This window comes from Apium graveolens, chromosome 8 (assembly GCF_009905375.1).
Source record: "Apium graveolens cultivar Ventura chromosome 8, ASM990537v1, whole genome shotgun sequence".
Lineage (NCBI taxonomy): Eukaryota > Viridiplantae > Streptophyta > Magnoliopsida > Apiales > Apiaceae > Apium > Apium graveolens.
In genome coordinates this window covers 48120868-48192956 of record NC_133654.1, presented here as the reverse complement: position 1 = coordinate 48192956, position 72089 = coordinate 48120868, and positions in this window count along the sequence as shown.

Below are 72089 nucleotides of genomic sequence, written 5' to 3'. Positions count from 1 at the left end.
TAGTCATGATATTATCAAATATATCTTACACATAAGCTACTCACCCGCTGGATGTCGAATCATCATCCGTCGGGACTATATTGAGTCATCCGTCGGGACTATATTTGATCATCCGTCGAGTGCTACATTTTTCACTAAGTTGAATCTAATAAGGTGTTTTTTTAATTTGATCATCAAGTTCACAATATATTCCCAACAAAAATAATTGGCTAACTCATGAACCTGGGTCAAATATAATTTCCCCTTTGGAGATAGAGTACTTTTGTTTATAGATCTTCTTTTTTAGATGATTTATGTGAAGATCAACTACTTATTCGAATTCCGAGTTCAAATCTTAGTTCTCTTGAGAACTTTGTTTATAGTAGATCTTGTATTAGAGCTTAAGATGAAGTAGAGAAATTAAGTACAAAGCTTAAATAAAAAGAACTCAAATAAGAAGCTAAAAGTTACCACTTTTTGAAGAACGGTCGTAAAAGTTCACCGGAAAAATTCGCCGAAGGTTCGGCCGGATTCTGGCACTTTGGTCGAACTTGGGAAGCCCTTCGGGAGGCCAGAAAGTGATAGTAGGTGAGCTCACTTAGTGGGATAAAGCTTGGTTGGGTGAAGCTAAGCTTGGGTTTCATAAATCTTGTATATATGTAAGTATATAGAAGAGAGAGAAGGTTTTTGAGAAGAAGTGTGTGTATAGAATTTGAAAGAGATGAAGAGAAGCACTTCTTGAAAAAATCCCAGCAACTTTGTGGCTCTTTAGATTGAATAAAATGGGTTAGGCTGGGGGTTTATTTATAGGAGAAGTTGGGTGGATTGAATGGTGGAGATTTGAGGAAAATGGATGGTGGATGGTGTATGTCACTTGGATTGATGACATAGAAAGCAAAGTGTGTTTCTTTGCAACTTGCCATATGAGAAAAATAACTTTATAGATTCAAAATCTCATCTAAGATTTTTGAATATATATATATATATATATATATATATATATATTTCTTTTCTTTTAATCATTGTTTAATCACTTAATTAAGGATTAAACACCATTAATTATGACCACCTTAAAAACTCCTAAATAAATACCATAAAAAAAATGATAAATAATTAAATAATATAAAATGATGTCCTGCAAATTTTGGTCAACTTTAGTCAATGGTAACTAGGTCAAATGTGGTCAACTGTGGGACCAACTGCCTCGATTTTTGTGCCGAGACAAAAATTCTCTGAACGCTACGAAATATTTACCATACTTAGAAAATACCATTTAAATGATCCATACCAAATTTAAAGTCATTCTAGAATGTGAAAGTATTTTATCTAAAAATAAAACTGTTTTGTCAGCCTTTCTTCCGAGTGAAAATATCATTGGTCTTGAAATAAAGGAGATGGATCTTTTGACCAAAGTTTTGACTTGAATAAATACTCAAAATATATTTCCTAATATATAAAATATATTTGGATGATAGGAAATGTGTTTTAGTATTTTTGAATAATTTTCTCCGAGAAATATTGATTTTACGAACCGTGAGAAAATTACTGTAAGTATACATAATTGAGTTACAGAACTGAATCATGAATATTAATAAACTTTGAATAAAAACTCTTTTGATATATATAGAGATATATTTTGGAGCGAGGAGTTAAATATTTTTGATATAACACGAGTCCTCTAAAGAATATTTCTGATATATTCCTTATTCGAGCTTGTTGCCATATTTCTGTTGCAGCATAGATCTAAGAAATATTATATCTTGATAATTCTTTTTTGATCATATTGCCTTAGATATATATTCCATAAAGATATAATTTTTATATTTTGCAATACTGGAATATCTCTTTTTATATGTTTGAAAGAAATGATTTTGCTAGTTTGACTTTTTGACTTTGATTTGGATCAAATAAATTCATGTCCTAATGGAGAGGATCTATGTGTTCTTAATTTTATGTTTAATCATACAAATACCAAAATAAATAATATATTGAAGATATCTTTTCAAGCAATTCAGGCATCCACAAGTGCCAACACTAAAAGGTTACTCATAGCACATCTTATAAATATCCCGAAAACCGGTACCGTTTGGATCAGTTTTTATAAATAAACGTACCATTTTATATCCAGAATGATCCAACGGGATACTAATTTTCCATAATTATAAATAGCCTCTACCATATTTTATTTTGTACCAGAAATCATTTGCAAACAGTATTTACAGAGTTTTTACAGAGAAAATACCATAAATATATTTTGTTTTTCGCAATCAAACACAAATTCGGAGGCGTTATCGATATCCGATTTTGGCATACATATACTCAAAACGAAGCTACTGAAATCTAGAATCCAAATATTTCATCAAACCATACCCAGAACCATCAGGTGATTTTCTGTTTAATTAGTTATATTCGAATTTCTTGGTATTTAAATTATGAATTTTTGTTCGAGAGATTGTTTGTATGATTTGATGATTGTATGTTGTAGAGCTTATTTTCCTGATCATTTTGGTATGTTATACTCTTAATTTGGAGTTCAATAACATGTTTAATTTTGAGTTTGATTTTTGAATCTCAGAATTAGGGTTTATATTGTTTTGAATGTTTTCAATTCGATTTGGGGGTTTCTTATTTCGTGATTGATAGACATTCTAGAGCTGTGGGTTTTGTTCCCCTTGAAATTTGCAATCGTTTCGTATAAGTTGTGCAAATCGACGAGGCCTGTAGAGGAGTGAGTTGTGATTTGTTGTTCTCGCCGGTGTTCTTGAAGCTTTTGGCCGGATTTTTGTTTCCAAATATCATTTGGTTCGTTTGTTGTTTGATTTGAACTCCGGACGTGATTTGGAACGAAAACCCCACCTGAATCATGTAAAACCATGCCGTTTTTGATCGAATCGGGGCTCGCCGGGGTTATTTTCCGGTCACCGGAAACTGGGTTCTTCGCGACCCGTTTCTGTTCTTGGTGACCCGAGTTTTGACCCGGTTTCAATCCAAAATTTCCTAAAACAAAATATTAAATAGTGGTTTTACAGTTTAGTCCCTAAAAGTTCCTAAACTTTGCAGATTTCGGATTTCTGTTTTAAAAGATTTTAAAAATTAGATTTTTGTTTTAAAACTTTTCAAAAATTTGATTTCTTTTATAAAATCATTCTATGAATTGTTTTTAATTTCCAAAAATTCCGAAAATGATTATTTTAATTCCAAAATTAATTTTTAATTCAAAAATAAATCTAAATTATTTATTTAATTAATATTAATTAATATTTAATTAACTGATTGATTAATTAATTTAAATATTATTTGACTAATTAGTTTAATTATTTATTAATTAATTTTAATTACTTATTTAATTTGATTTAATTATTTAAAATTGATTTAAAAATTCTAAAAAATAGTTTCGAGTTTTAAAATATTATTTTAAATTATTTCCAAGGCTCGATAATTATTAGGAAATTATATTAAAGCCATATTTGGCCAACTGAATTCTATTTATTTCTTTAAAAATTATCCGATGACCGGTTTTAATTCTGAAAAATGTTTTAAAAATCATTTTAAATACCCGAAAGCCTATAAAATGATATTTCATTGATTGTTTGACATGCTCTGTGTTATATGTGACTTATTTGTTTGACTGTCGGCCTATGTGATCAGTTCTTACTTGTTTTAGCATAACTTTTAATCCGTAAATCGGATTTGGGTAAAACGAAGGGTTGTTGAAACCTTATAACGTCCATGTGACGATTAGAATAATGTGAGATGAATATTGATAGATACTTATGATGCCTAGCAGAGTAAATAAGGTGTAGGAAAGGGAAGCAAGTGATTAGAAAATGGAATTGACATGTAGAAAATATGGCAAGTGATCAGAAAATAGAATCGAGGCATAGAAAAAGTAGATGAGTGGTTGTTGAAGAAAGTCATTGGGCGAGTACAAGTGAAATTGGAATCGATTGTGATAAGACAAGTACTTCTAAACCTTTTTCGAGATATAATGCAAATATTTCTAAACTTTCTCGTAACATATTGTTAAGTGTTCAAAATAGCTTTGTTTTATGTTGAAAGTACTTTGAATCCTTCAGCCTTGAACCTGGGCCACATCATTTGATCTTTGAGCCGTAAGCCTTATTTTTTGTGAACCATTTCTTGTTGATGTACCAGATACTAAGCCACACAAACATGATGCTGCTCCACAAATATATATCCATCATATACTAAACACTGGAACATAATTGTTTACACATACAGAAACTTTTATACTTAACCATACCATTATGACATCAAAGTACTAAAACCTTGTAAAAATATTATTTATCTAATACCCGATTATCCTACAGGCTGGAGGCCACTTCTTTTATATATTTTGACATACCCTTTCGGTACCCATGAATTTTCACCATGCTCTTATATAAATGTTTTATTGTTATTGATTATGATCCGGTTTTATTGAATTGTATTGTTTATCATATTGAACTGCTTTAGAATTGGATAGTTTTCTTTATGTGGACCAGATTCGTGGTCAGACCATATCGATGGTCAAGTTAGGCCAATGTGTGCCTTGGATTCAGTAGTTAGAGCAGTGTTGTGTGCTTTGCTCGAGGTTAGTGCGTGACTGATCAGCAGCCTAACCTTGGTTTTAAAAACTTAAAATGAATATCCAATTCTATTGGTTGTTTAACAAGAAACTTGATTCCTTTGAATCATCTCGTTTGATCATTGTTTATCCTCAGTTATTGTTATTATAACTTGCTGAGCTAGTTAGCTCACTCTTGCAAATCTTTTTATATATTTTACAGCTAAGAAGGATATGGATGATAGTGAAGTTCCTCAGTCCAAAGTGCGAGCTAGGATTCTAGTTTGAGTTGGATCGAGCTAGCAGAAGCTTCATATGGTAGTGAGATAATAAGATTGTAAGAATAATTTCATTATCAGTTGTAAGTTAAATTAGTTGGGATTTGGTACGTTGTAATAAAAGTTAAGGTTGTGGCTTGTTTTCATACTTTAACCTGTTGCGATCCGTGATTATGTAAAGCAGGGTCATTGCAAATAATATTTCATATACAGGTTTATATATTGTATATGTGTTGTGGACCCCAAACTTTTGACCCGGGTTTGGAGGGCGTCACAGGTTGGTATCAGAGCTACAGGTTATAAGTCACTGAAACAAGCCTAGATTGTCGGGATTAGGTAGAGGGTTAGGATTAGGAATATGAAATAAAAAGATAAGTCATCGTGAGGTTGAGTGCGACTGTATATTAGGTCTCCGGCACGGTTCGTGTTGCGATTCGGGATTCTTAGCTTGCGACGTGATTTCCAGACAACGACAATGGCAGATCCTGTTTTCCCTGCATCATCTGATCGTTTGGAGCCTTCCGTTTGAGGATCGTCATCTTCTTCTAAATTTGATTTGCACTTTGTTCTTCCATCGGTATTAATGGTATTACCTTCTGTTAAGACAGTACCTTTCCAAGTTATTCCACGCTATTCTATTACCTCTTGATAAGAGACGACCTATTTAAGAAACATGCCTCTGTTTATTCTTGTTTTACTAGACATCGGCTGTGAGTGTGTCTTTTCAATTTACCCTACACCCTGTTCTATACCCCAGTTTAAAACTTGTTCTATGAAGCAATTGTATCTATGAGGATGGATTCGGGAGTTGCAGTAAATGGTGAGTATTGAGATACAAATTAAGGTGAGAAGGTGTTTAGAAAAAAGATTCAAGTGTTCCGGAGGATGGCTGTTACCAGGTTACAAGAAGCTATTAGTAATTAGGCCACCCATGACTAGCTTGTGGAATGGAGTAGATAAGTGTTGAAGAGAGAGAGTTAGAGGAGATTAGGGATCTGGAGATTTCTTGAAATTAGATAATGGTGTTATGATGATGTGATATATATTTTAACAAGATGATGTGACATTAGCTGACTTGTTGACTATTGGATAGTCTGTTCCACTTAACGATTGCAAAGTTGTTAATGGGAGTATTACCAGTATGGAAGCCTTGATGTAAATCTACGAATAAGATAATAGGCCACGATAGTTGAAGTTTTCATCGATTAAAGAAGGTAATAGACCCAATGAAGGAGAGGAGATAAATGGAAGTGAATGGACCTTTGAGTGATCATTTCTTTAACTTGGTATCTGGTTATAAGAAGGACAACAACCAACTCATATAGTAAGGACAACTAGATGTGTGATTTTCAACATTTTTAACAAGTTTTTGAAAAAGATTTTTCCCTTATAAAAATTTCTAAAAACCTTTTTGGAATAAAATAAGTTTTAAACATCGGTTGTCAAGTTACTACTTGAGTTTCTTGTTTGTTAAAAGACCCGAATTATCTGGAAGGATGTTGTTTCAAACTTAGTATTGCTAATTCGGAGAACGAGGTAACCTGCGATTATGAAGAAGTTGATTATTCATAACAGTAAGGTGCAAGTATTGTTTGATAAGATTAACAACAGAACCAGCGTACGAAGTAACTATTTATCCAATTACTGGGATTATCAGAGTTCAAGGAATTCATTGATTTAACGGAAGCCTGAGCATGACCAAAGAAGATTAGGAAGATTTCCAGACTTTTCTAAAAGAAGAATATTATTAATAAAAGGATCGTTATGTTGAATGATTCATGGTTATTCTAAATTAAAAAGAGGAAACTCAAGGTTATCTGATAAGAACGCCATTATGATCGAATTATTAAAGTATTATACGTGTAGGTGCGATGTTACAGATGCAAGACTTAACAAGTAAGAATCTACCATAATGCTTAGTTGCGAAGGCATTTTAGCATACTTTCTAAAGTTGTTATATGACACAATTGGGATATGATCGATCAAACTCGAAAGATGAATACAAGTGAAATGTGGATGGTGACCAATAGTATCATTCTTGTCCTCAGCAACATAGTGTATATTCCTTTTTAATTCCTAAAAATGTATGAACTCCTTTTCTTAATAAATTCTTTTTGATGATATCAAAAAGGGGGATTTTGCATTCCTTTCAAATTCAGTTGTTCCCCTCAAGTTTTGCTTTCTGATTGGGACAAACAGTGTTATGATGAGACACTTTGTCGGAATGACGAAGAGTCAGGTGGGACGCCACCTAATCATGTGTTGTATGCCATACGGTATGAAAGACTGACCATCTTAAGTGCCAATGTGGTTGTCTCATTCATATTCAAATCATTACTTCTTCTTTCTTTTCAACTCTAAGTTTATTAAAATTGTGAATCCTTCTAGTTGTTTCATCGTGCAATTGTTCTTTGCGAGGGCTTTTCAAATAAAAGTCAACGTATTATACACCAAGCGGGCAAAGTCCCATCTACCTCCCATGCATGGAAATGAAACAAGGGCATATGGCGAGAATTGCATATCACTAGCCCTAGCCAGGGATGCACTAAGAGTCAAGGGAATCTACTTCAATAAGGAATACGTCTCCGAGAACGAGAATTTGCGATTTCCTGAGAAATATGTTATTTAGAATATGGATGTGATGACGTGGATGATTATTGCGTATACCTTATGCGTTAAAGTATTGAAAGATGTGGGAGCAACTTGATCGTATATCTCTCAAGGTTTTGTTGATAAGATGAATTATACTGTCGAATTGATAAGATTATGACTAAAGGACTAGCAAGTTAAGAACGTACAATTATTGAATTAGTAAGTACCAATGGCAGAATCGATATTTCTAACAATAAGTTGTGAAGAATTGATATCATTTGAGATAAGAGGATTTGACATTATTCTAAGTAATGGATTAACTATTCAAGTGTGATGCCCAGGTACACCGTCGTGATGGAAGATAGTTCCAAAGATGCCAAACAAGAACATGAAGAAGTTTAGAGGACAAAGGAAGGTAAAGAACTTGTTAAGAATGATTTAAGATTACCGTGACCAAAATATAAGTGTTATGGCATTTATAAATAAGGGTCAGGAGCAAACCGAACTTGAAGATTTTATAGTCTCAAGATATGTTTCCATACGAGTTACCAACATTTCCTTTAGATAGAGAAAGTGAGTTTATGATTGATTTAGCACCTGAAATGAAGCCAGTGTCCAAAGCCCCACACAGAATAGCACCAGATAAAATAAAGGAGTTACCAGAGCAAATGCAGGAGATAATTAGAAGAGAAAGCAACTGGACCTAGCGTACCCCCTAAAGTGCACTGGTACGATTTGTTAATAAGAAAGATAGAAGTGTGAGATTATGTGTTGACTAGCGAAAGCTCAACAAGTTTACTCTCAAGAGCAGATATTTGTTACCTCGAACCAATGATTTGTTTAATTAAATGAAGGAAGCAAGGTATTTTTATAAGATTGATTTAAGACTGGGTATATTACCAAGTGAAGATTGAACTTATGGACATATCAAAGATAATTTTCAGAACTCAGTACTGTTGTTATAAAATTCTAGAAATGTTAGTTGGATGAACTGATATATCAGTGATATTTAAATTTGATGAGTACAATCTTGTAGGAGGAATCTGGATAAGATGTACTTGTGTTACTTAAGAAGAACCATGCAACCTATACAATGATAGCTGAGGAGTCAAATAAGAAAGAAGCGATATGAAAAGTTTACCAGGTGAAAACCTTAATGGCAGGAAGTATAATTCTTAGCATAGATAGTCAATAAGGAGCAGACAAAAAGGGGATTCAGTATAAAAATTTAAAGATAGTATGAATGAAGAAAGACCAAAAACACCATCAAAATTCAGAAGTTTTATTATTAGCCGGTTATTATCGGAAATTTGTTCAAGATTTCCTAAAAATTGCAGTACCTTTGACGAAGCTAATCAGGAAAAGCAAGAAGTTTTTATAAAGTGGAGAAGGGTGAAGAAAGTTTTGCGAAGTTAAATGAGAGAATAGTTACGACACCTGTTTTATCGATTAGAAAGTATTAAGGAGATTTGATAGTTCATAGTAATGCTTCTCATAAGGGAATCAGATGTGTGTCGATGCGGCACAATAAAGTATTGTATATGCATCCAGACAACCGAAACCTTATGAGCAGAAGCATCCTACTCATAATTTGGGACTAGCAGTAATAATATTCGCTTTGAGAGATTGGGAAATACGATATGTATGGAGAAAGGTGTAAGATCTATACGTACCATAAGAGTTTGAAGTATGAACTCCCGAGGAAAAGCAAATATAGTGGCAAGAGATAAGTAAGAAGGAGAGAGGATGAACATAGAGACTGTACCAGAAGAATTATCTATGGAATTCTAGAAGTTGGAATTGGAAGTCAGGGTTCATGATCCAAAAGGAGTAAGAATGTATAGTATGACTTTTCAGTCGGAGTTGTTAGAGAAGATAAGGAAGTGTCAGGAAGAGGTAATGGATCAGGATATAAATCATTTGGTAGGTGAAGAATTGTGCACGCAAAAAGGATGATCAAGGTATTCTTAGGTTTTCTTCTAGAATTTGGATTCCACCAATGACGGAGTTGAAGAATGAAATTTTACAGAAAGCTCATAATTCAAGGTATTCAATCCATTCAGAGAGTACCAAGATGTATAGAGATTTAAAGGAAAATTATTGGTGGCCAGATATGAAGAAGGAAATTGCGGAATGGATTGGCAGATGTTATACATGTCAAAGAGTTAAAGTAGAGCATCAGAGACCAAGTGGATTGCTACAGCCATTGGAGGTTCCAGAGTGGAAGTGGGAGCATATCACCATGGATTTCATAGTTGGGTTACCAAGGACAAAAGCTAATCATGATGCCATTTAGGTTATAGTGGATAGACTTACCAAGTCAGCTCATTTTCTGTCTATAAATGGAATATTTTCACTGCACAAGTCAGTTCACATGTACTTAAAAGAAATCGTAGTTCCTCATGGAGTTCCTGTGTCCATCGTATCCGATCGAGATCCAAGATTTAATTCAAGATTTTGGAAGAGTTTTCAAGAATGTTTGGGAACGGAACTGAATATGAGTACGGCTTACCATCCACAGACGGACGGCCAGAGTGAAAGAACGATCCAGACAATCGAAGACATATTACGTGTCTGTGCTATTGATTTTAAAGGAAATTGGAACAAGCATTTACCTCTGGTAGAATTTGCTTACAACAACAGTTATCACGCCAGTATTGGGATGCCACCCTACGAAGCCCTTTATGGACGCAAATGCAGATCTCCAGTGTATTGGGACGAAGTAGGAGAACGCAAAATACTTGGACATGAATTAGTACAGCAGACAAAGGAAGTTGTTAAAGTTATCCAGAAAAGATTGATAGCAGCACAAGATCGTCAAAGGAAGTATGCAGATCAATCAAGGAAAAATATGGAATTCGAAGAAGGGAATTTGGTATTACTAAAAGTATCACCGTGGAAGGGATTAGCGAGATTTGGAAAGAAAGGAAAACCGAGCCCAAGATATGTCGGACCTTTTGAGATTTTAAAGTGCGTTGGCAAAGTAGCTTACGAGTTGGCGTTACCTCCGCACATGGAGCACATTCACAATGTTTTCACGTATCGATGCTTAGGAAGTATAATCCAGACTCCAAGCATGTAATAGAATATGAGCCAATAGAGCTTCAGGCAGATTTATCATATGTAGAGAGTCCGATAGAGATTCTAGAAGAAAGAGAGAAAGTATTGAGAAATAAAGTGGTAAAGTTAGTAAGAGTATTGTGGAGAAACCCAAAGGTTGAAGAGTCAACCTGGGAGTTAGAAGAAGATATGAGAGAAAAGTACCCTCATTTATTTTCTTAGAAGATTCTGAGGAAAGAATCCTTTTAAGGGGGAAGGATGTAATATTCGGGATATATCGTGTAATTGTTTTTGCTAATAGAAAATTATTATATGTGTTCAGTATCTATTCTATGAATTATTTGTTAAGTGTTAAATGTGTTTGGATGTTTAAAAATAATATTAATTGAGTATTTTAATTTTTATATGTCCAAAATAAAATATAAATAATTGTTATATCTTCTTATTTATTTTTATGATGATTTATGATTTTATAGGAAATATATGGTTTTTATAAAATCTTTTTCCGAGTATGTAAAAACTATTTTATACAATCGAGAACCAACCGACGTCATCCGTTTTTACGTTTTTATTACCCGAATGTAATAACCCCAATTTTTGGAGATTTTTGAAACCTGGATGAATAGTAACTTTTGCTGACAATGCTGATTAAGAAAAATTATCAGACCACAATATATAGGAGTACTGTTATGGAAATTCTAAGATCGTATTAGTATTCCATAAAGAAAATAAGTGTATGTAAAAGCTGTCGGATTTTGAAAACGAGCACTTTTATTTTTTCCTGAGATTTCCACCAGACATTAAGGGATTTAAGGAATTAATATTAAGATGAAGGATTTTAAATTCAAGGATTATAAAGGAGAATTAATTTAGGTATTAAAAATACCAAGAAGATTTTATCAATAAAACTATTAAGGTATTTAACCAAACGATCAACGAGATTGAGTGATAACCGGACAAAGAAATGAATAAAGACTCTTGTAAATACCTTTGCAAGTGGCAAGGCAAGTGGATGGTTGATCAAACAAGAAACCAAGTGATAGTTAGGAAGGAATGGCTAGTTAATTATATAGTGAACTAGGGATGATCTCATCTCACCACAAATCACCAACACATGGCAAATGGTGAGATCATCTCCCACTAACTCCTTTGTTTATTATTAACCTAGCAAAATATCAAGACAACCCATCATTATCCACCACATTATTCCACCAACACAAGAAAGCAAAAGCATTTCCTCCCCCATTTCCATTGCTCTCGGCCAAAACAGAACCAGCACACTAAAACTGCTGTATCTCCTTCATTTCTCACTCAAATATTATGTTCTATAGCTCATTGGAAAGGTATTGAGATGGCCTACAACTCTTGTTCACAAGTCTTCTCCAAATAATCATAGTAAGACCCTCATTTTTACAGTTCTTTAAATCGGACTTTTAGAAACTTCAAAACCTAACTTTGTGTTCTTGATTTCTTTGGAAAGATCAAGCTTGTAGGAGGCTCCCTAAGGCTTCCTAGCAACTTAACACCTCCCAAGGAAGGTATAAACTTCAAACCCTAGCCTTTACTTTATTTGTTAGTAAGTTTAATGGTTGGTTTTGTGAAATGAGAAGCATGGATTGTGATTATTAGTAGTTTGGTTTGATTTGGAAGTGTTTTGGTAATTGAAGCTTGATTATAGTTCATAGGTCTTGATTGTAGTTGTTTGAATTGAAAACCTTGGATATTATGGACTGATGTGGTATGGTTTAGGTGAAGTTTTGTTGTATTGATGGTTATGAGTTGGTTGGTGGTTAATTGGAGTAGTTTAAACATTGGTAATCGCGTAAACATAGCCGTCGTAATGTCCGATTTACTTTAGACTGCTTTTGTTCATAACATTTGGACCCGAGAACTCCCTACTAGATTATGACCATTGCCATGTTTAGATAGTTCATGTTACGAGCTTCGTTTTGATATGTAGTTCGTTTGATTCCGATGTACGGTTTAGGAGAAACGACCGTTTTAAGTAACGGCATTTCGCGAACGAAACTTTTCCCCTCGCCTTACTTTGAAACATAGGTTAAAGACCAAAAATGGTTAATTAGTATATGAAACAATTATGGTAAGAGTGTTAGGTAGTTAGTAAGACACTCGCGAAGGAATCGCCTTAAAACTTGTAACGGTTAAATTATAAAAAATGGTGGAGCCGAGGGTACTCGAGTGACTTAAGAGAATCAGTAAGCGCAAAGCGAGCGTTAGAGTCTAAGGTAGTTAGAGTATAGATTTACAAGTGACTTTGGTTTAATTCCAACTTACTTGTTGTTTATAGGTTACCAGACTCGTCCCGAGCCTTTTATCACCCCCAGTCGCTCATGCAAGTTTTCTACCCGTTATACTGTTGTTATGATGTATATATGTATATGCATTATCTTGTGATAGATGCATGTTGATTAATTAGCAAATTTTGCGATATATTGAAGCATGCTGATATGGTATATATATGCATGCCTGTTTCGTATTCTTGCCATATATATCTGTTGGTTCAGTTGATAATACCTATGCTAGAGAATAGCGGTAATTTGCATATACCCTTAGTATAGGGACCCAAAGGTGAAAACATTTTCTAAAACCGGGAGTCGAGGATCCCGAGTAGATTTTATATATATATATTTATATATATATATGGTTATAGTTTTCAAAACTATTAATCGAATGAGGTTTATTCGATAACTTTATTTTATTAATGAATATTATCTTGAATATTCATTCGAGGACTTATGACTCCTTTACATTATTTATTGAATATTACTTGGATATTCATTTGAGGATGTATGACTCCTTTATTTTATTTAATGAATATTATTTATAATATTCATTCGAGGTATTATGACTCAGCTTATTATTTAATGAATATTATTTCGAATATTCATTCGAGGGCTTATGACTCAGCTTATTTATTTATTGAATATTATTTCGAATATTCATTCGAGGGCTTATGACTCAGCTTATTTTATTTATTGAATATTATTTAAATATTCATTTGAGGATCTATGACTCCGATTATTTGCTGAGATGTATTCTTTATTTTATTAAAGAATAAGGTGTCGATAATCAAACTCACTTTTGATTATTCAAATAAAGATAGTACTTTCGTATAGGTATATCTTTGTATATTTAATATTAATTTCAAGTATAAGTTTCAAAACTTCTACTTCAATTATTTTTATAAAGATTATTCTTTATGGAAATATTATTTAAATAATAATATTCAGATATTTTCTAATATACTGGGACTGATTTATTTTGTTAAATCAACATCACTCCAAACATTCTTAAAAATGTTTTGCGAGTCTTCAAAATGATTTTTAAAAGTTAGAGCGGATCCCAAAACTCATTTTTATATTTAAGATCCTCCTTTCGAAGGGAATTTAAATACTCGCTCAAAACCTGAGGGATCCGGCTCTGTGGTGTGTTTTATATTCGCAACAAGGTTGCTGTTTTGTTAAATGAATCGATTACTTACCCAACACTCGGGAAGTAAAATTCTTGGAACAAGTTAATCCATTAACAGGCATCGCCTGGGAAATATCGGTGAGTTCTCCTTTCCAACTAGATACGACTTCTTGGTGGAGCCGTATCAACAAGTTTCTACTTGGGGAAAGGGGGAACGAGCTTTACGTTTCAGAGTCATGGATTTCATCTGAACTAGGAGTGGCGTAAGTGGTCGAGTGGCGCCGGCCCAGCCTTATTATATTGGCCCAAATGGCCTGGAACTTCCACTAAGGCGGTCCATTCCTTAGGAGTTCAGTGTTCGGTTGACAAGTAAATCCGACAGGTTCTCCTCTACATGTAGAAAATGGTGGGGTTGCACTACTACGACTGATCATCGTAAGTGGTCTTCCTGGCGCGGCAAACTCCCGTAATGAGTTCATCATCCAATTGGATATTTCTGCAACACTACCCAGAGAACTTCGATAGAAAGGCTACGGTTGGGCGATTGTTGAGTGTTGGCAGGGTCAAGTTTTCAAAATGATGTTTGCATCAAATGAAGTATCTCGTAACTTCATTTTATTTTGATGATATTTTAAAGATTTAATCTATTCAAATCTGGTCTTGTAGTCTCATCTACGTGATGAAATTTTGAAACTAATTATAACTTGAACGGTGGTAGTTCAAGTAGTATTTGGAAAAGATATAAGTATATTGGAGTATCTTGTAACTTCATCTTTTAAACTTATATCTAGTAAATGATTATCTTATGCATGACAAAGATTTTCAGAAAAATGTTGAGACAAGGTTAGATATATGAGATCACCTTGCAACGATATTTTTATACAGTTATACACTGGAACTCTGTGTATATTATGCATGGAAGAGGACTTCCAACATTTTGAAAAGTATATATGTATATATACTGAATATTTTGCGACTTCATCCCATTAAGATATCAAACTTGGTTCATTTCTTTTGACCAAGACTTTCATGAGTACTATGAGAAGGCTCATATATTGTAAATTATTATACATATTATTTTGGTGGGCTTGCTGCTCACCCTTGCTTTCTTCTTTCATCACACAACATCAGATAGACAAGATGAACAGGACCAAGCTCCCAATTCGCGAGCGGATAGGAAACGTTCTGCAGCTTCCTATAGGCATTGAAGTCGTTGTAGCTAAGGTGGGAACTACCAATAGACTAGGCTTCAACTTTTGATGTACCAGATTTATGTATACTTATGAATTGTAATAATGGCAAAGAAAATGTAAATTTATTCAGAAAACCTTTTAAGGTGTATTGGCAGATAATTGTGGAATAAAATGACTTGTGATTATTTTTGGATGTTCATCTCTGAGACTATAACGTGTGGTGTATGTGTTTATTGTGGGGTCACAGTACAGAGTAGTTGATTAATTATTAAGATTGGGTGTTATTAAGGGAAATGGAACTCGTGACAACCCGGATCCCCGACCCCAGATTTGGGGGTGTTACAGAAGTGGTATCAGAGCTAAGCGTTATAAACCTCAGAGATGATGTGACGTTAAGATAATAACTAAGATAATAAGAACTCTTGCCAAGTTCATAGTCGGGCTACCTAACGTAGTACTGATAGTTAAAACCCTTATGGGAACCCTTATAAATATCGTGATAGAAGAGTAGTTCGTTATCGTATATGGTAGCGGGACTCCGAACCCTGAGGTTGAGGAGCAACAACGCGATGATGTTTTATTACTAATTGGAGATCAGATTGTGGATCCGATAGAGCGTCCTAACGCAGGACCGGATGATGTTCATATTGAGGATGTAGCGGTTGAGGATGTTGTCCTAGAAGGGATTGTTGTTGAGGAGGATCCCATGGAGGATCCTGACAAGAATGAATAAAGGACCACTGAGGAATTGATGACCATGGTTAGGGAAACTACCAGAGGTAGGATTGGCCGGTCACTACCGGAGGTTCGTTCAAGTTTGTAAAGATAGTAGCCCCTTTAACGCGGCTTACTCGTAAGACTGAGAAGTTCGAATGGACAGAGAAATGCGAGAACAACTTTTAAGAACCGAAGCAAAGGTTGGTGACGTTCCCTATGTTGGCGTTGCCGGATGGAAAATGAGATTTTGTGATGTGTAGTGACGCTTCGCATAAGGAATTAGGGTGCTTCATATACAGCACAGCAAGGTAATCGCGTACGCGTCAAGACAATTAAGGGAATATAAAATTCGATATCCCCACCCATGAGCTTGGGCTCGTGGCAATAGTTTTTCCCTAAAGATTGGAGGCACTACTTGTATGGAGAGAAGTGCAAGATTTACACAAACCATAGGAGCTCTAGTACACTTTTACGTAGAAAGAGCTCAACATACGCCAGAGGAGGCGGTTAGAGCTAATCAAGAATTATGATTGGGAGATTCTTTATCATTCGGGGAAAGCCAATGTGGTGGCTGATGCCCTTAGTAAAAAGGAGAGACCCAAGATGATAATGTCTTTGGGATAGTTTTTAAGAGATTTTGAGAAAATGGAAATAGAAGTGAAGGTAACTGGAGCCGGTACCGAAAAGCTGTTTGAGATTGCAATACAGACCGAATTTTTGGAAAAGAACATATTGTGCCAGAAAAAGTGATGAATGAAGGCAGAGAGTCAATGACTGGAGAAGAGATCCACACTGAGAAAGATGATAAGGGGATAGTGAGGTGTTCCTACAGAAATTGGGTTCCAAAAGTTCAAGAGCTTAAGGATGAGAACTTAGATGAGAGCCATAGTTTGAGGAATAAGATTTAGGGCAAACCCTGAATGTGATAGTCAGGGAGGTTGCCATCAAGAAAGAAAGAACCCATAACATAATAGAGTGGAAAACAAGGTTTTTAATGTATAAGATAACCCCGATTATGGGAGAAGGTTGAAACATTTCATACTAAGGAAACAGAAAGTCGAGTAAGGAAAGGAGACCCGAGATGGTACTCCTATACGACAATTTATGGACCAGTCTAGACAGAACTTAGACTATTATCCCCAACCACCACCCTGAGGAAACAATGCGGTGAGAAATTCTTTCAGGACCTTTAAGTCGCTAAGCTCTCAGAGTTCCAAGGAACAAGCTGACCCAGTCGAGGTAAGAGCCTAGCTAAAGGAAATACAGGAATCATTTGAGATTCTAAATGATTGACGAATCACAAAAGACTATTTTTGTCACTTACCCTCCTAAGAGAGAGTCCACCCGCTGGTGAAAGGCCAAGGAAGGCACGGAGCAAGAGATTATAATAAACTGATTTAAGTTCAGACAATTATTTTTGGGAAAGTACTTCCCAAGGTTATGGAGGTAGTGTACAAGCTTTGGAGCTAGAACAAAAGCGGATGAGTATGATGAATTATGAATCTAAGTTGTAAAAGTTATCAAGATTCGTTCTGAGGACACGAATCCAGAATGACGGGATATTTGAAATCAATGCTTATGTTGTGTTGGTTCATGAAATAATGATAAGAGAAAGGAAAATAAAAAGAAATTAAAGTGGAAAGGAATATAAAGGCAATAGAGTTTGAGGAATGATAAGGAAGTTGGGTATGAGGAAACCCTAAAGACTCGTAGCAATAGAAATAGAAAAGTATGTAATCGTCAGGATGAGGGTGATTCACCATGAGTTAAATTGATAGTTGAAGGCATAAGAGATAAATATATTTTATCCCCTGTAAGTTGGGAGGATTTGAGGAAACCTTGAGATAGTTCGAAGGATAAATATTGAGACGCGGATAGACTGAGGATACAAGGAAGTAAGAAATTAGGAAAATTGGATGAAGGAAGTGACCTTCAAGAATGTGAAGTGTAAGACCGGTGGCTTGATACCCAGGAAGGGAGACGCCGGGTATGAAAGATATCCCAATATTGAGATGACTGTTGAGATAAACAACAAAAGTAAATAAGGATTTATTAAGAAGAAGTTCACGTTGAACACGACCAATATCTTCCAGATCATCCATGTGATCATTACCAAATCAGGAAAGAAAAGCGGATAACCATTTTTATCTTTTGGAGGCCATGTGGATTGACCTTAACTTGAATAAGGATGCTATTGTGAAATTCGGTATAGACTATCGAGGTGGAAATGATTGAATAAGATACCCTTATCAGGGATATATGACTTTATTTATCCATGGAAGGATGCTTGTACCTTTTTAAAGGTGGAATTAAGGATAGAATATCGGTAACTTAAAACGAATCCTAGGGGAATGCATAAAGGTTGGCATTTTACCCTTAATAGGGATAGTATGAGTTTTGACAGTATGAATTGGAAAGGATTAATGTAATAATAACCTTTAAGGATCAGTGGAGAAATTTTTCAGAAGTATATAGACAATGGTTCTAGTATTAGTAAATGGTATTTTGATATGCCCTGTATATAGGGAATACAGGAGGAACGATTGAAGGATAACCTTAGAGGTTTTACAAGGAGAAAGGAAATATTCGAAATTCTCAAGAATAAAAATGTTGATAAAGGAAATATGACATAATTATAATGATGCCAAGTGGGGCACGTGTTAAACCACGAGAAAGTATGGATCGAACCAGTAAAGGTCGAAATTGTTCAGGGCAATTAGGACCTAAGCTAAAAGATGTTCTAAGTATGATTGAGAGTCAGTCGTGACAGTGATTAACCTCTAAAGATTGAGGCAATAACTTATGGAAAAATGGTGATATTTTTTTTATTTACTCATCAGATATTAAAGAAAAGCATTTTCACATAAGCTGTGATTGAAATAAGGTAGAAAATTTATTTGGAGGTGGTTAAAATGACATTGACTGTAAGGAAATTTTACTATCAGGAAAGGCCAAAGAGGTGGCCGACACTTTAAAGGTAAGAGGATAATTATAGGCGCTTGTGCCAAAGGAATATAGTGATGATGGTTAAATCTATGAAGGTTGTATTATGGTTTGGAAGATTGACATTCCTTCTGATGACTGTGCAATACCCAACCGTAATAGTAGTTGGTAAAGGTTTAATTCGTGTAATCGCCATGAGCGGGCTATCTATCTCAGGAGATATTATCTTGAGAATGAGCCTGGACCATGTTTCAAAAAAAAAGGACTAAACAAACCTTTGAGTTAAGTCTTCTATTGAACGCGTATGATTAAGAATGGTATTAACCTGCTATCATTGCTTCCATTGAAACTCTTCTGTAATTTTATCTGCTTCACGTCATGAATGTACATCAGGATCAGGAGTGTTCTTCATTAATCAAGAACGGTGATCATGTTACCTCCTTAGAAGAATTCGATATGATATGAATGGACTCCGTATGGTTAGCTATTAAAACTTCATGGAAAACGAATGACTACAGTAGGTCAACGGTGGGCCATAGTAATACAGGAATGATTCTGAGAGTAATGAGCTGATTACTTACAACCGTGAGAGTTGTATTGGAATGGATGTTGAGAGTAAGTACCACTAATCGGGTCGTGGTGGTGTATAAGTTATCATTGATAGACTAATTAAGTCGATTATCTACCTATGATATATTTATTCCTTCTTATCGATAAAGAGTAGTATTACCCATACGAAAAAGGTTGCGGTATAGAAATGGAATCTAGTAACGATGAGGTCTAGAATGAGATCCCAGATTCGATTTTCGATATCGAGGGAGTTTCAAAGGTGATTGTGTATAAGCTCGAGGAAGAGCATGGGTCCATAGAATGATGGACGGAATGGCGAAAATATTTAGGCATGTGAAATACGATGCTATAATACTTGATGTTGATATAAATACATATATGTTTTGTTCTCCTATGACAAACCTCTATAGTTCAGAGGTAGGTTCCAAGCCAGATATTTTGTGGCAGTATATTTTTTCATATATACAATTCTCTTCAATTCGTTCTTTTCTCTTCTTTTCATTTCATGTAAGCTGAGAAGAACAACCCTTCCAGAAAGGGGAGGTATTGCCGAATGACTATCTATCTGTGTCATAGAAGCCTAGTAGGATACCATCTATTGTTTAATTACTTGTCAAGTACTAAAGGCTGGCCACCTTCTGTACTAACTATGCGATATAACAAGTGTTCATGATCATAGTGATCTCTCAATAAATTCTTTAACTTCTATATGAAGGATTAAGCTTTCGAAAATAGAAACAGCTGAAAAAAGGAGTAATAAAGTTGTGGTAGTATTCGGAATGGAAACACATTCGTGATACTAAGGTTGGCATGGTTATTAAAAGGTTATAGAACGCTAACGAGCAAAAGTATAACCAGTATAATATTAGGAACGGAAGGTAGTAGCGATTACGAACTGGAAAAGAATGGGTATTGAGAAGCAAAAGCTCTAATGTTAAAAGCTATAATGAGAGTTTGTGCAATAGACTTGAAAGAATTTGGAATTATCACTTAACACGGATTGAGTTTTCTTACGACAATAGATCATATGTCAGTATTGAGATATCGCCTTATGAGATCCTTGAGGGAAGACAATGTCGATCTCCCTTATGATAGGATGATGTTACAGAGCGCAAGATGCTCAGACCAGTAGTGGTGCAAAGGACCAAGGATATAATAGATCTAATCAGAGGACGGCTGGTAGTAGCCCAAGATGGACATAAAAAGTATGTTGATTTGACACGAAAGGACAAGGAATAGGAAATAGGGGACCTAGTAATGTTAAAGGTATCCCTTGGAAAGGATGGATGAGGTTCGGAAAGAAAGGAAAGCTAAGCCCACGAATTGTTGGACCCTTTGAGGTATTAAGACGTATTTGGAAGTTATCATATGAGCTAGCCCTACCCCCGAACATGTAGCAAGTTCATAACGTGTTCCACGTATCAATGTTAAGAAAATGTAATTCGGATGCCAGATAAAAAGGGGCATATGAGCGCATAGACATGCAACCAGACGTAACCTATATGGAGCAACCATAGCCTTTACTTTATTTTTTAGTAAGTTTAATAGTTGGTTTTGTGAAATGAGAAGCATGGATTGTGATTATTAGTAGTTTGGTTTGATTTGGAAGTGTTTTGGTAATTGAAGCTTGATTATAGTTCATAGGTCTTGATTGTGGTTGTTTGAGTTGAAAACCTTGGAGATTATGGACCGATGTGGTATGGTTTAGGTGAAGTTTTGTTGTATTGATGGTTATAAGTTGGTTGGTGGTTAATTGGAGTAATTTAAACATTGGTAATCGCGTAAACATAGCCGTCGTAATGTCCGATTTACTTTAGTCTGCTTTTGTTCATAACATTTGGACCCGAGAACTCCCTGCTAGATTATGACCATTGCCATGTTTACATATTTCATGTTACGAGCTTCATTTTGATATGTAGTTCATTTGATTCCGATGTACGGTTTAGGAGAAACGACCGTTTTAAGTAACGGCGTTTCGTGAACGAAACTTTTCCCCTCGCCTTACTTTGAAACATAGGTTAAAGACCAAAAAGGGTTAATTAGTGTATGAAAAAATTATGGTAAGAGTGTTAGGTAGTTGGTAAGACACTCGCGAAGGAATCGCCTTAAAACTTGTAATGGTTAAATTATAAAAAATGGTGGAGCCGAGGGTACTCGAGTGACTTAAGAGAATCAGTAAGCGCAAAGCGAGCGTTAGAGTCTAAGGTAGTTAGAGTATAGATTTACAAGTGACTTTGGTTTAATTCCAACTTACTTGTTGTTTATAGGTTACCAGACTTGTCCCGAGCCTTTTATCACCCCCAGTCGCTCAGGCAAGTTTTCTACCCGTTATACTGTTGTTGTGATGTATATATGTATATGCATTATCTTGTGATAGATGCATGTTGGTTAATTAGCAAATTTTGCGATATATTGAAGCATGCTGATATGGTATATATTTGCATGCCTGTTTCGTATTCTTTCCATATATCTGTTGGTTCAGTTGATAATACATATGCTAGAGAATAGCAGTAATTTGCATATACCCTTAGTATAGGGACCCAAAGGTGAAAATATTTTCTAAAACCGGGAGTCGAGGATCCCGAGTAGATTTTATATATATATTTATATATATATATATGGTTATAGTTTTCAAAACTATTAATCGAATAAGGTTTATTCGATAACTTTATTTTATTAATGAATATTATCTTGAATATTCATTCGAGGACTTATGACTCCTTTACATTATTTATTGAATATTACTTGGATATTCATTTGAGGATGTATGACTCCTTTATTTTATTTAATGAATATTATTTATAATTTTATTCGAGGTATTATGACTCAGCTTATTATTTAATGAATATTATTTCGAATATTCATTCGAGGGCTTATGACTCAGCTTATTTATTTATTGAATATTATTTCGAATATTCATTCGACGGGCTTATGACTCAGCTTATTTTATTCATTGAATATTATTTGAATATTCATTTGAGGATCGATGACTCCGATTATTTGCTGAGATATATTCTTTATTTTATTAAAGAATAAGGTGTCGATAATCAAACTCACTTTTGATTATTCAAATAAAGATAGTACTTTCGTATAGGTATATCTTTGGATATTTAATATTCATTTCAAGTATAAGTTTCAAAACTTCTACTTCAATTATTTTTATAAAGATTATTCTTTATGGAAATATCATTTAAATAATAATATTCAGATATTTTCTAATATATTGGGACTGATTTATTTTGTTAAATCAACATCACTCCAAACATTCTTAAAAATGTTTTGCGAGTCTTCAAAATGATTTTTAAAAGTTAGAGCGGATCCCAAAACTCATTTTTATATTTAAGATCCTTCTTTCGAAGGGGATTTAAATACTCGCTCAAAACCTGAGGGATCCGGCTCTGTGGTGTGTTTTATATTCGCAACAAGGTTGCTGTTTTGTTAAATGAATCGATTACTTACCCAACACTCGGGAAGTAAAATTCTTGGAACAAGTTAACCCATTAACAGGCATCGCCTGGGATATATCGGTGAGTTCTCCTTTCCAACTAGATACGACTTCTTGGTGGAGCCGTATCAACAAGTTTCTACTTGGGGAAAGGGGGAACGAGCTTTACGTTTCAGAGTCATGGATTTCATCTGAACTAGGAGTGGCGTAAGTGGTCGAGCGGCGCCGGCCCAGCCTTATTATATTGGCCCAAATGGCCTGGAAGTTCCGCTAAGGCGGTCCATTCCTTAGGAGTTCAGTGTTCGGTTGACAAGTAAATCCGACAGGTTCTCCTCTACATGTAGAAAATGGTGGGGTTGCACTACTACGACTGATCATCGTAAGTGGTCTTCCTGGCGCGGCAAACTCCCGTAATGAGTTCATCATCCAATTGGATATTTCTACAACACTACCCAGAGCACTTCGATAGAAAGGCTACGGTTGGGCGATTGTTGAGTGTTGGCAGGGTCAAGTTTTCAAAATGATGTTTGCATCAAATGAAGTATCTCGTAACTTCATTTTATTTTGATGATATTTTAAAGATTTAATCTATTCAAATCTGGTCTTGTAGTCTCATCTACGTGATGAAATTTTGAAACTAATTATAACTTGAACGGTGGTAGTTCAAGTAGTATTTGGAAAAGATATAAGTATATTGGAGTATCTTGTAACTTCATCTTTTAAACTTATATCTAGTAAATGATTATCTTATGCATGACAAAGATTTTCAGAAAAATGTTGAGATAAGGTTAGATATATGAGATCACCTTACAACGATATTTTTATACAGTTATACACTGGAACTCTGTGTATATTATGCATGGAAGAGGACTTCCAAGATTTTGAAAAGTATATATGTATATATACTGAATATTTTGCGACTTCATCAAATTAAGATATCAAACTTGGTTCATTTCTTTTGACCAAGACTTTCATGAGTACTATGAGAAGGCTCATATATTGTAAATTATTATACATATTATTTTGGTGGGCTTGCTGCTCACCCTTGCTTTCTTCTTTCATCACACAACATCAGATAGACAAGATGAACAGGACCAAGCTCCCAATTCGCGAGCGGATAGGAAACGTTCTGCAGCTTCCTATAGGCATTGAAGTCGCTGTAGCTAAGGTGGGAACTACCAATAGACTAGGCTTCAACTTTTGATGTACCAGATTTATGTATACTTATGAATTGTAATAATGGCAAAGAAAATGTAAATTTATTCAGAAAACCTTTTAAGGTGTATTGGCAGATAATTGTGGAATAAAATGACTTGTGATTATTTTTGGATGTTCATCTTTGAGACTATAACGTGTGGTGTGTGTGTTTATTGTGGGGTCACAGTACAGAGTAGTTGATTAATTATTAAGATTGGGTGTTATTAAGGGAAATGGAACTCGTGATAACCCGGATCCCCGACCCCGGATTTGGGGGTGTTACACCGAAACTCTTCCGAGAACTCTTTCCTAACCTAATTGCAATATTCTGAGCATTTTCCATGTTTCGACTTTTTCGATCCGGCGTACGGTTTGTCCTGTGTGGGTCCCGGCGCAACATTTTCGATACATTATTCGTTTTGGTAAATCAATAAAACTCGTATTTTTGATAAACGAGATCTTTTTATTAAACTATCACAATTATCACCTCGTAATACGTGTAACCAGGCGCTGAGACCAAGACCGCAGTACAAATTGTACTGATTTGGATAATTATCCCGAAAACCGGTAATGTTTGGATCAGTTTTTATAAATAAACGTACCATTTTATATCCGGAATTATCCAACGGGATACTAATTTCCATAATTATAAATAGCCTCTACCGTATTTTATTTTGTATCAGAAATCATTTGCAAATAGTATTTACAGAGTTTTTACAGAGAAAATACCATAAATATATTTTGTTCTTCGCAATCAAACACAAATTCGGAGCTGTTATCGATATCTGATTTTGGCGTACATATACTCAAAACGAAGCTACTGAAATCTAGATTCCAAATCTTTCATCAAAACATACCCAGAACCATCAGGTGATTTTCTATTTAATTAGTTATATTCAAATTTCTTGGTATTTAAATTATGAATTTTTGTTCGAGAGATTGTTTGTATGATTTGATGATTGTATGTTGTAGAGCTTGTTTTCCTGATCATTTTGGTATATTGTACTCTTGATTTAGAGTTCAATAACATGTTTAATCTCAGAATTAGGGTTTATATTGTTTTGAATGTTTTCAATTTGATTTGGGGGTTTTTTATTTCGGGATTGACAGACGTTCTAGAGGGGTGGGTTTTGTTCCCCTTGAAATTTGCAATCGATTCGTATAAGTTGTGCAAATCGACGAGGCCTGTAGAGGAGTGAGTTGTGATTTGAAGTTCTCGCCGGTGTTCTTGAAGCTTTTGGCCGAATTTTTATTTCCAGATATCATTTGGTTCGTTTGTTGTTTGATTTGAACTCCCGACGTGATTTGGAACGAAAACCCCACCTGAATCATGTAAAACCATGCCGTTTTTGATCGAATCGGGGCTCGCCGGGGATATTTTCCGGTCACCAAAAACTGGGTTCTTTGCAACCCGTTTCTGTTCTTGATGACCCGGTTTCAATCCAAAATTTCCTAAAACAAAATATTAAATAGTGTTTTTACAGTTTAATCCTTGAAAGTTTCTAAACTTTGCAGATTTCGGATTTCTGACTTAAAAAATTTTAAAAATTAGATTTCTGTTTTAAAACTTTTCAAAAATTAGATTTCTTTTATAAAATCATTCTAAGAATTGTTTTTAATTTCCAAAAATTCTGAAAATGATTATTTTAATTCCAAAATTCATTTTTAATTCAAAAATAAATCCAAATTATTTATTTAATTAATTTTAATTAATAATTAATTAACTAATTGATTAATTAATTTAAATATTAATTGATTAATTAGTTTAATTATCTATTAATTAATTTTAATTACTTATTTAATTTAATTTAATTATTTAAAATTGATTTAAAAATTCAGAAAAATAGTTTCGAGCTTTAAAATAATATTTTAAATTATTTCCAAGGCTCGATAATTATTAAGAAATTATATTAAAGCCAGATTTGGCCAACTGAATTCTATTTATTGCTTTAAAAATTATTCGATGACCCGTTTTAATTCCGAAAAATGTTTTAAAAATCATTTTAAATACCCGAAAGCCTATAAAATGATATTTCATTGATTGTTTGATGTGCTCTGTGTTATATGTGACTTATTTGTTTGACTGTCGGTCTATGTGATCAGTTCTTACTTGTTTTAGCATAACTTTTAATCCGTAAATCGGATTTGGGTAAAATGAAGGGTAGTTGAAACCTTATAACGTCCATGTGACGATTAAAATAATGTGAGATGAATATTGATAGATACTTATGATGCCTAGCAGAGTAAATAAGGTGTAGGAAAGGGAAGCAAGTGATCAGAAAATAGAATTGACATGTAGAAAATACGACAAGTGATCAGAAAATAAAATCGAGGCATAGGAAAAGTAGATGAGTGGTTGTTGAAGAAAGTCATTGGACGAGTACAAGTGAAATTGGAATCGATTGTGATAAAGCAAGTACTTTTAAACCTTTTTCGAGATATAATGCAAATATTTCTAAACTTTCTCGTAACATATTGTTAAGTGTTCAAAATAGCTTTGTTTTATGTTGAAAGTACTTTGAATCCTTCAGCCTTGAACCTGAGCCACATCATTTGATCTTTGAGTCGTAAGCCTTATTCTTTGTGAACCATTTCTTGTTGATTTACCAGATACTAAGCCACAGAAACACGATGCTGCTCCACAAATATATATGCATCATATACCAAACAGTGGAACAGAATTGTTTACACGTATAGAAACTTTTATACTCCACCATACCATTGTGATATCAAAGTACTAAAACCTTGTAAAAATATTATTCATCTAATACCCGATTATCCTACAGGCTGGAGACCACTTCTTTTATATACTTTGACATACCCTTTCGATACCCATGAATTTTCACCATGCTCTTATACAAATGTTTTATTGTTATTGATTATGATCCGGTTTTATTGAATTATATTGTTTATCATATTGAACTGCTTTATAATTGGATAGTTTTCTTTATGAGGACCAAATTCATGGTCAGCCCATATCGATGGTCAAGTTAGGCCAATGTGTGCCTTGGATCCAGTAGTTAGAGCAGTGTTGTGTGCTTTGCTCGGGGTTAGTGCGTGACTGATCAGCAGCCTAACCTCTATTTTAAAAACTTAAAATGAATATCCAATTCTATTGGTTGTTTAACAAAAAACTTGATTCCTTTGAATCATCTCGTTTGATCATTGTTTAACCTCAGTTATTGTTATTATGACTTGCTGAGATAGTTAGCTCACTCTTACGAATCTTTTTATATATTTTACAGTTAAGAAGGATATGGATGATAGTGAAGTTCCTCAGTCCAAAGTGCGAGCTAGGATTTCAGTTTGAGTTGGATCGAGCTAGCAGAAGCTTCATATGGTAGTGAGATAATAAGATTGTAAGAATAATTTCATTATCAGTTGTAAGTTAAATTAGTTGGGATTTGGTACGTTGTAATAAAAGTTAAGGTTGTGGCTTGTTTTCATACTTTAACCTGTTGCGATCTGTGGTTATGTAAAGCAGGGTCATTGTAAATAATATTTCATATACAGGTTTATATGTTGTATATGTGTTGTGGATCCCAAACTTCTAACCCAAGTTTGGAGGGCGCCACATTTGTTATGGTCCGAGAAGATGAAAATTGAGGAAATTCATCATACTCAAAATAAAGAATATACTCGGATGATGGACTTAAAAGTCCAAGATGAGAATGAGATTACATATCTAAAAGATCAAAACCATCTCATCAAGATTGAGGTAAATAAACTTCAAGAAAGCATACTAAATCTTGAAACGGAGAATATATCATTAATTCTCAAAGACGAAGAGATGGAACGTGAAAAGATACAATTGAATGATAATATTTGTAAACTTCACGTTGATATATTGAACTTAAAGATTCTAAATGAAACAAATATTCAAGATATAGAAACATCTTATAAAAACAATCTTGATAAAGAAAATGAGCTATTAGAAACCAATGAGCTTAAAGGAGAAGCTCTAAGGTTAAAAGAGGAAGAGATGGAACATGAAAAGATATAATTGAATGATAATATTTGTAAACTTCACGTTGATATATTGAACTTAAAGATTCTAAATGAAACAAATGTTCAAGATATGGAAACATCTTATAAAAACAATCTTGATAAAGAAAATGAGCTATTAGAAACCAATGAGCTTAAAAGAGAAGCTCTAAGGTTAAAAGAAGAAAATTCTAAACTCATAGCTCAATTTAAGGATCAAGAAATAATCCTTAACAACAAGATTGATGCCTTAAAGAAATAAAATAAAAATCTTGAAAAAGTCATTCAAAGATTTACAAAGGGAAATAAGATGTTGGATCAATTGGTGCATACAAAAACCTCATATAATCATGAAGGTTTGGGATATAATAAGAATTCTCCTCCTAAAGGAAATACTAGAAGATTTGTATCAGCAATAAAGACATCACCCGAATCACCATCTTATAAATATTCTTATTGCAATAAAATGGGACATACCATTCAATATTGCAAATTCAAGAATGGTGAAATTAAGGGGAAGCATGTATGGATTCGCAAGGAATCATACAAGAAAGATGATAAACGTGTGCCTCATAAAAATATAGAATATAAGAATCCAAGGCAACAATGGTCTCATCAACCAACTATGTTTCAAAATAGAAACACAAAATATCATATAAATGGTAATGTATTTAGAAGGCAACAACCTCTTAGTGGAAATGCTTATGCTACTTACCATGCTAATAATAGATATAATGTTTATCATGCTCCATCAAGATTTCATGATAGCTCTAGGTATTATCAACCTCAAACTAGGCCTTATGCATCTAGAAATATTTATATGCCTAATGATAATTATACCATGCCTAGATTCTTTCATAAATCAAATGTTATATATGATGTACTAACCCCAGGACCCTCAAGACAAAGGGGTACCTATAAATTTAACTAATCATGTATGTAGGTTTGTCTTGCCGTGAAACAAGACATATGGTACCTTGATAGTGGATGTTCAAGACATATGACCGGTAATAAGTCACTCTTGAACAACATTAAAAAGGTTACCGTGGGGAGCGTAACATTTGGTGATAATAGTAAAGGAAACATTGTCGGCATCGGAGATATCAGAAATGGGAAAGTAAAAAATTTCAACGTTCAATTGGTTAACGGATTAAGGTACAATCTTCTCTCAATTAGTCAATTATGCGACAATGATTACAAGGTAATTTTCTACACTACTCACTGTTCTATGTTAGATAAATTTAGAAAACTGGTTCTCACTTGCCCTAGAAATAAAAATGTTTATACATGTGACATGAGCAAGCAAGTGAACGTGTGCCTAATCACTATAAATGATGATCCATGGCTATGGCATCGAAGATTAGGACATGCCAACATGAAGTTGATAAAGAATATATCAACTAAATACCATGTCTGAGGTATACCAAAACTAAACTATCATAAAGATCATACTTGTGAAGCTTGCGAAGTTGGTAAACAAATTCGAGCTTCTCACAAAGCAAAGTCTATGGTATTTACCTCGAGACCTCTCGAGCTACTACATATGGATCTTATTGGTCTGGTTCTTATACAAAGTCTCGGAGGTTGCTCATATACGTTGGTAGTTATGGATGATGTTAGGAATATATGTATTAGTTTGATGATAAGTTCAACAAAACACTTAAGTAGAAATATGGTATTTGTAGCCTCAACGGATAAGACCATTCTGGTTATCCGTTGAAGGAGTAGCTTTACTTAGAAATAAGTTAAGTATTGTAGCACATTTCATTCTCTGTATTTAAGTTGTAATTCTTAGATGTTGTAGGAAATTATGAGTCATGTTGACTACTAGTGGATATGCAAATAGGAGGGCTAATTGTAAATATTTCATGCCTTGTAATTTTGTATAAGTGAAGTAGTATCAACTGATATTAAAGGCCTTCAACGGATGAGAAATGAAGCTTCAACGGATGTCTCTAAAGCTTCAACAGATAACATCCATCAACGGATGAGTGCATCAACGGATAAAGCTTCAACTGCTAATGGATCAACGGATAAGGCTTCAACGGATAAATCTTCAACGGATAAAGCCATCAACGGATAAAAGCTTCAACGGATGTTAAGCTCAATCGCAGTTGATAGTGATAATTCATAAGCTGACAGAGGCAAATGGGTTGACAGAGACAAACTGGAATGTGGTAGCCTCTTGGAGAAATCAAGAAAAAGCAGCATTTCCATTCTTGTGCAAACAAGGAAGTATTCAAAGATTCAAATCTAAACATAAATTGCATTGGATAGAGAAATTAAGAAGAAACATGTGAAGAATCTTTTAATTGTATTTTACAGTTTTGTCTTCACTTGTAAACTTGGTGATATATATACCAAGTAGCAGCTAATAATTAAATAGTGAATTTTCCAGAGCTGTTTAGAAAAATCCAGAGAGAAAATCATCTAGTTTGTACTAGGACGCAGCTGTGATTTAATTCTTAGAATCACAGATTTTTTGAAATAACACATCTCTGATGGAAAAACAAATCCACCAGAAAAGTTTTTAAGTTCTTTGTGTTCTTTACATTTGTGTTTGAATATATATTTGTCTGTATTAGCTTAAAAAAATTCACACACATTTGTTCATTAAAACACTTAGCCTTAGAAACTGTTCAAAACTTGAAAAAGTTTTGAGATTTATATTTGAACCCCCCCTTCTGTAAATCTCATTATTAGTTTACTGGGAATAACAATTGGTATCAGAGCAAGCTCTTAACATACAAAGAGTTTAAAGATCTATTCTGCTTATATCATGAGTAAGAAGGATATTGCTGTAAAGATTCCAATCCTGGAAAGAGATAACTATCATCACTGGAAAGTAAAGATGCATTTACATCTTCTCTCTCAAGATGAAAGCTACATCAACTGCATTGAAAATGGTCCTCACATCCCTCACAAAGTGCCACAGCTGCTACTGCAACAGTTACTGTTGGACAGTCTATTCCCAAGCCAAAAGCAGAATGGACTGTTGAAGATATTGAAGAGGTTCACAAGGACAAGAAAGCCATGAACATTCTGTTTAATGGCCTAGATCAAGATATGTTTTACAATGTCATTAACAGCCAAACTGCTAAGGAAATTTGGGATACTGTGCAACTTATCTGTGAAGGTACTAAGCAAGTTAGAGAAAACAAAATGCAGCTTCTCATTCAACAGTATGAGTATTTTCATTTTGAAGAAGTAGAATCATTGAATGATACCTTCAACAGATTTCAGAAATTGTTGAATGGATTGAAGCTGTATGGCAGAGTGTACCAAGTCAAGGACTCCAATTTAAAATTTCTGAGGTCTCTACCAAAGGAATGGAAACCTATGACTGTTTCTCTAAGAAATTCTCAAGATTATAAGGACTTCACACTTGAAAGATTATATGGAATTTTGAAGACCTATGAACTTGAGATGGAGCAAGATGAGCTGTTGGAAAAGGAAAAAAGGAAAGGTGGATCAGTTGCACTTGTAGCTGACAATGAGAAGATTGAAGCCAGGAATGAAGAAAAGACAATGCCAAGTCTCAAAATTGGCATAAGCAAATCAGAATCAAGCAAGGGAAAGGAGCAAGTAGTTGAGGTTGAAGGCAATTCCAGTCAAGATGACTCTGATGATCTTGATGAACATCTGGCTTTTCTGTCCAGGAGGTTTGCAAAGATGAAATTCAAGAAAAATGCAAAATTCACTAAGTCAAACAAGAAAATGGTGGACAAATCTAAGTTCAAATGTTATAACTGTGGCATAAGTGGACACTTTGAAAATGAGTGCAGAAAGCCATCCTCTGACAAGAAGAAATTTGAGCAAGTTGATTACAAAAAGAAATATTTCGATTTGCTTAAACAAAAGGAAAGAGCTTTTCTGACTCAAGATGATTGGGCAGCAGATGGAGCCAATGAAGATGATGATATGGAATATGTCACCTAGCCCTGATGGCTAATTCTGATGAAAATGAAACTAGTTCACCAAGCAACCAGGTAATTACTACTGACCTCTCTCAGCTTTCTAATATTGAATGCAATGAAGCCATAAATGATATGTCCAATGAATTATATCATTTACGTGTTTCCCTTAAATTACTAGCTAAAGAAAACATAAGAATCAAAGAGAATAATGTGTTTTTAAGTCATAGGAATGTTGTGTTAGAGGGTAAGGTAATTGAGCTTGAAAAGATTAAAATCAAATGCTTGACTGTTGAGAGTGAACTAGAAGAATCTGTTAAGAAAGTAGAAATTCTTTCTAAACAATTAGAACGTGAGCAAGAGGTAATCAAGGCCTGGAAAACATCTAGGGATGTTAGTGCTCAAATTGTCAAGGTTCAGGGAATTGAATCACTCTGTGAGAATGCCTGGAAGAAAACCAAAAAGGAAGTTGAATTAATTGATGGATTGTCAACGGATGTGGAATCAACGGATGATGAAAGTTATTCGTTGAAGGAAGAAAAAGAGCATCCGTTGAAGGCTCATCAATTAAAACAGGCAAGTGATTCTAAAAAGAAAAATCTCAATAAGAAGTTTGGTTCAACTTCCAAGAACTTTGTCAAAGAAGGAGCTAACACATCCAAAGATGCCAGTAAGGTGAATATAGGACACATGACTTTAGATCAGTTGAAAAATAGGCTTAAGTTGGTTGAGGATAAAAAGGAAACTAAAAGAAAATCTAATAGAAATGGGAAGGTAGGGATTAACAAATACAATAATTACACACCTGATAAGTATGCTACTAGAAAAAGCTGTGTGCATTGTAAAATTGTTAATCATCTATCTGATAACTGCAAATCTGTTAAGAATGCTCCCACGCCTTTAACTCCTTCCATGCCTAACATGTCTATGTCACATCTGCATGTTATGCCTGTTATGTCTCATCAGAATCCTCATGCACATTTTGCAAACATGCCATATGCTAATAATCCCTATTTTACTGCATTCAGTATGCCTCAAATGCCATACAATATGCCTATGTGAAATAATATGTTTGCACAATCTATGCCTTATCAAATTCAACCAAATGTGCTAAATGATTCTGTGACTAACCCTACACTTCAACCAACTGCATCTGAGATCAAGGTTGACCCAAAGTTGCCTAAGTCAAAAGATACAGGAGGAATGAAGTCTAGGAAAAAGACTAACAAGGCTGGACCCAAGGAAACTTGGGTACCAAAATCAACTTGATTGATTTTGTTATGTGTAGGGAAAAAGAAGGAATCTATGGTACTTGGACAGTGGTTGTTCAAGGCACATGACAGGAGATTTTACCCTGCTCACAGAGTTCAAGGAGAGAGCTGGCCCTAGCATAACCTTTGGAGATGACAGCAAAGGGTTCACTATGGGATATTTCTTGATTTCAAAAGAAAATGTCATCATTGATGAAGTTGCATTAGTTGATGGTCTCAAACACAATCTATTGAGCATCAGTCAACTATATGACAGAGGGAATACTGTTTCCTTCAATTATGAAGCTTGTGTTGTCACAAGTAAGAAGGAAAACAAAGTGGTTCTAACTGGAGTTAGAAAAGGGAATGTGTACTTGGCTGACTTCAACTCTACAGATGCAGAATCAATTTCTTGTCTTTTCAGCAAAGCAAGTCCAGTTGAAAGTTGGCTATGGCACAAGAAGCTGTCCCATTTGAATTTCAAGACAATGAATGATCTAGTCAAAAAGGACTTAGTTAGAGGAATGCCTCTAGTGGAATTCAAAAGGTATGGACTGTGTGATGCTTGTCAGAAAGGAAAGCAAAAGAAAGCATCATTCAGTAAGAAGCTTGAATCAGCAATTGATGAACCATTACAACTGCTACACATGGATCTTTTTGGACCAGTTTTCTTGTCTTTTCAGCAAAGCAAGTCCAGTTGAAAGTTGGCTATGGCACAAGAAGCTGTCCCATTTGAATTTCAAGACAATGAATGATCTAGTCAAAAAGGACTTAGTTAGAGGAATGCCTCTAGTGGAATTCAAAAGGTATGGACTGTGTGATGCTTGTCAGAAAGGAAAGCAAAAGAAAGCATCATTCAGTAAGAAGCTTGAATCAACAATTGATGAACCATTACAACTGCTACACATGGATCTTTTTGGACCAGTCAATGTATTGTCAATTTCAAGGAAAAGATAGTGCCTAGTGATTGTAGATGATTTCTCAAAGTTTTCATGGGCTTATTTTCTTGGATCAAAGGATGAAGCTAGTGAAATCATTATCAATCATATCAAGCAAGTCAACAATCTTCCAGATTTCAAAATAAGGAATATCAGGAGTGATAATGGAACTGAGTTCAAGAATTCAACCATGAAGTTGTTCTGTGAAGAAAATGGGATCATGCATGAGTTCTCAGCTCCAAGGACTCCACAACAGAATGGTGTGGTGGAAAGGAAGAACAGATCACTAATTGAAGCTGCAAGAACAATGCTTGAAGAGTCAAAACTCCCAACATACTTTTGGGTTGTGGCCGTTAACTGTGCATGTTACACTCAGAATATTTCTCTAATCAATCAGGAAAAAGGCATGACTTCATATCAATTGTTCAAGAGAAGAAAACCAACTTTAAACTTTCTTCATGTCTTTGGTTGCAAATGCTACATTCTAAGGAATCAACCAGATCACAAAGGAAAGTTTGATGCAAAAGCTGACGAAGGAATATTTGTTGATTATTCTGCTGGAAAATCTTATAGGGTCTACAATCTAAGAACCAACATTGTCATGGAATCTGTGCATGTTGTGTTTGATGATAAAAAGATTGATGGACTAACAGATGAGGGACATCATGAAGGACTCAAATTTGACAACATTGAGATATATTGTGATGATAGTGAAGATGAGAATGATGGAGAAGGCACCTCAAAAAGAATTCAAAATCTGCCTTTGGACAATGCACAGAATGCTGCATCCGTTGAAAGTCATAATTCAGCTTCCGTTGATAGAAGCAATGCAACATCCGTTGAAAGACAAAGTGCATCATCCGTTGAAGTTCCTAATGAAGCATCCGTTGATCACAGTCTGTCAATGGATAATCATTTCACTACATCAGTTGATAGAACTCCCAATTCCTTTCGAAGGTTCAGCAACTCAGGGGGAGTTTCAACCAATCAACATTCTATCTCACATCATGATAATACTGAGGCAACCTCATCTAGAGCTAATCTACCACCTCAAAGGAAATGGACCAAGAATCACCCTTTTGAACTGATCATTGGTGATGCTACATCTAAAGTGCAAACTAGAAGGGCTACTCAAGATGAATGTCTGTATAGTAGCTTTCTATCACATGAGGAACCTAAGAGAGTGGAAGAAGCTCTATTGGATCCAGATTGGATTTTAGCAATGCAAGAGGAGCTAAACCAATTTGAAAGGAACAAAGTATGGAACTGGTACCCAAGCCAAAGAACAAGAGTTCTAATGACACAAAATGGGTATTCAAAAACAAGATGGATGAAAATGGCATTGTCATAAGGAATAAGGCCAGATTGGTTGCTAAAGGCTATTTTCAACAAGAGGGAATAGATTTTGATTAGACATTTGCTCCAGTTGCCAGATTTGAAGCCATCAGAATCTTTCTAGCCTATGCAGCCCATGCCAATTTCAAGGTCTATCAAATGGATGTCAAGAGTGCATTTCTGAATGGAGAATTGGAGGAAGAAGTTTATGTAAGCCAACCTCTAGGATTTGAAGATCCAAATTTTCCAGACTATGTGTATTATCTGTTGAAAGTACTCTATGGACTAAAGCAAGCACCTAGAGCCTGGTATGAGACTTTGTCAAAATTTCTTCTAGATAATTACTTCACAAGAGGTACTGTTGACAAAACTCTTTTCTTTAGAAATGTTAATGGCTCTACAATACTTGTTCAAATTTATGTAGATGATATTATATTTGGTTCTACAGATGATAAGCTTTGTAAAAAGTTTGCTAAGTTAATGCAAAGTAAATATGAAATGAACATGATGGGAGAGCTAACTTATTTTCTTGGTTTACAAGTTAAACAAGTTAGTGGTGGAATTTTCATTAGTCAAACTAAATATATTTATGATCTTTTAAAGAAGTTTGACTTAATGGATTGTTCATCTGCAAAAACTCCCATGACCACTGCCACCAAACTTAAATTAAACAAGGCTGAAAAGTCTGTGGATATTACAAGTTATAGAGGCATGGTTGGCTCACTTTTATATTTAACTGCTAGTAGACCTCATATAATGTTTTCTACATATCTCTGTGCTAGATTTCAAGCTGACCCTAAAGAATCTCACTTAGTGGCTATTAAAAGGATTTTCAGATATCTCAAAGGGACTCCAAATCTAGGAATTTGGTACCCTAGAGAGTCTGATTTTGATCTAACTGGCTACTCAGATACAGATTATGCAGGTTGCAAAATAGACAGGAAAAGTACAACTAGCACCTGTCAATTTCTAGGGAATAAGCTTGTGTCATGGTTCAGCAAGAAGCAAAATTTTGTTTCTACATCAACAGCTGAAGCTGAGTACATTGCTGCTGGCACTTGCTGTGCACAGATACTGTGGATGAGGAATCAACTATTTGACTATGGACTAATTGTTGACAAAATTCCTATATTCTGTGACAACACAAGTGCCATTGCCATTACTGAAAATCCAGTGCAACACTCAAGAACCAAGCACATTGACATCAAGTACCACTTCATAAGGGAACATGTGATGAAAGGTACAGTGGAACTTCATTTTGTTCCAAGTGAAAAGCAGATTGCATACATATTTACCAAGCCACTTGATGAATCAACATTCACAAGATTAGTAAGTGAGCTAGGTATGCTTAATTATTCTTAATTTCATGGTTTTATTGCAATTTGTATTGAAGCCTGAAATGAATTTGTTGCAAGAACAAAGTTGGCTTTAAGTAAAGATTATTCTATCAATGGATATTCCCTATCTGTTGAAAGCCAAAATTGTTCTATCAACGGATGTTCATTATCCGTTGAAAGACAAATACATTTCTGGTAATTTTATCCTTCAACGGATAAAACTGTGTTAATCTTCAACGGATAACTATTTAACTCATTCGTTGAAGTGTCACGTCAGTTGCTTTAAGTGAGTCACAACCGTTAATTCTTTTACTTAACTGTTGATACATATATACATAGTTGTATGTATTTGTATTAAAGGCAGTTTTCAGAATTTCTACAGTTTTCTTTATTCTCAAACGGCTGTAATTTACTTAAAAGTATTATTTAATCATTATATTTACGTTTTAATTCGAGAAAGTATAAAAGCCCCTTGAATTCTTATTTTCACTTTACGCTTTCTTGTAATTTTTATTCTCTTTCTCTCCCAAAACTCTCAATCTTTCTCTACAACCTCTACTCACAACAATGGCACCAGTAGTCAAGATTATGTCTCAGTCTGAATTTGTGTATGAAAAGAACAATTTCGTAGCCTTGGTGGAAAAGAATGAAGCCCACTCTGATTATCACAAGATGATGGACTTCATCAAAAACTGCAAACTAAGCTATGCAATGCTGGAAGTCTCAACTATCTATTATGAGGTAATTGAGGAGATTTGGACAACTGCAGAGTTCAATTCCACATATATGACCATTGCTTTCTCTCTCAAAGGTAAGGATTACTGTATTAACTGTGATGATATACAGTCTTGTTTTAAGCTACCTGAGAATAATGCCATGACACCACACATTGATAATGATGTATCTGCTATGTTAGATTCCATAGGCTATTCTTTTGATTCTGCTAGTTTAGGGAGCATTAGAAGAAAGGGCCTTAGGAAAGAGTGGAGTTTTCTTGGAGATGCCTTTATCAAGGTTTTCTCTGGGAAGATTAGCAATTTTGATGCCATAACTTCATCTCTTGTCAATATGCTCTATATGCTAGTTTCTCATAGGTACTTTAATTTTAGCAACTATGTCATGCTAGAATTAGGTTCCAGGTTAGGTAACAAAGCTAATAGACCTCATAACATCTACAATGCTAGATTCTTTATGTTATTGGCTAACCATGTTACTGAAGGTTTGGTCATAACTAATGAGAACAATAAACTCAAATGCTGGGCACAAGAGAAAAGGGTCCTTGCAGACCTTTTGAGAATTAACCTCAACAGTCAGGTGTCATTGGTATATTTACCAATAATGATTGCACCTCGGGTAAGTGAGGTAAATATTTCTGCAACTCCTACTTCTTCCAACCCCATTATTTCTTTGCCTTCTAGTGTGGCAATGGAATCTATGTCTTCGTCCCAACAGATTCCTACCAAAGCCACCAAAACTAAAATTCTGAAACACAAGTCAAAGAAAACCACCTCTGTTGTTTCTCAAAAGATAACAGTTGTAACAACTACCATAAACCCTGAAGGGAGTGAACAGGGTGTGAGTGGTGAGGGGAGGGGTGAACATCAAGAAACCCCCCAGGATAAAGTGGGAGAGGTGAGTGGTATCCTAGCCAGCCAAGCCACAGATTCTCAAAAGACTGTGGTGGTTCAAAAGGATTCAAACACATCCCTAGTTGCATCTTTCCAAAAGGATGCAGCTATTGAAAATAGTCCCCAACCAGGGACACAGAACAAAAGAGGGAGGGACACTGAAGCCACACATTCACCTATCAAAGCCTTTTCAAGAAGAAAGAAGGCTAAACCCCTAGTTTCAACACAGGGGGCACACACTGCACAGATACATCCACGTGTATCTTTGCCTTCTCAAATTCAGCTTGATGTGGCTCCAGCAAATGTTGAGTCACATCCCCATTCTCTCATAATAGACACACATCAACCACCAAATTCTCCATCATCATCTCTGGATGTGGATATGATATTCACATCAATTCCTGATTCTCCCTCTTTAAAACTCAGGGAGGAGCCCCACTCAAATCCTGGTGATCATCATCTTTTAGATGATTTGTTGGATCATCAGCCAATTCTTTCAGACCTAGTTGAAGAATCTGTGTCACCTCACTTAAAATCAATCCACACAGATTCAACAATTATGTCACTTTCAATATCTACATCTTTTCCTTCTTCAACGGATATCGCTCATCCATTGACAAGTGGTTGTTCTTCGACGGATAAGCTTAACAGCAGTTATCCGTTGATATCATCAGTTTCTACTTCAACGGATACTCCCTATCCGTTGATGGTCTCTACACATATAACTGAATCAATTCCAAGTGTAGAAGACATGGTTACTGTACAATCACTTCTAGGATTGAGGGAAGGGAGTGATAATTTGAGTGAGAGGCTGGGTTGCTCCCAGGCAAAAGGAGAGGTTGAGAGTCAAAATATGCATGCTATTTCTTCCAGCATAGCAAAAGTGAGTAAGAGGAGTGCCACCTTAGTAGGTGAGGGTGAGGGTGTGAGGGTGTGTGTGAGCCAGGGGGAGCCCCTGATGCAAGAATATAGAGAAAATGAGAGAAAAGCAGGTACAGAAGCTATAAGGGTGGATCCAGCCATTGCTGGTGAGTCAATGATTGTGGATAATGTTGAAAAGGGAAGACAATTTCAGCAACATTACAAAGCTGAAATTGATAACATTTCCTTAGATGCTGACACTTTTACTCATCCTGTTTCAGCCTATCAACTGTTGGCTGCTCAGGGCAATGTGGAGGCAGAGCAGACCTTGAACATAGTGCACACTTCATAATATCTTCAAAGAGATAAAGCTGCTGTTAATAGGATGCCTTCTCAAGCTGGTGAGCCATCTGAAGAATTTGAAGTAAAGTCTAATGATGATGATTCTATTTCTTTGGATGGAGGCATGAACTTGGGGGAGATGAAGGCCCAAGTTTTGTTCCAAATTTACCTGAATGGGCATGGACAAAGAAATCTACACCAGGACAGTTTGGTGTAGCTTTGGTCAAGCAGGTTATGACTATTCAAAAGGCCCTTCAAGAAACTTCAGATGCTGGTACCAAGGCTATTCTTCAAGCTCATCTAGACTCTCTGCATCTCCTGCAGTTGCAGCACATCAGACATAATTTGAGTGTGGATGAACTCAAAAAGGATATTACTGACTTGAAATCCTACAATTCTGAGAAGTTGGATTCAGTCATGCCTTATGGTACAATGCAATACTTGTTGCTGAGATTGAGGAGAGAATCTGATACTGACAAGAGGCTGGCCAAGTTGGAAAATAGAGTTCAAGTCATTGAAAAGTCTGTGGTCACCATTCTTCAAAATCAACAATCTCAGACAAGTCTACTATTGCAGCTGGCAAAAGCACAAGGCTTGACCCCTATCCTTGATGATAACAAAAAGGGGGAGAATAAAGGGGAAGGGGAAGGAGAGCCATCAACAAAAGTTCAAATATCTAAAGTGCTAGTTCCTGCCATCACCACTTCTCCAACACTTCAAATCAAAGGAAAGCTTGATGGAATTGATCTAATCCAGATAGCAGCAGCTGAGATGAAAGTCAAAGAGCAAAGGAGGAAAATTGATAAAAGGATGCAACAAATTTTTGGTTCTACAACTTCAAAATCACAATCTGTGAAGCATAACACAAAGGTGGAACCAATCATTATGGAGCTCAAGCCAGTAAGGTGGAATAAGGTTGGAGAGACTTCTTCCAAGAATCTGAAACCTATGGTTCTCAAGCCCAACAACAGATCCAACAAGGACTCTACAAAGAACCCTCTAAGCCTTGCTCAGTTGAAAGGAGTGGATTTTCCTCTTTCAAAGCCTGATGAAGAAAAGGTTTTGGGTGGTAATATCATGAAGCACAAGGAGACCAAGGATGTGGTTGAAAGAATGAACATGGCTATTATATTTAGAGAGGGAAAGTGAATCTATGTGATACAAGGACATCCCAAATTCTCAATAGCCAAGAGGGAAGAAGCCAGAAGGTTGAAGGAAGAATCTGAAAAGCTAAAGGCTGACAAAAGAGCACAAGCAAAGCTTGAAAAACAGCTAAAGTCAAGTCAAGCTGAAGAAAAGAAAGAAATTGAAGACAAGGGTGAAGATGTAAGAATGGGGGACATGTTTAGTGATGATGTGGAAGAAAGAAGAAAGAAATGGCAGAAAGGGAATAGAAAGAAGGCCAATGCAAAAAGGAAGATTGTAGATGAAACTGAAGAAACCCAATCAAAATCCAAACCACTACCTTCTATTCCTGAACCCATTGTGCCTGACCCCTTCATAAACATCCATGGTGAAACAATCACTCCTAAGGAGGAACCAATTGATTGGGACACCATCAAATTGCCCACCTTCTTAACCACTTCTCCACCATCAAAGAAATAGAAAAGAAAAATCAAATCAACACCTCCTCTAACCTCAATCAAATTCACTCAGAAGCCTAAGCCTAAGCCACAAGCCTCAAAGGATGATTATGTTCACATTTGTGACATAAAGGAGTTTACAGACATTGAACTCTATCTGGATGAGCTAAAGGAAGTAAGGGGAATAGATGCCTACAGACATCTACCAGAAAGACTAGTGTTCAAATACAAATTAAGTGGGGAAAGGACTTGGCCCCTTTACAGAATTCTGGATGAAGGCTATTCTACCTTGGTTAGAGTCTACTCAGCTATAAAAAGGGATTTTGGCTTTACCAGGACAGCCAAAACTGAGATTCTCAACAAGATTGCCAGCATAAGGAAAACTTGGTGGGAGCCCAATGCCTTGCCTAGAACATTACTCATCCCAGAGCGTGGAATTACAGTTCATAAATCACCTCATTGGTTGATGGAGTTCAGAGACAATAAAGGAGTCGGAAGATTTTTCAGACTTGAAGATCAGCTCAAGATTGCCAGTAATGAAACTCTCAAGGATATGCAATCTAAGTTGGACATCAATGAAGAAGATGAAGCTGAATTCTACAGACAACTCCAACTCTAAATAGAGGAGAATGACAGTAGGCTAGGGAAGAAAACAAGGGATCAAAGGAAAAGGAATTAATCTGCTCAGGCTAAAGGAGCACCCTTGGAAACAATGTAATTCTTCAATTCTATCTCAGTACACATACTTTTGCAGCACTTTTGAATTTCTACTTTATTTCAGTTCATATGTTTGTTAAGTGTTTTGTTATTATCAAGTTAAACCCAAATTTATGCCTACAGTTCTAGTAGACATAAATAGGGGGAGATTGTTAGGAATATGTGTATTACTTTGATGATAAGTTCAACAAAACACTTAAGTAGAAATCTGGTGTTTGTAGCCTCAACGGATAAGACCATTCTGGCTATCCGTTGAAAGAGTAGCTTTACTTAGAAATAAGTTTAGTATTGTAGCACATTTCATTCTCTGTATTTAAGTTGTAATTCTTAGATGTTATGGGATATTATGAGTCATGTTTACTACTAGTGGATATGCAAATAGGAGGGCTAATTGTAAATATTTCATGCCTTGTAATTTTGTATAAGTGAAGTGGTATCAACTGATATTAAAGGCCTTCAACGGATGAGAAACAAAGCTTCAACGGATGTCTCTAAAGCTTCAACAGATAACATCCATCAACGGATGAGTGCATCAATGGATAAAGCTTCAACTGCTAATGGATCAACGGATAAGGCTTCAATGGATAAAGCCATCAACGGATACAAAGCTTCAACGGATGCTAAGCTCAATAGCAGTTGATAGTGACAATTCATAAGCTAACAGAGGCACATGGGTTGACAGAGACAAACTGGAATGTGGTAGCCTCTTGGAGGAATCAAGAAAAAGCAGCATTTCCATTCTGGTGCAAACAAGGAAGTATTCAAAGATTCACAGCTAAACCTAAATTGCATTGGATAGAGAAATGAAGAAGAAACACGTGAAGAATCTTTTAATTATATTTTACAGTTTTGTCTTCACTTGTAAACTTGCTGATATATAAACCAAGTAGCAGCTAGTAATTAGATGGTGACTTTTCCAGAGCTGTTTAGAAAAATCCAGAGAGAAAATCATCTAGTTTGTACTAGGGCGCAGCTGTGATTTAATTCTTTGAATCACAGATTTTCTGAAATAACACATCTCTGGTGGAAAAGCAAATCCACCAGAAAAGTTTTTAAGTTCTTTGTGTTCTTTACATTTATGTTTGAATATATATCTGTCTGTATTAGCTTAAAGCAATTCACACACATTTGTTCATTAAAACACTTAGCCTAAGAAACTGTTCAAAACTTGAAAAACTTTTGAGATTTACATTCAACCCCCCCCCCTTCTGTAAATCTCATTGTTAGTTCACTGGGAATAACAGATGATTATTCACGATTCACATAAACTGAATTTCTCAAAGCCAAAAATGATGCTTTTGAATCCTTCTCATATTTATGTAAAAGGATTCAAAATCAACAAAATAAAACCATAGTCTATATAAGGACTGATCATGGTAAAGAATTTGAGAATTCAAGTTTCACCAACTTTTATGATGAACATGGCATCACACATAATTTTTCCGCTCCATACACTCCTCAATCCAACGGAGTAGTTGAACGGAAAAATAGAACACTCCAAGAAATTGCTAGCACAATGCTAAATGAATATCGTTGACCTAAATAGTTTTGGACCGAGGCTATATCAACCGTTTGCCATATTCTTAATCGGGTTTTTCTATGACCTATAAAATAAAAGACTCCTTACGAGTTATATTTTTCCAAAACTCTGAAACTAAGCTACTTTCGAGTATTCAGAAGCAAGTGCTTCTTATTAAATTCAAAAGAGTACATTACGAAGTTTATCCTAAATCAAACGAAGGTATATTTCTTGGATACTCAAACAATAGTAAAGCTTACCGAGTGTTTAACCTCAAATCGCTTGTGGTGGAAGAATCTATGAATGTCGCTCTTGATGAAAGTAAACCACCGGCGAAATATAAAGATCTTGTTGACTAAGAAAATGTTGAACAAGATGATATTGAAAAGGTTATTCGACAATTCGAAAATATGGATCTCGGGATTCCCGTACATAAAAATCCATTAGAATTGGATGAAAAGGAATATGAAATTCCTCAAGAAATTCCCACTATAAAAAGTCATCCATGAGATAATGTGCTTGGAGACTTAAGAAAGGGAATTCAAACGTGGTCACAATTTCAAAACGTTGTGAATCATCTTAGTTTTCTATCTCAACTAGAACCTAAGACCGCGAAAGAGGCTTTATTAGATAAGGATTGGATTTCTGCTATGCAAGATGAATTGCTCCAATTTACTCGTAGTAAAGTGTAGGAACTTGTCCCAAAGCCTCATGATACTTCCATAATTGGTACAAAATGGGTATTTCGAAATAAATTAGACGAGAATGGAACGGTAGTTCAAAATAAAGCAAGATTAGTTACACAAGGATATACCCAAATGGAAGGAATAGACTTTGATGAAACATATGCACCGGTAGCAAGAATTGAATCAATTCGAATGCTATTGGCTTATGCTTGTCATAAAAATTTTAAAGTCTATCAAATGGATGTGAAATCTGCATTCTTAAATGGGATCTTGGAAGAGGAAGTATATGTGAAACAACCTCCCGGGTGTGAAGATGCGACACATCCCGATTATGTCTATATATTATATAAAGCTCTATATGGCTTAAAACAAGCCCCAGGAGCATGGTATGAAAGGTTGAGCAAGTTCCTACTAGACAATAAATTTAAGATGGGAACGGCCGATAAAACCTTATTTACGAGGCAAGAAAAAGATGATATATTGCTCGTACAAATATACATAGATGACATCATTTTTGGATCAACGAATGATGCACTATGTAAAGAATTCTCTAAAAATATGAGTAAAGAATTTGAGATGAGTATGATGGGAGAATTAAACTTCTTTTTGGGATTACAAATAATGCAATCTGATGAAGGCATCCATATCTCTCAATCCAAGTATTGTAAAGAGATGTTGAAAAAATTCGAAATGGATAATGCCAAACCCATCTCTACTCCTATGTCTACATCCGATAAATTAACGGAAGATCCAAAAGGAATTCTTGTAGACACAAAGAAATATCGAGGAATAATCGATAGCTTGCTCTATATAACTGGAAGTCATCCCGGTATTCAATATAGTGTTTGTAAGTGTGCTAGGTTTCAAGTAGCACCTAAAGAATCTCACTTATCCGCGGTAAAAAAGATATTGAGATATCTTAAAGGAACCACTGATGTTGGTCTTTGGTATCCAAAAGGAATACCATTTGACTTAGTATGTTTTTCTGATTCGGACTATGCTGGACATTTAGTCGACAGAAAAAGTACTAGTGGTACTTGTCAGTTTCTCGGTGGATGTTTAGCGTCTTGGTTTTCAAAGAAACAAAATTCCGTATCCATCTCAACAACCGAGGCTGAGTATATAGCAGCTGTAAAGTGTTGTGCTCTAATACTATGGATGAAGCAAACACTAGCTTACTATAATATAAAATTTAATGTGATCTCAAGCTTATGTGATAATACGAGTGCAATCGATCTTAGCAAGAATCCCGTATTGCATTCTAGATCTAAACATATAGATGTGAGACATCATTTTTTACATGATCATGTCAATAAAGGCGATATAAAAATGACTTATATTGATACTGAGATCAATCTCGCTGACATATTCACAAAACCATTAAATTCCGAAAGATTCACTAAACTCTGCTTGGATTTAGGAATACTGGAATTTATGAAATAATGGTTTATATAAAGAACACTTGAGAATTATAAAGAAGTCTCAATGATAAGGATATTCTCCCGATCAAGTTATTAGGTTTATCTGAAACTCAGATTTGTCAATAAAGAAATTTATTGATCGGGTTAAGATAACTTAAATAGCCCAGATTAACCGGGAAAATAAACTTATTCGAGTGAATATTTATTATTTCATGAGTTTTATAAATATTTAGAAGTCTCTCCTATATAGACTGATTATTATTTTCATTTATTCATATATATATTCACATATATATATATTTATTTTGTTCTTAAAAAAAATATATATATATATATATTTAGTCTCATATATTTTCTTACAGATATATCTATAAATATATGTTATTTTAGTATATATATTTCTGTGATATTTATATATATATATATATATAAATTTTTGAAAAATTATATAAGGATAAATATATATAATAATCCAGCTATATTAATTGTTTTTCAAATATATTTTCTGGATTTTCTTATCCGGCCCAATCAAATAAATCCGGCCCAAATACCTTTCAAAAAAAAGGTTTATCTATTTATTTTCAAAACAGCCCAGCTCATTTAATCAAAAACCCAAATTCTAAAAACACCTTTTAATCTCAACCGTCCATTTCTAACCCTAATTAATCTGGTTCGTTTATTCCATAAAATATATAAGCGAAACCATGTTTTGTACAGTGCACACTCTCAGTTCAATTCTTAACCCTAATCTCTAAACTCTCTTTCGCCTCTCTTCTTCTCTCTACCTCTTTCGAAGAACCCTAGATTGATTTCTTCATTTTTCCCTTCAAATATTCGATGATATCTTACAGATACTATGCTTACATTTATATAATCATCATATCTCTAAAAGATATGATGAAAACAGTTGTTTGGGTTGGTAAATCAATTCAATTTAGATGATAAAAATCGACGATTTCTATATAAATCGAACGAGAATCATCAAATCATACATTAAATTGATTGATTTATATATATATACACTCATTTTTGTTGTTGATTCATCGATTCAATTAAAACCTAACGTGTCTTCAAGTTTTATGACAGGAGAAGACTGGTGAGTGCAATATCTTCTCGGAAAAAAAGATTCGAAGGCTGCATGCGATGAAAAAATTGAATTGGAAGTTGACTCAGTTCGCGACTGAGTCAACCAGGTAAATCCTATGAGTCAGGCTAGACTCTAGGCTCAGGTGAGAATTTTGTAATCCTTTCGATCTCATTTGATTGATTTTTGTGGTTAAGGGACTTGACTGAAGTTCAACCGAACGTTATCTGATTAATTCGTATCTATAACACCCTCCAAATCCGGGGTATAGATTTGGGGCATTATTAATAACAATTACAAACTAAACCTGGACAAGCGGAATATAAATATAATAATTACCCCGAACTACTACTACTCAGGATCTTTTAAGGTTAAGAGTTGAAAACAAGAACGACACACTAACTTTATTATAAACCCAAATAAAACAGTCTGTCTCAAGAACTCTCTTTGTTGCAAAACTTTATTCTATCTACTTCTCACCACACAACTTTTATTCAAACCATAATACTACTTATCATGTTACACCTGATCTTGTAGCTCAAAACTTTCTTCGGGGATAGGGATGAACACTCTTGGTATAAGAGGGTCCCACTGCTTGACCCGCTTCTTGACTACGCGGGTCCTGATAGGTTTCATTCTCTACCTTAACTATAAAATAATAGGAATAACAATAAAGGGGATGAGCCAAAATTGCTCAACAAGCCTATAACAATATATATAGTATAAAGAGAGAAGAATATATGAACCGATAATCGGTTGGTTTGAACAACCATCTAAATCTGTATAGGATAATAATTTGCCAACACTGGTGAGTGCCAAATGAACAAGACTGGAAACAAACCAACATATGCACTATAACCTGCTGATCAGTCAGGATACAGTGCGGATCTATACCCAACTACATAGACCCAACCAACATAAGGAGTACTCAGGCAACTATGGCATATTAATTAAAGGTTTTGGTAAAACCCAGCCCATATCATAACCATCCAGTCCAAGGTTTAGCATCCGGAACAATCGGAATGCTTTTGATGTATCCCAACATCAGGATATATCCGAGTATATGTAACAAGGGTAAAAGTATTGGAATATGAATAAAGGATTCAACAAATTGGGAGAAATCAAGAATAGAAATGAAATAGAAACAAGATTCAATAATTGTGTAACAGTGTATATGAACAAGAATTATCAAAGGTAACTGATATGGAAAAAATGGGATATAATTTACTATTCTGAATTTAAAATAGGGGAAAACTTGCATTGCGCGTACTTAACCTGGTTCAACTCACCGCCTTCGGTCTCTAGCTTGATCTGTCTTGCTGACACTGAACCAATCATAGAAAGATAGTCGTTTAGATAACTTACTACATATACGTACCTCGAATTGATACTACGCAACCCTATCAATCTACCCATGCGTTTCTATCTGACTCGCATATATACATATATAATTATATAACACATAAGGTTCACATAACCACGTAAAGCACATAGCACATAAAACACATAATTGATTTTTGGACTTATAAATATTTTTGGAATCGATACTAGACTCATACCTGTATTAACTAACCCTATCTGATTTTATTGTAATTTTTTTCGGGATTTATTTGACTCGATTCTATCCCTACTAGGGTCTATAAACCATTAACTAACACAAGACCACTCTCTTCCGGAAGAAATTATGACTTATAATTATTTTTATTGGATTCGTTTCATTTTTTTGAGTCTAGGGGTCTTCGTTTCGCTCAAATCGGACTTACGGTTTAATTATTATAAATTAAACAAGATTTAATTAATTAATAATTAATTATAATTAATTAATTCTTAATTATATTTTTAAATAATTAATTAATATTTATTGTATTTTAAAATAATTAATCCCGAATTATTAGGTATAATTACAATTTATTATAATTATTTATAAATTATTAATACTTACTCGATAAGATCTATTATTTACAAATAATCAATCGATACAATTAACTAATTATTTATCGAGTCAATTATCATGACTCGAATCATAACTCAACGAACAACTACTCGTATAAATACGAGCTACTTGCGATTCTCGAATAACTATTAAACTGTTATTATTATTATAGCTTATACGATTTATTAATCTATTGACGATCAATATTTAATTATTCGATATGAATAATCAGTACGATATTCTTCAAATAAATATCGCTCGATTAATAATTCTAAATTAACGAATCACGACTTGAATAGGTACGAGTTACTCGTGAAATTCAACTAATTATCGAATTATTATTCATATTATTCGATTATTTTTAATACTTATTTATTAATTAATCACCTAATTATTAATTAATTACCTAATTATTAACTAATTAGATAACTAATAAATAATTAGATAAATAATTAAATAACTAATTAAATAACTAATTTCGAATTTCTAAATTAATAAAATATTTCAGAAATTATTAATAATAATTTTCAGAATTTAAATCTAATTTTTATTAGATTTTTAGAATTATTGAAATCTGATTTTGATTTACTAAAATATAATTAAATAATTAATAAATGAAAAACACAAACAGAGAATTGAATTTGGGTTCTGGAGGATCAAACCCGGGTTGTTTTTCGGGTCAACAACCGGGTCGACGGGTCGCTGAAGAACATCCGCCGTGCTGCCCAGAAACCGACGCCGACGATCTATTTCCGGCGAGCCCAATTCGCCCAAAACACGGCGATTCCAGGCCGATTTAAGCTATAGAATCATTCCATCTCCTCTCCACAGTACCACCGTCGAATCTCCTGCAATCCCCGACGTGCCCATCGTCTTCTCCGGTGAAAACTGCCATGAACGCCGGTGACTCCTCCAGTTTCCGATAAAGTCAGTTTCAGGCCGATTCGTGCATCGTTTGAACAGATTTTTACATGGTTTCGATTGCAAACATCGTTTTACACATAACCCAATCATCAATTACCTCTCCTCATCCCTATAACTAAAAATCCGACCAAATCAAGAATTATTCCGGCCAAAATTCGTTTTGCTTCATTTGTACACCAAAAATTACAATCTATAGCTTAAAATATAGCTTATTAGTTCCACAATCAAACCCCCATATTCAAAACAATCACAGATTCATACAAAATCAAAAACGAACTAAAATAAAATTATATAAACTTGAAACTAAGAACTACTACCTAGAACATAACTTCGATCAATTAAATAACACAAATCAATTGTAAACAAGTACAGGAAAATATACCAAGCATCAAAATCAACCCAGAGCCCCAGAATCAAAAACCCCCAATTTCAGTTCAAGAACCCTAAAATACGAATTGAAATTCTAAACATCAAAATATGAAATTGATGGTATGAATAGAAAGTAGAGATCAAGAGCTTTGTTTTGGTTACTCACATGATTGATTTGGATAACAGAATCACTCCCAAATCTGTGATTGAAGCTCTCTGGATATTCTTCACCTCCAAAATCAATTTCTTAATATTCTGATTTTTAATTATAATTAAGTGAATAATTAATAACAAATCTGGTATTTATATTTATGAAAATAATACCCCTAAATAAAATTAAGGGTCTAATTACACATCTAATAAAAATATTTGGCCCCAATTTTTATAATTTTTGGTTATTAATAATGAATTTTTAAATATCCAATAAATACAAAATTAATGTCAAAAATTCCCAAAAATTGTGAATATTACAAAAATGCAAAGAAAAATGATGTATGATAATTTCATGATCATATAAAAATAAAAATGTGATTTTTATGGGGTTTTTGGTACCCGAAGGGGTCCGGAAAAGTCGTTTTTCGCGAAAAAGGTAAATTTGTAAAACGTCTAGGGGTTCAAAATATCGATATGGTATAGGTTGTTTTTGGAAAAATAGGGCCAATGATTTTTTTTGAAATACGGCTTTTAAAACACTGTTTGAGTTGTACGGGTTTTGATATAAAATATATAACTTGCGATAAAACACTCAATAAATATCCAAAACACGTTCAGATCAAAACAGACAACACGGAGCACATAACGATTAGGGTTTAATGACTCAACACAGTTAATCACATAATAATACAAATACTTTATCTTTATTATTATATAATACAAGCGTAATTTCTCGGTCGTTACAATATCTTTGTGAGGTGAATGTTCAGTGATATGATTTTGATGAAACTGTGATTTTATTTTATTCTGTGTTTGATCGAATTAAAGGTATAAAGTTCGGATTATCTGTTGGATTTCTGTTATCTGGTGGATTTGTGATTAACTGTTGGATTTGTGATTATCTATTGGTTTGGAGATTACTTGTTAGCTATGAAGTTCAGTCAAGAAATTTTGTTAATTAATTCGAACTGTATCTTAATGGTTGCTTAAAGTGATAAATTCGTGTATAATAATCTGTTAAAGAACATGCTTGGTTAAAGTTAAAAACTGTGAAAATGTTTGTTTCAAAATCTCTGTGAAATTGTGTAAAATAAGGTTTATTTGCTTGGTCAATTATGGAGTTTTGGTTTAAGCTTCACTTATAACAGATTGATTATTGATACATTTAAGTCCAAGAAAGTCAGTGTCCTAGTTGATTTGACTTTAAGTTCCTTGATAACTCAGTGTATTTCATGAATTCTTATCTGTCTAATGATGACGTTACCTAGATATAAATCATGTTGGATTAAGTTTTTAACACAGCTATTTATACTTGTGATCTAATTATCTAATTGAGCTTTGCAAAACAATAATTATATATATATGTGCTCTGAGTACCTGATTAACCTTTGCAGAACTATATGTATATGTGCTTGTGATCTGTGTGTTATTAAAGTATATTACTTGAGTTTTTGACATAGCTAATATACATTATTTTTCAATAGTACTTTAAAAGTGATCTGTCTTGGATTGATAAATCAGTTTTGTCTTAACAGTCCTCTACTAGCACTTTCCTTTAAAAATAAAACAAACTTTTTCCTTCACTCTCTGTCAAGAACAAAATGTATAATCGAGATTAGAACTTGAACCTGGTCTGATTATCTCTTGAAGTGATAAAATCTGTGTGAAATGGACCCTGAACATGCTAACTGTTAGGTCACACACACACACTGTAGAGGGGGGTAAATACAGTGTATAGCACAATCAAATCGAACTTTAATAACTCAAGTAACAGAAAACAAACTTTATTCAAAACAATAAACTCTGTTACAGTATGGAACTGTCCTCTCTCAGTGATGAACAAATATCACGAGAGCTGTTAGGGTTACAATGAATAATCTTCTCGATTATGATAACACTTATAGTGTAAACCCTATGTCTGTGTTTATATACTACACAGTTACAAGATAATCGCTAATTGATATGGAATATAATTCTGCTTCCTAAAATATATCAATCAGATAACTTTTCTTCCAAGTATTCTATTCTTCATAGAATTCCTTCTTCATGTATATCTCTTCTTATGTTTGTCTCGATCTTCTCTTCCTGTGAATCAGCTGCCTTCCTTATCTGAACGTTTCCTTTAAGTCCTGATATTATCTTCTGATAAATATCTTCTGAACCTTAAGTACTGACGACTTAAGTTCTGACTTCAGTATAAGTGCTGATTTCAGTTAAGTACTGATTTGTCCTGTTTAAGTAAGATCTGTAAACTAAACATAAATCACATTAGTCATGAAATTATCAAATATATCTAACACTAACACTTGATTCTCTTGGTTACTTGGTTAAATTGAACTATTTACATGTTAATTATAATTATCGGTGATCATACTGCTTAGCTTTAGTCTATTCAAAATCTACCTAATTGATTTAAGATTATTGAAATATTAAGTCTGTATAAATGTGTGACCAAATGAATGTGCAAGCTGTCTTGATTGCAGTCTTAAGCTGAATACATTGAATCTGGATAAGAAATGTCTTGTTGACTCCAATCTCTACTTGTCTATTTTAAAAGTGTACTGAGTCTGTGCATCATGCTTACAATATATATAATCTTTGAACTTGTAGTGCAACACTGTTTACTATTCTATGTTTGTTTTTTTAGCAGTTATAAGAAATCAGATAAGGTATAATCAAGACTGGTTTGTGTAATCTCAGATTAACAAAGATCAATAATTCACTCACACACCAGCCCTCACAGTAAGACCTGGAAGGGGAGCCTTGAGCATCCTTGTATCTGGATCACTGCTGTGATTAATGGCCACTTAGGACAATTAGGTGACATTTTATGTTTTTTAACTTACTGCATTTAAAGTGTTATATCTGATATAAATGATCTGAGTATTGTATTTCCTTGAATGCTTGTTAAATTAAATGAAAACTGATTGTGTATGCCATGTTCTGTGTTTAATGTGCATGACATTCCCTTGGTTGCATCTCATTAATAACATAGTTTCTTGAGAAATAAATGTAACAGATTTTATTAAATTTGCATTAAAAATCAGTTCTTCTTTCAAACTCACTTCACACACAGCTCATCCTTAAATGCTCTTGCACTGAAAGTACAGTCCCTGTGTAATAGAGTAAGCTATGATATCAACTTTATGTCACACAGTTTCCAAAACTTGTACTTATGTACTGTGTTATTTTCTAAAGTAGACACAAAGACAAAGAATTAATACATTCTTTATTCTCTACTGTAATAGTTTATGAATCTGTGTATATGTGCTGCATTACATCATTCTCTCATATGCATCATCCTAGTCTCTATTCATAAATGACTTCGATTTTTGTGTAACACAACCATGCATGCATTAAATGTTTTTCACTGTTCATGAACCGTAGAACAATTTCTAAAAATCTTAATTTTTTTAAAAAACTTTTCTCTATGCATCTGTGTTAAATGGTTATATATATATGCATATCTTGTATGCTGCATTCACAAACACACCAGATAGTTGCATAAACTTCATTTCACTTGCAACATGAACCCAAATGCTAACCCTTTTTACCCTAAACCCAGACCACTAATTGAAAATTCATATCTTCTTGAAGATATGGAGAAAAATCAGTTTCACCATCACAAAACATTAGCCTTCAAAATTGTTCAAACCTCACAACCTAAACACTATCACAACAGACACTTCCTTCCAAGATAATTCAGAAAGGGATACAAGAACCATACAATCCCTTTCCATCAAAGCAGAAAATATCAAAACCCTAAATCCCCTAATCCTAGACCTCCTAAACCTTTACAAGCCAATGTATACACCAGAAAGGCCAACCTAAGACAAAATACAAACACCTCTATGAACAAACCAAAGCCCCCTCCACCAAAACGGTCAAACCCTTCAAACTCCAAAAAGTTTCTTGAACTTGTCAAAAATGTCCAACCTGGCACTTGTGTTGATGTGAAGGGTGAAGTAGAGTTCATAATTAGAAGGGCTAGGTGGGATGGTCTCATGTATAACTTAGATAAGCACTACTACACACACCTCATGAGAGAGTTCTATTGTAACATGAATATCATAAAATGGGTAGATGGCATACTGCATTTCACTACATCAGTCAACAAAAAGGTCATTTGTGTTGATAACAAAAGCATTAATAGGGCACTGCATTTACCTTTGCATTTGTGTGAGTTTCCTTGTGAGGATATCTTCTCTCTATTTGTTTTTAACAAATCTGAATTTGAACTAATGATTGGCACTTTTTGTAAATCTGATATTCTTGATGGTCTCTGTGATGTTAATTGTGGTATTCATTTCAAACACTTCACTGGCACATTTCAGCATCTTGCTCTAATCATTAGGGCAAATGTTATGCCAAAACCAAATCAAAGTAAGTACTTTAATTTCTTTGATATGAAAATCATGTATCTTTTATGCACAAACAAAATCCACTTCAGTATATCTTATGTTATTCTTCTAAATATGATCAATGCACATCTTGTAGATTATCTACCTTATGGTATGCTAATCTCTTCTTTCTTTGCACTTTATAACATTAACATGCCTGAAGCATTTTCTAATCTTGCTAACAAATGAACACATAAGGCCACAAGTGCCCCTGATGCACTGTGAGCCTCAAGAGGAAACTCTCACAGTTATTCCTCAATTCATAAGAGAGGAAGATGTGTTTCTGTCTAAGTTTGAGTCTGTCAAAACCATGTTTCATGAGTTAAAACTTGAACTTAAGAGGTTTAAGGAAGAGAACAATGAGATTAAGGAAAAAGTAGGGAAAATAGAGAGTCTCACTGCCTCTTGCAAACATAGGATTGCATATTTAGAGCATTTGGCTGCATCTACTCTAGGAACTCCTTCCATGACTGATCAAGATGTTAATTATTTTCAAGTCCCTATGCATGATAACACTGCTATGATTCATGAGTTAGAAGAGGTTAATGTGGGTGCTAAAGGTCAACTGATTGATAATTTGCCTGATTTGGTTCATATCTGTGATGCTGCTGGAAATGTGATTGGTTAACTTGCCTGATTCTGCTATGTGATGAAATCTGCTCTGTGATGTTGTGCTGGTACTTGCTGTTATATACCTATTTTGATATTTTCTGATGTATTTGTAACTTAACAGACTTTGTGTTGGTTGTTGGTTTGTAATCTTGAATTGTTGTTTAACTTTATTTGGATTTGATGGAGTGTATGCACTCCTTAAGCTTTGTAATCTCTTAACACAGGTGCAGAACTTTGTTCTATTTAATCAGTGAACCACACTGATTGATATAAACACTTTTGTTCCATGTAATATACTCTGCATTCTGTTACTTCTGGTGTTGTATAACCTATCATCATTAGACTACAAGTTTACACTTAAAGTCACTAACTATTCTATGCAGGATCAAAGTAAAATATGACTATAAATATTTCTATGTTTTCTAGTATATAAATATAATTTTGTGAAATCTATTTCTTGTGCAGGTTTTAGATCTGATATATAATCACTTATATTTACCAAATAAATTACACTAATTGAAAAGAAAATTTATGTTCTTGCAGATACTCCAGTACTTTATTCAATACAGCTAACGGTTATGAAAATTGCTGGAAATTGCTTTCTGTCTCAAACTAATTTGAAAGAAATGTACATTTCTGAGAATCTACCAATATATAGAACTTGACAAAGTCCAGTACAATGCATTCCAGGAAAGCTCATTTTAAAGGTATAAAAGGTGAGAAGAACATTATCCTTTATATGTTTTATCTCTACTATTCACACTTCTCAATGCATAAACCATCTCAGTTACCATACTAAAGGTATGTGCACCTTGTTCTCAGTTTCACTATTAGCTTGATATTAGAATGTATTTAGATGCTTCATGTATTCAACTATTGTATTCTCCAAATTTTAGTCGAATGTATTACATCCAATGTCAAATGATTGCCTGATGTGTTAAGTATAGTCTCTGGTTAGTAAATCAGTCATACTAGATTGTATTAATTGGTCAGCTTTGTAAAAAATGTGCTTAGCTGCTGTTGTTAAATTGGATCCATACAAGACAGTATTTTAGTTTGTATTAGACCATGTTAAATGTAAGGTCTTCAACTAGCCTGTATTAGATCTCAAACTTTGTAACATGAACATAGATTGTATTAGTAACAGTTCTTGTAATTTGTGATTGCAAAATTATGTATTCTAGATTGTAAATCACTAAGGCCTTGTTCTTATAAATCAAGTTAAATTCTAGACTGAAAAAAAATAAAATTGGCTTTATACACAATCTTTCTAAATTGCATGCATAATAAGAAATCTGTATAAACTGTATTCTACATGCTAAAAATGACTGATCATTGATATAAGTATAATATGCAAGTATACTTATAACAACTATTTTGACTACAATCCTTGGTAATAAATAAAATTGAAAAGGGACTCACTACTGATAGATATATTAAATTAAACTATGCATGCATAACCATTTTTCCTTTTCATTTGTTAAGCTGCTTGGACTATATCTCAAAAGTATTGCATTAACTGTTTTCTTTCATTACATGCAAAAACAGATTAAGAATACCATGCATATAATCTTGAATTCATTCTTACATGATCAAAATACATGCACTTGACTCAATCTATGATCAAAATGCCATGTTTTCTAAAGTTGATGCTTTTATATAAAAACTCTTCCTCTACAATATATATTCTTTTTGGCATGTACCAAACAAAAGGGGAAGAGAAATTAGATAGAAATTAACAAATATAAGAGAATTAGACCCCTCATTTTTAAATTGCTATCTTTTTTATATACAAGGATCTATCTGTGCTTCTATTATTGTATATGATACATCTAACAAAGTATTTTGCAGGATATCAAGAAAGAGATTTAATCTCTAAGTAAATAAATGCTTTATGTGTAAAATATTTTTTAAAAATTCATGCATACACCAATGGGAAGCACACACTATTAATTTTATGTTTGTTTGGAAAATACCAAAAAGGGGAAGATTGAACGGATATATTTGATATATTATTTATTTTGGTATTTGTACGATTAAACATAAAATTAAGAACACATAGATCCTCTCCACTAGGATATGAATTTAATTGATCCAAATCAAAGTCAAAAAGTCAAACTAGCAAAAATCATGTCTTTTAAACAGATAAAAGAGATATTCCATTCTTGCAAAATATCAAAACTATATCTTTATGGAATATATCTCTAAAGGCAATATGATCAATGAAGAAACATCAAGATATGATATTTCTTATATCTGTGTTGCAACAGGAATATGGCAACAAGCTCGAATAAGGAATATATCGGAAATAATCTTTAGAGGTCTCGTGCTATATCAAAAATATTTAACTCTTCGCTCCAAAATATATCTCTAGATATATCAAAAGATTTTTTATTCAAATATTATTAATATTCATGATTGGAATAATAATATCCAGTTCTGCAACTCATTCTTGTATATTTACTGTAATTTTCTCCCGGTTCGTAAAATCAGCATTTCTCGGAGAAAATTATTCAAAAATAATAAAACACATTTCCTATCATCCAAATACATTTTATATATTAGTAAATATACTTTAAATATTTATTCAAGTCAAAACTTTGGTCAAAAGATCCATCTCTTTTATTTCAAGACTAACGATATTTTCACTCGGAAGAAAGGCTGACAGAACAGTTTTATTTTTAGAAAAAATACTTCCACATTCTAGAATGACTTGAAATTTGGTATGAATCATTTAAATGGTATTTTATAAGTATGGTAAAAATTTCGTAGCATTCGGAGAATTTTTATCCGGGCACAAAAATTGAGGTAGTTGGTCACACAGTTGACCACGTTTGACCTAGCTATCATTGACTAAAGTTGACCAAAACTTGTAGGACATCATTTTATATTATTTAAATATTTATCATATTTTTTATGATATTTATTTAGGAGTTTTTAAGGTGGTCATAATTAATGGTGTTTAATCCTTAATTAAAGTGATTAAACAATGATTAAAAGAAAAGGAATATATATATATATTCAAATATCTAAGCTGAGATTTTGAATCCATAAAGTTGTTTGTCTTATATGTCTATGTCAAATAAATATAACCTACTTGCCAAGTCATCAATCCATGTAACATACACCATCCACCATCCATTTTCCTCAAATCTCCACCATTCAATCCACACAACTTCTCCTATAAATAAACCCCCGCCCTAACCCATTTTATTCAAGCTAAAGAGCCACAAATTTGCTGGGATTTTTTCAAGAAGTGCTTCTCTTCATCTCTTTCAAATTCTATACACACACTTCTTCTCAAAAACCTTCTCTCTCTATATATACTTACATATATACAAGGTTTTTGAAACTCAAGCTTAGCTTCAGCCAACCACTTTATCCCACCAAGTGAGCTCATTCACTACCACTTTCCGGCCTCCCGAAGGGCTGCCCAAGTTTGATGCCAAAATCCAGCCGAACCTCTGGTGAATTTTTCCGACACACTTTTCTGACCTTTCTTTAGCTTCTTATTTGAGTTTTTTTTATTTGAGCTTTGTACTTAATTTCTCTACTTCATCTTAAGCTCTAATACAAGATCTATTATAAACAAAGTTATCAAGAGAATCAAGATTCGAATTCGGAATTCGAATAAGTACTTGATCTTCACATAAATCATCTTAAAAAGAAGATCTATTAACAAAAGTACTTTATCTCCAAAGGGGAGATTATATTTGACCCAAGTTCACGAGTTAGCCAATTACTTTTATTATTGGATCTTTGCTAACATTATTCATGCACATAAAATATTACGAAGAAAAGTTTTAATCCCTTCTAACATCTCTAGTGTTCCGGGGGATTATAACTCAATCTATAAACACTTCGTAATTTGTCAAATATCAAAAATGGATTAAGTTCACGAGTTAGCCAATTACTTGCACTTTATTTAATTGGATCTTGGCTAACCATTTCGTGCACATAAATTATTACGAAGCAAAGTTTTAATCCCTTCTAACATCTTTAGTGTTCCAGGGGATTATAACTCGATCTATAAACACTTTTTAATTATCCGTTAAAATTAAGGACGAATCAAATCCATGAGTTAGCCAATTAATTTCACGCTATTTAATTGGATCTTGGCTAACATATATTATGTATATAAACAATTACGAGTCATATCGTATAAGCCCCTTCTAACATATTTCAGTGTTCCGTGGGGTTATACTACGATATCTATAAAATACTCGTAATTATTCGTCCAAACCTCGAAAGCACAATCTTAAGCCAATTAATTGCACTTATTTAATTGGATCTTGGCTAAGACTCATAAATCTTATAAACGTGCTTGAAGTTAAAAGAGTATACTTTGACCTTATAATCATCAATATACAAGTATACCTTAAAACCTTAAGTTGATATACGTAAAGGTAAACTATAACTCCGAGGTTGTAATTAAAGTATTCTTCGATCGATAAATACTTAATCGAAAGAAGAAGAATACTAAAGAAGTCATAAGCCATAAGTGCTTAATATAAAAAGGGACTTCTCATATTACTCCACAACTTTATTAAATCTATAAAGGAGTAATTATAAATAAACTTGACCATCTTGTATTATTCTAAGTCAAGTATAACTAATTAGTTTTAATATTCTTATTTGGATATTATACTACTTGTGGGCTAGTACAGTAACATACTAGTTCAAAATAAATCTTTTCCTACTTTTTTTGTTTCGTGGATTGTCTTGTTAGTTTTGTAGTGAGGTGAAGTGATGTGAGGTGATTCTCGTTCTAAGACCCAAGTCCTAGACGTACTATGGTGGAGTTAGTAGTCTTCACACCGTGAAGAAGAGGAAAGACCCAAGACCGGATAACTAAGATCCAAGACCGGCAAAAGCTAAGGAAGCCAAGTCCACACAAAGGCTCTACAACAACTTTGAAGAAATAGCGGGGAGTTATTGTCTAAGATAAGTTGTGTAGGTAATACATTTATTTTGAGGTGGTGACCCTTGTGTTACGCACCAAGATAAATACTTGTAAAGGGTGTAAAGGCTTCTCCGCCTACTAAAGGAGCGAGTTTATTATAAAGGAAAATCCCGAGTCCGGGAGAGGAGCTCGGGGACTGGAGTAGGGGTGAGCGAATCTATTAGAGGTTGCGCCATTGCGAACCAGGATAAAATCACCGTGTGGTATTTTCTTTCCTTGCACTTTATTTTCCGCACATATAAACTGCATAACCACTCGGTAAAGTTTTAAAAAGGGATAAAATATTTTTAAAACGCTACAACAATTTTTAAGTTGGTAATTAAGCTATTCAACCCCCCCCCCCTTCTAGCTTAAAATAGCCCTCTTACGGGACCTTAGAAAAATAAAGGAACAAGCAAGAAAAGAAGCAGGCTGCTTTAGATGCTAAGAAACTCAAATAAAAGAAGAAGCATGCTGCTATCTTGGCCAAACTTCAAGTTGTCAAATCTACAACTAAGATTTCTGAAAAACTGTTAGGAATATATTGTGTACTTGATGATAAGCTAAACAAAACACCTTAGTAGATTTAACTTAGTGAATTTTGTAGCACCCGACGGATGATCAATTATAGTACCGACGGTTGATTCAATATAGTCCCGACAGATGACTAATTGAGATCCACCGGGTGAGTAGCTAATGTAATAATAAGTACTGTAGCACATTCCTGCAAACAACTTTGTATAGATTCTATAGTAGCTTATGAATCATGTAGACTGCTAGCAGATGATCAACAAGGCTACCTGACGGATAAAAAGCATGTACCTGGCGGATTATCAATTTAAATATCTGTTGACAGTGACAACACAGTCATATGCATCGAGTGTTTGCAAAAGGAATGTGGCAGCCTGTTTAGCAGGGTTTTGAGAACAAAGAAGTATTACCATTTCCATGCTATTATGAAGATATTCAAAGATGCTGGAATAGAGTAGTGAAGTAGCATGGAGTTAGACTTGATAGGTTTTGTTTTATTATTTTGTCTTACTCTATGTAAACTTGGTGATATATAAACCAAGTGTAGCAAGTAGAATAACAACAACAGATAGACTAAGCAAACACATTTTCAGAGAAACATTTGTAAGTTCTATCCTATAGCTTCACAGGGTTCTCTCGATATATATATATATATATATATATATATATAAATGGTGGATACATTTAAATCCACCAGAAAGTTTTAAAAACCTGTGTTTTTATTACTTGTGTTTTGATATATATAATTCTCTCATTCCGCACTTAGCAAATCAAACACATATATATTATTGAGTTAGAACACTTTTAAAAATCTTAAGAGGAAGCCAGAATTACATTCAACCCCCCCTTCTGTAATTCTTGTATTGTTGGGGAATAACAATTGGTATCAGAGCAAGCTCTTGAAGTACAAAGAGTTTAAATATCACAACAAAACAGCAAAATGAACAAGAAGGATGTTGGAGTCAAAATTCTATTTCTAGATAAAGACAGTTATCATCACTGGAAGGTGAAGATGCACTTATATCTTCTTTCTCAAGATGAGGCCTATGTTGATTGCATAGAGAGAGGTCCTCATGTTCCAATGAGAGCTGCTACTGGCAATGAGCCTTCAGTCCCCAAGCCTAGGCATGAATGGTCAGATCCTGATATTGAGCAAGTCAGGAAGGACAAAAAGACCATGAATATTTTATTCAATGGAGTTTATGGTGACATGTTTGATAACACCATCAATTGCAAGACAGCCAAGGAGGTTTGGGACACCATCCAAATTATCTGTGATGGTATTGAAGAAGTTAGAGAAAATAAGATGCAGCTGCTAATTCAGCAATATGAGCACTTTCATTGTGAAGACAGTGAAACTCTCACTGACATATTTAGTAGGTTTCAAAAGCTACTAAATGCTCTGAAGTTGCATGGAAGATTCTATCAGACAAAAGACTCCAATCTCAAGTTCCTTAGATCTCTTCCAAAGGAATGGAAACCATTGACAGTCTCACTGAGAAATTCTCAGGATTACAAGGAGTTTACCCTGGAGAGACTGTATGGCATCCTGAAAACTTATGAGCTTGAAATAGAGCAAGATGAGAGGATGGAGAAAGGAAAGAAGAAAGGAGGGTCCATAACACTGGTTGTTGAGTTGGAGAAAGAGAAAGACGTGAAGGTAGAAGTTATTGAGTCTACTTCAAAGGTCTGTGTATACAAGGGCAAGGGGCTGGTAGCTGAAAATGAAGATTTTTTTAGCCAAGATGATATGGATTATATTGATGAACATCTTGCATTCCTTTCCAAAAGATTTGCCAAGCTCAAGTTCAAGAAGAACTTTGGAGCAGCTAAGCCAAATAGAAACATGGTGGATAAATCAAAATTCTAATGTTTCAAATGTGGCTTGGTAGGGCATTTTGCCAATGAGTGTAGAAAGTCAAATTCCAGCAAGAAGAAGTTTGAGCCTGTGGATTATAAACAGAATTATTTTGAGTTGCTCAAACAAAAGGAAGGGGCTTTTATTACACAAGAAAATGACTGGGCATCAGATGGTTTGGATGAGGATGAAGATATCAGCTATGTAAATCTAGCCCTAATGGCCAAATCTGATGAAACAGAAACAAGTTCTTCAAGTAATCAGGTAATCACCACTAACCTAGCATATTTATCTAAAGCTGGGTGTAATGATGTAATTAATGACATGTCTACAGAATTATATCATTTGCGTGTTACACTTAAGTCTCTCACTAAGGAAAATGCTAAAATCAAAGAAAACAATCTGTTTTTAAGTGAGAGGAATAATGTGATAGAGTCTCAGTTTATTGATTTTGAGAAATTGAGAATAGAATGTAATATTGCTAAGGAGGAATTAACTGAGTCCTTGAAGAAAGAAGAGATTTTGAAGAAGCAACTTGAACGAGAACAGGAGGTGATTAAGGCATGGAAATCATCTAGAGATGTTCATGCTCGAATCACCAAAGTTCAAGGTATTGAGTCCTTTTGTGATGCAGCCTGGAAAAAGAGTAAGGAGAAACTGGAATCCAATTTGGTTGAAGGATTGCTATCAGATGTGGACTTGACAGATGATGAGAGTCATCCGTCGGATAATCAAAAGGATTATTCGTCGAGTGACACAAATCCTCATCCGTCGGCTGTAAGCAAACCTGTGAGCAAAGCCAAACTTGCCAAGTTAAATGAAAAGTATGGATCAGTTTCCAAAAACTTTGTTTCGGGAGAATCAAGTCAAGTGAAGAAGGAGAAGAAAGTGAATGTTGGTCACTGTCTATCAAGCAATTAAATGACAGATTAGAAAAGATTGAGGTTAAAACAGAAACTAAAAAGAAAAACAATAGAAATGGGAAAGTAGGGATTAAAAAACATAACAACTACACACCTGATAAATATGCTCCAAGAAAAATCTGTGTTAAGTGTGGTAGTGTTAATCATCCGTCTGTTAATTACAAACTTGTTATGCCTACTCCTATATCTGTACCATCTTCTTTTCCCAATATGAATGTCATGCCCCTAATGCCTATGAATGTTATGTCTGCACAAAATATGAATGCACAATATGCTAATATGCCATTTGCACCTAATCCTTATTATGCTGCATTTAGTATGCCTCAAATGCCATTTAGCATACCTTACTGGAATAACATGTTTGCAAACAGCATACCTTTTTCTGTTAATCAAAATGTGCATGATAATTCTGTTTTAATGACTGGTATCAAAGGTCCGACTCAGATGACTAAGGATGAATCTGAATAAAAGAAGAAAGCTAACAAGGCAGGACCCAAGGAAACTTGGGTACCAAAATTAACTTGATTTGGTTTTGATGTGTGCAGGGAAACAGAAAGAATCTGTGGTACTTGGATAGTGGTTGCTCAAGACACATGACTAGAGATTCTACCCTGCTCACAGAGTTCAAGGAGAGAGCTGACCCAAATATTAATTTTGGAGATGACAGCAAGGTTTATACTGTGGGATATGGCTTGATTTCAAAAGACAATGTCATCATTGAGGAGGTTGCCCTAGTGGATGGTCTCAAGCATAATTTGCTGAGTATCAGCCAGCTTTGTGATAAGGGCAATTCAGTAACCTTCAATTCAGAAGCCTGTGTTGTGACTAACAAAAGAAGCAACAAAGTGGTTCTCACTGGAGTGAGAAAAGGAAATATGTACCTAGCTGACTTCAACTCATCAAATGCAGAATCTATAATTTGTCTTCTCAGTAAAGCAAGTCAAGATGAAAGTTGGATGTGGCACAAGAAGTTGTCCCATCTAAACTTCAAGACCATGAATGAGCTTGTCAAGAAAGAACTGGTTAGAGGTATTCCTCAAGTGGTGTTTTCTAAGGATGGACTGTGTGATGCCTGCCACAAAAGGAAAGTAGATTAAAGCATCATTCAGGAAGAAGCTTGATTCAACAATTGAATAACCTCTGCAATTGCTACACTTGGATTTGTTTGGACCAGTCAATGTGTTGTGCATCTCAAGGAAAAGATTTTGCCTAGTAATTGTAGATGATTTCTCAAAGTTCTTTTGGACATATTTCCTAAAGTTTAAAGATGAGGCTAGTGAAATCATCATCAATCACATAAAGCAAGTCAATAATCATCCAGATTTCAAAGTTAGAAGAATCAGGAGTGACAATAGAACGGAGTTCAAGAATTCTGTTATGAGAGCATTTTGTGAAGAGAATGGAATTATGCATGAGTTTTCAGCAGCAACAACTCCATAACAAAATGGAATAGTGGAAAGAAAGAACAGATCACTTATTGAAGTTGCAAGGACAATGCTTGAAGAATCAAAGTTACCAACATACTTCTGGGCTGAAGCTGTAAATACTGCATGCTACACTCAGAATATTTCTTTGGTTAATCAAGCAAAGTGTATGACACCCTACCAATTGTTCAAGAACAAGAAGACAACTCTATATTTTCTTCATGTCTTTGGCTACAAATGTTATATCTTGAGAAATCAAACTGATCAAAATGGAAAGTTTGATGCTAAAGCAGATGAAGGAATTTTTGTTGGATATGCTGTTGGTAAAGCATATAGAGTCTACAATCTAAAAACCAACATTGTTATGGAATCAATACATGTTGTGTTTGATGATAAGAAGATTAAGGGACTGCAAGATGGAGATTACCATGAGAGCCTCAAATTTGATAATATGGAGATGATTAGTGATGAGAGTTATAATGAAAGTGATCAAGAAATAGTATCAAAGGATAATGCAGAGAAATCTACTACCAATGAAGCACAAAATTCAACATCTGTCGAGTTGCAAAATGCTTCATCCATCGGATGACAATCTGCTTTATCCATCGGGAGACAATTAGCTTCATCCGTCAGGTCATCAAAAGAAGCTGAAAGTCAGAATAGATCACTTACAGAAAGTTCCCCTTCCTCAAATCAAAGATCCATAAACTCAGGGGGATTTTCAAATAATCAAAACTCAGTTACACATAAAGACAACAATGAGACCTCTTCATCTAGAGCTAATCTACCTCAACAAAGAAAATGGACAAAAGATCACCCCTTTGAGCTCATCATTGGTGATGTATCTTCTAGAGTTCAAACAAGGAGAGCAACTCAAGAAGAATGTCTATATAGCAGCTTCCTATCTAAGGAAGAACCAAAGAAGGTAGAAGAAGCTTTGTTGATCCTGAATGGATTTTAGCTATGCAGGAGGAGCTAAACCAATTTGAAAGGAATAAAGTATGGAAGCTGGTACCCAAGCCTAAAGGAAAGAATCCAATTGACACCAAATGGGTATTCAGAAACAAGATGGATGAAAATGGCATATTGGTCAGGAATAAAGTAGATTGGTTACTAAAGGCTATTGTCAACAAGAAGGAATAGATTTTGATGAAACTTTTGCTCCTATTGTAAGACTTGAAGCCATCAGAATTTTATTAGCCTATGCAGCCCATGCCAATTTCAAGATCTATCAAATGGATGTCAAGAGTGCTTTTCTAAATAGAGATTTGGAGGAGGAAGTCTATGTCAGTTAGCCTCCTGGTTTTGAAGATCCAAATTTCCCAAATCATGTCTACTATCTTTTGAAAGCACTCTATGGACTAAAGCAAGCACCTAGAGCCTTGTATGACACTTTATCAAAGTTCCTTTTGGAAAATTACTTCACAAGAGGTACTGTGGATAAAACTTTATTCTTTATAAATGTTAATGGCTCTGGTATACTTGTTCAAATTTATGTAGATGATATTATATTTGGCTCTACAGATGAAAGACTTTGCAAAATGTTTGCCAAATTGATGCAAAGTAAGTATGAAATGAGCATGATGGGAGAACTAACTTACTTTCTTGGTTTACAACTTAAGGAAGTTAGTGATGGAATATTCATTAGTCAAACTAAATACATTCATGATCTTTTAAAGAAGTTTGATCTAATGGATTGCACATCTGCAAAAACTCCCATGGCCACTGCAACTAAGCTTGAATTAAACACTACTGAAAAGTCTGTGGATATTTCAAGTTATAGGGGCATGGTTGGCTCACTTCTGTACTTAACAGATAGTAGGCCAAATATAATGTTTGCTACTTGTCTTTATGCTAGATTTCAGGCTGATCCTAGAGAATCTTACCTAGTAGCTATTAAGAGAATTTTCAGATATCTCAAGGGAACACCAAAACTTGGCATTTGGTACCCTAGAGATTCTGGTTTTGATCTGACTGGTTATTCAGATACAGATTATGCAGGTTGTAAAATAGACAGTAAAAGTGCAACTGGAACCTGTCAATTTCTAGGAAACAAGCTTGTGTCCTGGTTCAGTAAAAATCAAAATTCAGTCTCTACTTCTACAGCTGAAGCTGAATATAATGCTGCTGGCAGTTGCTGTGCACAAATTTTATGGATGAAAAAACAATTATTGGACTATGGTCTACAAGTGGATAGGATTCCTATTTTCTGTGAAAATATAAGTGCAATTGCCATCACGGAAAATCCAGTACAACATTCAAGAACAAAGCACATAGACATCAAGTACCACTTCATAAGAGAACATGTGATGAATGGTATTGTGGAACTGCATTTTGTTCCAAGAGAAAAGCAGCTTGCAGATATATTTCCCAAGCCACTTGATGAATCCACCTTTTCAAGGTTGGTTAGTGAGTTAGGTATGCTTAATTATTCTTGAATCATTTCAGATATTTTGCAAGTTGCTATGCAGCCAGAAATTTAATTGATTTGTCTGTTTTGGATGAAATTTTAGCTAAGTCAAAAATTACATCCCGAAGGATGACCATTATCCATCGAGTTTGATCATCCGTCGGAATACAATTTGTCAATAAAATTAATTATTTTTCTGGAATATTTTGTAACTCGATGGATAACTGATTTATCCTCATCCTTCGAATTGTCTCAATCCTAGCCGTTAATTCCCTGAACATTATCCATCGAGTATACTTACAGCTTGTAAGCATGACACGACGGATAAGTGATGAAATTTTTACAGTTTATTTATTTTTAAACGGCTATTTTGGGAAATTTTTATTGGTTACTTTATTTTACTTTATTATTTTTGACAGTGATTTTCTGAGATAGTATAAAAGCAAATTCACTTTAATTCATTTCTTTTATCATTCTCAAGATTCAATTGCTCTAATTTTTTCTTCTCAAAAGAAAATTCTCTCTCTGCAAATTCCAAATCTCTAACAATGGCACCTATAGTGAAAATTATGTCTCAAACCGGTTATATCTATGAGAAAAACAACTTCTCAGTTTTGGTGAACAAGGAGATTCAACAGTTTGGTGACTATCACAAAATGATGGATTTTGTGAAGAACTGCAAACTCAACTATGCCATGCTGGAATCACCCACCATTTACTGTGAGGTTGTTGAAGAGATATGGACAACTGCAGTGTATAACTCGACAGACAAGACCATCACATTCACTCTGAAAGGTAAGCAGTTTTGCATAAATAGTGATATTATTAAAGCATGCTTCAAGATTCCTGATAATACTGTAACTGCTCCACACACAGACATTGACATTGTTAATATGCTTAATTCCATGGGCTATGCACTCACTATTTCTAAATTAAGTGAAATTAGGAGGTTGGGTCTTAGGAAAGAATGGAGTTATCTGTGTGATGTAGTAACTAAGGTGTTTTCTGGTAAAGTTAGTAACTTTGACTCTATAAACATTTCTATGCTTAACATGCTTTACATGCTAGTTACTGTTAAGTACTTTAATTTCAGTGATTTGATTTTGTTTGAGTTAGACTTTAAGTTAGGAGAGATCAATAAGAGAGGTAAAAGTATCTATTATGCTAGATTCTTTATGATGCTTGCTAACCATCTTATTGAAGATATTATGATTCAGAACCCAACCAACAAGTTAAATTGTTGGGTTCAAGAAAGAAGGATCATTGCAGATTTAAACAGAGCAAACCATCACAAGGAGGTTCAGTTATACTACTTTCCAATAATGGAGGGACCTCAGGTAAGTGAGGTAATTTCTTATTTCTCCACTTTTCCAACCTCACAAATTTCTTTGCTTTCTAGTGTAGCTATGGCAACTGTGTCAATGACCCAACAGTTGCCTACCCAAGTGTAAGGTCCCGTATGAGGGCTATTTTAAGCTAGAAGGGGGGTTGAATAGCTTAATTACCAATTTAAAAATTATTAAGGCCTTTTAAAAATATTTTATCCCTTTTTAAAACTTTACCGAGTTGTTCTGCAGTTTATATGTGTGGAAGATAAAGTGCAAGGAAAGAAAATACCACACGGTGATTTTATCCTGGTTCGTGATGGCGCACCCTCTAATAGATTCGCTCACCCCTACTCCAGTCCCCGAGCTCCTCTCCCGGACTCGAGATTTTCCTTTATAATAAACTCACTCCTTTAGTAGGCGGAGAAGCCTTTACACCCTTTACAAGTATTTATCTTGGTGCGTAACACAAGGGTCACCACCTCAAAATAAATGTATTACCTGCACAACTTATCTTAGACAATAACTCCCCGATATTTCTTCAAAGTTGTTGTAGAGCCTTTGTGTGGACTTGGCTTCCTTAGCTTTTGCCGGTCTTGGATCTTAGTGATCCGTTCTTGGGTCACGGTGCGAAGATTACTAACTCCCCCTTAGTACGTCTAGGACTTGGGTCTTAGAACGAGAATCACCTCACATCACTTCACCTCACTACAAAACCAACAAGACAATCCACGAAACAAAACAAGTAGGAAAAGATTTGTTTTGAACTAGTATGTTACTGTACTAGCCCACAAGTAGTATAATATCCAAATAAGAATATTAAAACTAATTAGTTATACTTGACTTAGAATAATACAAGATGGTCAAGTTTATTTATAATTACTCCTTTATAGATTTAATAAAGTTGTGGAGTAATATGAGAAGTCCATTTTTATATTAAGCACTTATGGCTTATGACTTCTTTAGTATTCTTCTTCTTTCGATTAAGTATTTATAGATCGAACAATACTTTAATTACAACCTCGGAGTTGTAATTTACCTTTAAGTATATCAACTTAAGGTTTTAAGGTATACTTGTATATTGAAGATTATAAGGTCAAAGTATACTCTTTTAACTTCAAGCACGTTTATAAGATTTATGAGTCTTAGCCAAGATCCAATTAAATAAGTGCAAGTAATTGGCTTAAGATTGTGCTTTCGAGGTTTGGACGAATAATTACGAGTATTTTATAGATATCGTAGTATAACCCCACGGAACACTGAAATATGTTAGAAGGGGCTTATACGATATGACTCGTAATTGTTTATATACACGATATATGTTAGCCAAGATCCAATTAAATAGCGTGAAATTAATTGGCTAACTCGCGGATTTGATTCGTCCTTAATTTTAACGGATGATTACGAAGTAGTTTATATGGAACAAGCTATAATCCCCCGGAACACTAAAGATGTTAGAAATGATTACACTTTTATTTCATAATATTTTATATGTACGTTATTAGTTAGAAAAGTTCCAATTAAAGAGCGTTAAGTAATTGTCTAACTCGTACCATCCGTTTTAAGATTTGACAAATTACGAAGTGTTTATATGAGACAAGTAATAATTCCCCGGAGAGCACTGAAGATGCTAGAAAGGATTACACTTAAACTTCGTAATTATTTTATGAACATGAATGAATGTTAGCCAAGATCCAATTAAAGAGCAAGAAATAATTGGCTAACTCGTACTTGTGTCAAATATAATCTCCCCTTGGAGATAAAGTACTTTTCTTTTTAGATCTTCTCGTTGGAATGATTTTTTTACGAAGATCAAGTACTTATTCGAATTCCGAGTTCGAATCTAAGTTCTTCCCGAGAACTTCCTTTATAAGAGAGCTTGTATTAGAGCTTAAGATGAAGTAGAGAAGTTAAGTACAAAGCTTAAATACAAACAACTCAAATAAGAAGCTAAAACTAACCACTTTTGAAAAACGGTCGAAAAAGTTCGCCGGAATAATTCGCCGGAGGTTCGGCTGGATTTTGGAACTTTGGTCAAACTTGGGCAGCCCTTTGGGAGGCCGGGAAGTGGTAGTGGATGAGCTCACTTGGTGGGATAAAGCTTGGTTGGGTGAAGCTAAGCTTGGGTTTCAAAAACCTTGTATATATGTAGGTATATAGAAGAGAGAGAAGGTTTTTGAGAAGAAGTGTGTGTATAGAATTTGAAAGAGATGAAGAGAAGCACTTCAAAAAAAAATCCCAGCAACTTTGTGGCTCTTTATCTTGGAAAAAATGGGTTGGGGTGGGGGTTTATTTATAGGAGAAGTTGGGTGGAATGAATGGTGAGGATTTGAGAAGGAATGGATGGTGGATGGAGTGTATCACATGGATTGATGACATGGCAAGTAGGTTGTGTTTCTTTGCAAGTGGGAAGGAAGAACATGCTAGTACTCATTCAAATCTCAGCTGATATATATATATATATATATATATATATATATATATATATATATATTAAATATACATTTTCCTTTTCTTTTAATCATTCCTTAATTACTTTAATTAAGGATTAAGCACCATTAATTATGACCACCCCAAAAACACTTAAATAAATATCATAAAAAATATGATAATTAACTAAATAATATAAAATGATGTCCTGAAAATTTTGGTCAACTTTAGTCAATGGTAGCTAGGTCAAACGGGGTCAACTGTGAGACCAACTGCCTCGATTTTTGTGCCCGGACAAAAATTCTCTGAACGCTATGAAATTTTTACCATACTTAAAAAATACCATTTAAATGATCCATACCAAATTTTAAGTCATTATATAATGTGGAAGTATTTTATTTAAAAATGAAACTGTTCTGTCAGCCTTTCTTCCGAGTAAAAATACCATTGGTCTTAAAATAAAGGAGATGGATCTTTTGACCAAAGTTTTGACTTGTATAAATACGTAAAATATATTTCTTAATATATGAAATATTTTTGGGTGATAGGAAATGTGTTTGAGTATTTTTTTTGAATAATTTTCTCCGAGAAATGCTGATTTTACGATACGTGAGAAAATTACTGTGAGTATACAGAAATGAGTTGCAGAACTGGATATTAATATTCCAATCATGAATATTAATAATCTTTGAATAAAAACTCTTTTGATTATATGTAGAGATATATTTTGGAGCGAAGAGTTAAATGTTTTTGATATAGCACGAGACTTCTAAAAAATATCTCTGATATATTCTTTATTCGAGCTTGTTGCCATATTCCTGTTGCAACACATATCTAAGAAATATCATATCTTGATGTTTCTTCTTCGATCATATTGCCTTAGAGATATATTCCATAAAGATATAGTTTTGATATTTTGCAAGAATGAAATATCTCTTTTATCTGTTTAAAATACATGATTTTGCTAGTTTGAGTTTGATTTGGATTAATTAAATTCATGTCCTAATGGAGAGAATCTACATGTTCTTTAATTTTATGTTTAATCGTACAAATATCAAAATAAATAATATATTGAAGATATCCTTTCACCAAGCTACCAAACCAATAAAAGTTCCTAAATCCAAATCTAAGAAAGCCCCCTCTGATTTCTTTCAAAAGAAATCAGTTGTAAAATCCACCAAACCTAAAGAGGGGAGTGTGAAGGTGGGAAAGAAAGGTGAGGGACAGGGTGAAAATCAAAGAAGCCCTAAGGATAAGGTTGGAGAGGTGAGTGTTTCCCAGCC